General features: G+C 47.9%; 2 protein-coding genes across 3 annotated transcripts; one reads left to right on the top strand and one right to left on the bottom strand.

Moving 5' to 3' along the window:
- Window positions 1–3,121: 3,121 nt before the first annotated feature.
- On the top strand, window positions 3,122–35,614 carry MLLT1 (MLLT1 super elongation complex subunit). Its single transcript, XM_063357899.1, has 12 exons — window positions 3,122–3,364; window positions 6,446–6,626; window positions 9,356–9,438; window positions 18,208–18,351; window positions 19,988–20,113; window positions 21,875–22,420; window positions 26,112–26,199; window positions 27,010–27,121; window positions 28,432–28,531; window positions 28,743–28,814; window positions 30,596–30,667; window positions 31,182–35,614. Exons 1-12 carry the CDS (start codon window positions 3,353–3,355, stop codon window positions 31,308–31,310), a joined length of 1,665 nt encoding a protein of 554 aa, XP_063213969.1. The 5' UTR covers window positions 3,122–3,352; the 3' UTR covers window positions 31,311–35,614.
- A 1,415-nt stretch (window positions 35,615–37,029) lies between these two features.
- Window positions 37,030–56,968, bottom strand: ACSBG2 (acyl-CoA synthetase bubblegum family member 2). Of its 2 annotated transcripts, none has more exons than XM_063357896.1 (15): window positions 56,852–56,968; window positions 52,713–52,842; window positions 50,171–50,250; window positions 49,335–49,579; window positions 47,022–47,110; window positions 45,972–46,092; window positions 44,696–44,776; window positions 44,053–44,202; window positions 43,692–43,868; window positions 42,335–42,516; window positions 41,859–42,092; window positions 40,974–41,191; window positions 39,320–39,459; window positions 38,122–38,368; window positions 37,030–37,737 (listed from the first exon to the last, which is right to left on the bottom strand). In XM_063357896.1, the coding sequence occupies exons 2-15, from the start codon at window positions 52,811–52,813 to the stop codon at window positions 37,622–37,624; spliced, it is 2,181 nt and encodes a 726-aa protein (XP_063213966.1). In that variant the 5' UTR covers window positions 52,814–52,842; window positions 56,852–56,968; the 3' UTR covers window positions 37,030–37,621. The 2 variants fall into 2 exon arrangements, with proteins under 2 accessions (XP_063213966.1, XP_063213965.1); XM_063357895.1 differs by lacking the exon at window positions 56,852–56,968 and adding an exon at window positions 53,213–53,421.
- Window positions 56,969–59,836: the final 2,868 nt, after the last annotated feature.

Raw genomic sequence — 59,836 nt, 5'->3', positions numbered from 1 at the left:
GTCGCCCATGGGAATTAAAATAAAAAGCAAATTCTAATGATGTTTCAGAGGAAGTAACAGACAATTTTTTCAGGAAAGGGAAAAGTTCAGGGTCTCGTGTGTCTGAGCAACATCTCTTGCACAAGGAGGAAATTCAACAGAGCAAGAGTGGAGTTAAACTTGGGAAAGACGGAGACATTTCCAGAAAAGGTTCAGGCCTGGGAGCATGTAACCCCCAAGGACTGCGATGAGGCTGTGAGTGAATAGCCAGGACTGAGAGTTAGAAAATAAAAGATTTAGACCTAAGAGTCATGTGCATGGGAATAATGTCTACAATTAAAGATATCAATGAGAACTCCCAGAGAAAGAGGCCCTGTCTCAATGGAGAAGAAAAGAGACTGTCCAAGGAGATGTCTCTTGGGACTGCATCAGACAGAAACATAGAAAATTAAAACTGGGGCACTTAAAAGAACCCAAATCAGGCTCTTTTTTGTTGTTGTTGTTGTTAACTGAAGCGATTAAGCATTTTGCTTTACTAATATCCTCTATCAGGTTGATGAGGTAAACTGGCTCTTTAGAATGATTTGGGAACCGATTAATCCTTGCCTGTGGCTATCAGTTAGCGACACACACAGCGTTATTGGCTAACACGCATTTTTCTGCTGCCTTGCAGAGATCAACAAACCATTCTCAAACAAGAAAGTTGCACGGAGGAAAAAAAAATAAAAATAAATTCTGCCTTGCATCGAAAATTTGCGCAGAAACAGTCACAAATTGCACTTGCAGCGGCAGTCCCGCGGTAATTTAAGGCTGGCAAAATTGAGCGCGATAACTTGTCATGTGGAGCTCTAAGAAAAGGTAAACAAAACCCCACTTTTGAGATGCAAATGCCACGCTCGGAGTCGGCGGCGGTGCTGAGAAAACCGCCTTTGCGGGGCGGGCGGCTTTTACCGCTGCCCCCGCCGCAGCCGGGACAGTGACCTCCGGGCCCGTCCCCCGGCTGAGCCCGCGGCCGATAACCACCGCTCCACTGAAGGAATCCCCGCGCCCATTTGCATTGCAAATACCCCCCCGCTACAGACCAGAAAACGAGATATTGTTTCCCCTGCCGCGAAGGGCCCTCTCCCCGCCGCGGTCTCCCCCATGGCGGCGCGGCCGGGGAAGGCGGCGGGCGGCCCGCGGGGCCCGGAGCGGCGGCGGCCGGAGGGGGCTGAGGGGAGAGCGGGGGGGAAAGGCGGGAACGTGAGAGGAACTGCGGGGGAACGAGGGAAGGTGGGGGACAAAGAGGAGAAATGAGGGAGAGCGAGGGGGAAAATGGGAGAAACTGAGGGGGAAACGAGGGGAGACCGAGGAGGGAACGGAACCTGAGAGAAAATGGGTGAGACTGAGGGGAAAAACGAGATGAACAGAGAAAAATGGGAGAAACTGAGGGGAAAATGAGAGACTGAGGGGGAAACTGAACCTGAGAGAAAATGGGGGAGACTGAGGGGAAAAACGAGATGAACAGAGAAAAATGAGAGAAAGTGAGGAGAAAATGAGAGACTGAGGGAGAAACTGAACCTGAGAGAAAATGGGGGAGACTGAGGGGAAAAACGAGATGAACAGAGAAAAATGAGAGAAACTGAGGGGAAAATGAGAGACTGAGGGAGAAACTGAACCTGAGAGAAAATGGGGGAGACTGAGGGAAAAATTAGATAAACAGAGAAAAATGAGAGGAACTGAGGGCAAAATAAGGGCAACCAAGGGGGAAACTGAACCTGAGAGAAAATAGGGAGGACTAAGGGGTAAAACGAGATAAACCGAGAAAAATGAGAGAAACTGGGGGAAAAATGAGGCAGACTGAGGGGGGGAAACTGAACCTGAGAGAAAATAGGGGAGACTGAGGGGAAAAATTAGATGAACAGAGAAAAATGAGAGAAACTGAGGGAAAAGTGAGGGAGACTGAGGAGGGAATGAAACTGAGGGAAAATGAGAGAAACTGAGGGAAAGTGAGGGAGACTGAGGGAAAAATGAGATGATCGGAGCAAAATGAGAGGGAAATATGGGAGAGTGAGGGGGGAATGAGGGAGACTGAGAGAAACGTGTGAGACTGAGGGGAAGGAGAGAAACAGAAAGGAAATGAGGGAGACCAAGGGAAAAATGAGACAAACAGAAAAAATGCGAGACTGGGGGGAAAATTGAGGGAGACTGAGGGAAAAATGAGAGAAACGGAGGTAAAAATGTTGGAGACTGAAGGGGAAAAATGAGAGAAATGGAAAGAAAATGAGGGAGACTGAGGGCAGTTGAGAGGAAACGAGGGAGAGCAAGGGAAAAATGAGGGAGAGCAAGGGAGAATGAAGGAAAGCGAGGGGAAATGAAGGAGAACAGGAGAAAATGAGAGAAACCGAGGAGAAATGAGGGATAAAGAGGGGGAAAAGGAGGCGGGGGGCATTGGGGGGAAAATGACGGACAGCGAGGGGAAAAATGAGACTGAGGGGAGATGCGGGTGGAGAGATGGAGGGAAAATGGGAAGGAGGGAGGGAGGCTGAGGGCGAACAAGGAGAACCGAGGGTGAGCAGTGCCACCAGCTCCCTCCCTCCCTAGCCATTCCGGACCGCCGTGCCCGCTGTACTGGGAGCTGCGGTTTCCCTTGTTCTCATTTGTGTAGGAAATTAATAAACGGGTGAGATTCGCTGCCGCCTGCGGCGGGGAAGCGCGGGCCGAGGGAGGGGAAAAGGGGCGGGTTAGTGCAGCCGGGAGCGCACAAGGCCCAAGCGCTCGGTGCCGGCCGTGCTGAGCCGTCCTGGGAGACCGGGCACAGGCCCGGGAAGGGGCCGCGGGCCCGAACCCGGCCACGCCGCAGCGCCGCGCCCGCCGCGGGGCGGGGGGAGGTGGCGAGGCCCCGCTCCCTCCCACCACCCGCTTGACCCAGCGCGGGCCCCGCCCCTGAGCCCGCCCCTCGGCAGCCCGCCCGCCGCCGATTGGGCACGGCGGCTGCCCGTTAGGCGGAGGCGGGGAAGGCCGGCGGCTCCCGGGCGGAAGCCCCGCCTCCCGGCGTGAAGCGAGGCAGCTATTGGCGGCGGGCGGGTGCCTCTCTGGTGGCGTCGGTTTCCGGTTCCGCGGGGCGGGCGCCGGGGGGGTGGCGGGGCTGCTGCCTGTGAGTGACACACAATGAGGCGAGCAGCGGCGGCGGGGCCGTGAGGGGCCGCGACCGAAGAGGCGGCGGCAGAGGCTGAGGCGGCGGGGAGGGGGTGGGGGGGGACGGACGGAGAGCGGCTTCGCTCGTAGAGGGGGGGAAGAGAGGGGGGGAAAGAGACACCCCCCCCCGCCGACTGGCCAGCGAAACCGCTGCGGCGGGAGCGAGCGAGCGGGGCCCGCGGTGCTGCGCCCAGCCATGGACAATCAGGTGAGGGGAGCGGCGGCGCCCGCGCCGCCGGGGGGGTGGGGCCCCTCGGCGCCGCCCCTCCCCCCCGCGCGGGGGACACGCGTGGGGAGGGGCTGGGGTCCCCCTGCACCGGGGGGGGTGAGGGTGCATGCGGGGGGGGGCCACCCCCGTCCTGGAGGAGAGGGGGGTTGATTCCCCCCGGTGGTGTTGGGGGGCATCGCCCCCCCTTCGGGGAGGCACACCCCCTCCCCACGCCCCCTTTTTTGGGGGTTGGGGGGGTTGTTCAGCCCTCGCCCCTTCATGGGCGTCCGCGCTGCAGCCTCGCCCGCGGCGGGGGGTGGCAGCAGCATTTCCCGCAAATTCCTGCCTGGGCTTATTTACGGGGAGGGGTGGTGCCGGCGTTGCTACCCCCATCAGCCGCGGTGCAAAGGGTTAATGCCACCGAGAGAGTTATTACCGCTGCGGGGAGGCGGTGGGAAGCCGCCCGGTAGCGGCCGGGTGGCTGCGGTGCTGCAGCAGGCAGGGATGGATGCTGGAAGTTTACCTGAGGTGATCCAGAGCAGGCTGGCTCAGGCCTTTTGTGTGCGAGTGCGTGCGAGCTGGTAACAGGTTACCTACAAGCCTTAGGTTCAGGAGGTGAGCCCCGCTATCCTTTGAATAATCGTCCAAAGGAGAGCGAATGGAAGCTGGTTATGGCTTTCAGGCAATTAGCACATCAAACAAAAAAAAAAAAACCCAGAGCAGCCTTCAGAATGTTTATTGAGAAGTTGAAAAGCAGAGTCCTTTGTATTATTACAAATTGTTTGAATAGGATCCTGATTTCCCTTTGTTGAGAGACACGCTTGGAAAAAAAAAACCCTCCATTTTCAGTGGAGCAACTTTGCATGTTTGTTATGTTAGGAGATCTTATTTTCAAATGTGTTTCAACTTCTGGCTTAATTCATAGCGATTGTTAATTGGACCGATATGCGAGGAGTATAGCAAGTACAACTTTCACTCTCAGTTAAACAGTTCTCTTTTATGTTTAATTTTGTTCTCTTCTACACAGTCCCATCTGTTTCTCAGCTAAAATTTCTCAGCCGTTTCAACTAGAAAGGCAAATTCTCTAGACTGACAGTCATTTGCACTTCTCTGGAGAGGGGTAGTAGCTGGCAACAGTAGCACAATTTAAAGGGTAATTATGGAATCGATAACGTGAAGCTGGTGAACAGACTGGCTCAGTTGATGTGAATGCTTGCGTGAACACTGTGGGAAGTATCCCAGATAAAGCAGGCCTGCAAGCACCCTCCTATGTGAGCTTGGGATTTAGGCAGACTGTCTCCACATAATGCTCTTCCACCATAGGAGAGATTGCCCTGCTTCAACTGAAACACACCTTGTCTTTTTTTCTTATTCCTTAATACGACATGAAAGAACAGACGGCTATGTACCTTCATTTTTAGCGCAGGAGCGAGGTGGAGCCAGTGTAGATAAGCCCTAAAGCGCAGAACGGGAAAAAATGGCCTGCCAAGAGAACTTGCAGAGGAAGGTAACACATAGAAATGTGGTAGTAATACAGGTGAAGGAATTAATTAGACGAGTTTGTCCCTGAGTCTTAGAATTGATGTGTTGGATGGCAGCTGAAGGTATTTTACTATAAAGATAATTGCCTGAAAGAGTGTGTTAAGGCTTATAGTTGAAATTAGAACTGGACTGCAATTTGGGAGGTCGAGCTTTGATGCTTGGGGCTCTGTAGACCTCCTGTGTGATCTTTTTACAAAGGAAAGAATACTGAGATTGAGTGACTTACTCTTTCTCAGTAGGTATTAACCGTGCTCTGAAAATCACTTTCCCATACAACGTCAGGTTGGATACGCGAAGTATTTTTTGAGCATTAATCACGGTCATACTCCTCGTTGCAGTTCCTCGATGGGAAAATGAGGATAATACTTTTCCTAAACATCTGTCTAGAGCTTGCGAAGCTTTCTCTTTCCATGTTCATTGTCTAACATCATGCCCTGGGTTTGGCTCTGTGTCCACCTGTAATATAGGAAATGACAAATAATGTTGCCTCTCCCAATGGTAATTGAGAACTGCCAGAAAGGACAAGACGCTTATTTTCAAGCCTTAGGTTAAGAAAGGGGTAAGGACTAAAAACTGCCCCATTTTTATAACTTCCAGTTGCTGAAGCTGGATTTTGTTGGGTTTAGTTTGAGAGTGCTGTGCTGCTGGTCTAGTTTGTATAACATATACATACAAAATTAGTAAGTAGTCGGATACCTCAGGTGTTATTCCCCGTCTCTACAAATCTTGCCCTAAGATTTGCTTGCTTTAACTTGTGTCTGAGTCACGTTTTCCTTTCCTCTCTTACATCTGTTTAATTCATTTGCTTTCTTCTGTCTGTGAAGTCTGCAGTATTGTGTGGATCTTCACAATTAATTTAATCTATTTTTTAAGACATTTAATGGGATTTTTGTGCTTTGAATGAGACATTGAATGCAGCTTCTCTGTTAACCTATGATTGGAGTAGGATTCGGGAGTGCAAATCAGAATTAGGTTGTTTTAGTGTTGGATATTGTGCCGGCATGCTGTATGTTTCGACTTGGTCTTTGAAAGTGCGTTAATAAAATACATTTAAAAGAATACAAGGAGCATCATCTCTGTATTCTAATGGATTACATATTCCAGAGAATGTCATAAACCATCAATTCATGATCTAATTTTTCCTGTTTTAAGTTTTCTGTCAGTACTGTGAATTCTGTAAGCTGTGAACATCAAGTTCTGTCTCTGACACTTTCTAGAAATAAAGATTCTGCAATTAGGACTTTGCTGACAATTTAGTTGATAAGTGAGGCAGATAAACCTATCCCTCTTCTGAAGCTGTTTTCTCTGCAATGCTAATATTAGGAAGAAGATAGGTATGAAATGGTGCTAGGAGCTATTTTTATGATACCTTTTCTGTTGACAACACTGTAGTTTTCAGAATTAGACTAATCTCTCTGTGGAGGCTGTTGTATTCCTCCCCTGCGGTGATCTAGCGTCTTCTGTCTGTGGGGCTCAGCATTATGCGTAACATGTAAGCCGTTTCATTTTGCTTATGGTCTTACCTCTGTCCTAAAACAGTGCACGGTTCAAGTAAAATTGGAGCTGGGGCACCGAGCCCAACTGCGGAAAAAGCCCACCACTGAAGGGTTCACTCATGACTGGATGGTGTTTGTCCGTGGTCCAGAGCAGTGTGACATCCAGCATTTTGTGGAAAGGGTGGTCTTCCGGCTACATGAGAGCTTCCCAAAACCCAAGCGAGGTGAGTGTAATTTTGAAGATGCATTATTAGGTTTTCTCTCTATGTAAGAGCATTGTGCAAGTCTAGGTTGTCTTGGACTGTCGCTTTTCTGTAAAATACCTCCTTAAAGAGGAGCAAAATGTACATTGTGTGCACATCAGCTTTAACCTTTACCGTCTTTGTCTGAGGAAGGTCAGGGAGAATGGGACCTTTCTCCTGATGAAAGGGCTGGAGGTGAGATCCTTTCTCCTCTTATTTAAGCATTAGTACATGCAGGTTCTCAAGATGCTTAGTGACAGCAGAAGATAATTCATGTTCTGAAATGGGAAAGATGGGTTTGATTTGTTAATATTTGCCAAGAAAAGCTGGAAGCGTGTGATTGCTAAGATGCTCAAGTACTGGGCTTGTATACATAGTGGAGTATGTAGAGTTTTGCATTGGTTATTAAGTAGCCATCAGGATTCCTACAATTTCTGGTCTCAGGTGCCAGTTCAGGTAGTGTGGGAACCCAGCAGAAATCAACGATGCCAAAGGGGTGATGGTCTGTTTGCCCCTGGCTGTATGTTCCAGCTGCAAGCACTGTGCAGTCAGCATGGTTGGGGAGAGTATACGACTTGTACTGTTATTTTCTGTTGGATCTGTTCTTTGCTCTTTCTGACTGTGCAGCAACATGAACCTTATTCTTGGCACAGGGCAGCAGGAACGCATGGTTGAGGTAGAGGAGCAGGAATTGCCCTTTTCGGCAGCAGCGCAGAGTTAGATCTGCTTAAGATTGTGTAACTGCATCTGTGGTGTTACTGTTATGTAGTGTTACAAGGAATGCTGGCTGCTGAAGAGTATTGCTGTAAATTACTTCGTGATGCGCATTCTTCGAAATATTTCTTTGGAAGACTTCTGGTCACACAGGATGTCTTAGGACTACCAGCTACATTGGTTCTTTGTGAGAGTCCACAGCGGAAAGTAACTCAAAGGTGTTCAGCTTGTAAGGGTGTGATTCTAGTCTGTACGTTAATGATACCTCCTTCGAATTGATGTAGTAAAACTGATGTATGATAAACAAGTGCAGTACTGAGCTGAAAGCTAATTTATAGAATAAAAGTTACAATCTGCTGTGCTACAGTTCTTGTCATCTGGTGTAATTACTTTATTACAAACAACTGTGTTGGGATAGTACGTGGTCTTTGCTCAGTTGGTTGCCATATCACCTACCTTTAAAGAGACGTTTTTTTCCGATCTCTAGGTTTTGCATGCTTTCCTAAGCTTGCTCATAATGCCAGCTTGCTTTTGACCAAAGTGTGTCTGGGTTGTACATAAATGGTATGGCAGATGCATACTATTTCTAGATTTGTTTGAAGGATTTCTTCAGATGATTCGCTCTTACTTGGAGCAAAATCTACTGGTGAAGGTAGGCTTGTGCTGCTAGCAGATTGCCTGTGTAGTAATTTTAATTTGTTAGAATAGAGCGGCAAAGGAACAAAGGCTGCTTGGCAGATAGTCTTAAGATTCCTGCTGCCATATTGGCTCTGTTCTTTGGTTTTGGGTTTTTTCCCCTAAATGATGGGGTTCTTGTATGAAATTCAAGTTAAAGCAAGTCTAGAGATTTTGATTATTTTTAGGTGTGCTTTTTATTCACAGTTGAATTTTGAGTACTGCTTTCTAGCACCTTAATGATGGTAAGAGTGCTTAGAGCTGGGGATAACATATCTACATTAAAGGAAAATAATTTGTGTGCTTTTTAGGTTTGAGGTACTGTTTCCTAGTCATATTAATTACTTGGAATTCTTCAGAGAAAGTAAAAAGATTTGCACTGAATTACTCTAATTACTTAATTGACTTTATTTACATATATTGTAGTGCCTATAAATTGTATGCAAGTGCATCCGGTTCCTGAGAGGGAGAATATCTGTATTGGTCTCGTGTTTCTTCTGGCAGCTGCTGTGTATAACTATGTCACGGCCAAACAAATGATTCTAGAATCCTTCGAGTCGGCTATCACTCTAGTGAAATGCAGTGGTAGATGGTAGGAAGGATTCAGTCTCATGATGATACAACAGGTAGCGGCATGGGGGAACTGAGGCAGGAAGCACGTAGATTAATTTCTTAGAAGTGATAAACTTTTGTAGTCGGTGTTTCTGCAGTAGGCAGCACTGTGACCTTAGCGGCAAACTGTGTAACCTTTCTCCATTTCCTTGTGCGTGCAATAAATAGCAGCGCTTACCTGCCCTTCAGGTTTGTTACCAGGTTTGGAGGAAGCAGCTTGTAGTGTGGCTGTTACGTAATTGCGAAGATTGAGTGTCGCAGGAGAGCATTTCAAGGGGAAAAAAAATAATCCGCTCATGGATTTTGATTAATAAATATTGGCATCAAAGTAAATTTTACCTTTCCGTCCTGTTTAAATTTCCACCTTTTGGGTCTTTGCCTTTTTTTGCAAGACAGCTTTAACCGTCAGTTTGCATTGTTGTGGAACAGCACAGAAATGTAATTGTATCTCACTGCAAAAGGGGGCGAAGAATCTCCCAGAGACTCTGGCAAGGAGTGTTTTATGTTTCCTTTCCATGGGAGGAGCTAAGAACAGATTTTCACGTTCTTAACTAAGCCCATGACCACCATCTTACTTTGTTTTTTCACAAAGACCAGTGTTTTAAATGTGTCCTGAGTTGTCGGAGGCCCATTTCCATCTTGCATCTCCTTTTCGACTCAGATTAAGTTGCATTATTTTCAAAATTGACATTTGTCTGTTCTCTTTTCAGTGTGCAAGGAGCCCCCTTACAAAGTGGAGGAGTCTGGCTACGCAGGCTTCATTATGCCCATTGAAGTACACTTCAAAAATAAGGTAGAATCTGATTTCTGGTCTTCTAATTGTTTTGAGCTGTGCCAGAGCCTGAAACTGCCTGACAGAAAGACTCTAAATTATGTGACTGTTTTATGTGTGTGTTTTTTATTAGTCTAATAAATAGAATTTAACTGGGAGTTGAAGCTCCTGCCAGACTTCAAAAGAAAGCTTTTGGCAGAAATGGAATTGTATAGAAAGGTAATATCAGGACAGTGTGATGGTCCTAGAGATTCTGAACAGAGATTGTACCGCTCGTAACAAGCTTCTCTAGCACGGATAATATTAAAGCAGTTTAAAATATTTTATGCAAGTAGGGAAGTAAATAAACATAAAACAGTGATTTTATAAACATTTGTAAATACTGTGTTGACTGGCAATACATTAAAGATCCATTTTTTTATTTGCCATCTTATTAAATTAACTGTACAGGTATAAAATTTGTATAGGCCCAAGATAAACATTTGCTTGTATGGGACAAGTATTTACAGCTATGTTAAAAAATATTGTTGTTCTGATTCAGTACTATTCCAAAAAGAAAACACTAAATATTTTAAATCTTAAGATGCATTGCCAACAAGTATATGAAAGTTAAAATTTGGGATTTATTACTTGCTTTAAGTCTTGCCACAGAGGTCACACGCTACATGACTTGAAGGAGGTTATGAAAATAGGGATTTGGGCGCTTGTGTTCTTACTTACTCAGTTTCAGTTAAATTGTTTTGTTAAACATGAATACTGAATCTTCCTGGTTTTGATTACTACTTAAATAAAAAAAACATAATGTTCTGCCTATTATCCCTAAGAGGGAACATAGATAAAGTAAAATTTGACCACTATAATGTATGCTCTCGCCCCATCCCCCTCAACCCTTCATGCGTAAGCCATTACCCCAGGTTTTGTTGACAGCAGACCACAACCTAATTCTATTTAGCTTCCCAGCATCCTTTCCACTGTACCTCCCGCAGACGTATCTGTCGTTTCTTCCTCACCCCATTCTAGCGCAATCTTCTCTCCTGGCAGTGTCACTTGGGTATAATTAGCGTTTTAGTTTGTTTTTTGGCCTACCACACTGCTCTTGCCCCACTTCTTTACGAGTCTGAGTAATAAGCCAAATAATGGGACTGAACCGCAAGACGACTTGTCTTCTAAACCTGGGAACGTTTTGCCCGCAACTTTCTTTTGGGTGGGTGGAGTAAGCCAAAAGGATGTGAAGAGAAATGGCAGTTAGAGAGTAGGGGATAAAAGTTGTTGATAGAAGCAGCTTTTTTGGCAAACTCTGAAAACTGCAACTTGACTGCAAAAAAACCCTCAAAAGCTTAAAAGTAGTTTGACTTCTGGTGGCTTTTCTGAGGTTTTGGATGGAAATCAGGAAACTCTTCATCTGCACTGTGTGTTGGCTTAATTCAGGTTCAAAGTCTACCTTTACGTTCCTGACCAAAAATGTCAACTTCTCCATGCTGATTTCTTGTAAGGGCAATCTCTAACGACTGTGATGGGTGAATTGTGCTTTGTTTCTACCGTTACCTTTTATTTTTTGGTGCTTTCTTCACCCAGTCTCTTCTCACACTTGCCTTTTCCCTGTAGGTCTCTGATGGCTTAGCCTTTCACAGATCGTCAGATCTTTCTTTCTTTCTTGTTTCTGCCTCTCCTGCATTTTTTTGTAGGTGCATTTGTTTGCATTGACTGTTGTCTGCATTTGTATGTTTTCTTTCTCTCCATCCCTTATATTCCCATGCTCCTCACAGAATACAGACCGGGCAGCTTTTCTGAATATAACTTGGTTTCACACCCACTGGGGTCATCACTTCTCATTGTTTCTATAAACATGTGACTGCATGGTTGCTCTTTCTAGCATTAGGGATAGGATAGCTTTTATAAATAAGGGAAATAGGTGGTCTCAGTTCTGAGTGGAAACAATGGAAGTAGCAGTTAATTTAGAGAAGGCAGTTTGGTTTTGGCGTTTAGGTCTTCAGAAACACGAAAAATAAATAGGAGAACAGGTTTATTTGCAGACTTGTTCTCAAAACTGCAGATCTTAAAAATACTTACCTTTGCCCTGTTTTTTAGATTTATGCATTATGGAGAAGTTCTTTTCCACTTCTAAGTTGATTGAATTGACTAATTAAGGAGTTTTCAGACAGCGCTTCCCATTATTAAATTGGGGCAAGCGATGGTTGAGGGAAAGTGTGATAGCTTCCGTCTTCCAGCACGTCATTTGAACAGAGACATTTTCCCAGGTTCAAGTATGAACTTGAAATAAGTGAGCTATACTGAAGTTGTATGAAATTTGCTTTTACTACTTAAAAGTAATTCTTTCCATCCTTGTGTCAGCAAATGTTGTATTCTCTGCACATTTGGAAGTTAAGCATGGTACTTGGGATTGCTGGAAGCTTAGAAGTTGCCTGATGATGTGCAGAATTTGGCTCCTCTGACCACTCTTGCCCGGTGATAATGCCATCTTGAAATACCAAGAGCTATGATTTTCAGTAAGTGGAGTTGAAGGAAATATGAGAGGTGAATACTTCTGCAAAAATAGAAATGCAAAGATGAAAGATAAGCAAAAACTGGGATCTTGTAGAAATTAAAAAGATTGGTAAAGAGGAGGAGGAATGGCAAAGGCTTAGCATACAGCCCTTTTTCTCCTGATTAAAGAATGTGGCATTAAAGCACCAAATAAATAAGTCTTTACTACTTTGAGACCATATGTTCACTCTGATCTCTGGAAACCTGTTGACACTGGTGGGGATCAGCTGTTGTGCATGGACCATATATTGTTTTGAATTTGCCTGGATTGATTACAGCATTTGGGACTCATCCTTGAATAACTCTTTTCAAGTGGATGTTAAGGATTGATTCTGGGAGTGGGTAGAAAACGCTGTTTCATAGGTGGCTGGGCAGGAGTCGGGTGGGTCTTTCTGGCCATATGCTGCCTACATTCTAGCACGTTTTTGTTGATGTGTGTCCTCTCAGTTGAAACAAGAGTTGCAAAGGCTTTGGGATTTGTTTATCGATGCATGTTTAGCTTTGTAAAGGTGAGAAGAAAAAGGATTTAAAGAGGGAGTGAACTAATCTGTGGAGGTTGATCTTTGCCATGGTTGGCTGAAATTTTTTTTTCCACAGTTTAAGCCTCTTAGCCGTTTCCTTTCCCTGTTCTAATTTGTTACTCGGATGATAAATAGTGGTTGTCAGAGCCAGTGTACTCTTTGCTTTGGCTAAAGAAACATGGGCCTGTTCACTGCTAAGGAACAGTTTTACTAAAGATGACTTAAGAATGTTTTTAATGAACTGCACCAGGATTTTTTTTTTTTAGGCAAGTTTGCATAAAACTGCCCATTAACTCTTTGTGTTGGACTACTCTTTTTTTTTTTTTTTTTTTTATTGTTGTTGTTGTCTGGAGTAGGAGAGTCAGGGCTCTTGGCCCCACTGAAGCTTTTGGTGCTTTTCTGTCAAACAGGGAAGTGTCAGCAGAGGATTATAAAAGGTGCAAGAGCCTATTCTTATCCTCTACAGACATAGTTATGCCCTGTTGGCATGTGTTTGTCCTTCCTGTGCTGTAATTCACTTTCTCAGTAAGTAGGTGCTTTGTGCTTTCTCAGGCTTGTTATTTGAATTACAGAATATATTTCAAATATTGCAGTGAACCTGGGCAGTTTGTGTGTCTGAGCTTTCTAGAGAGTTGCAGTGGTCTACACGGCCCCCGGGACTTGCAGCCTCATGTGGCATTGGTGGCCTGCTAGAGCCTTTGCCTCTGTAACTGAACCTGAAAAACAAATGGCAGGGTCTCAGCAGGTTGAATGATAAAGCTTTTGAAAGCACAGTTGACTAATGCTAGTGGATCATTTGGGATTGTTGGACTGAAAACGTTAGTAGGCTATTTTTGTTTTAAAATCCTTTGTGTTCCTTCCTGTAATGAGGGCTGCTGTTAGTGGCTTTTGGTGCTTGAATCAATACAAACTGGGTACAATAAATGCATTGCTGTTTTTCTACTGCTCTTCCCCTTCCCTCTCCCCCACTCAATTTCAACAGTCTTGAGGCTTTTTTTCATGGCCTCATTGTTGTCTCCAAATACATCTCTTATACAGTGGCATATGTTGTAATCTGGAGGCTGTAACGCAGGTATGACTTTGGTATTCATCCCCTGTTACGTTTTTTGCATCCTAATCAAATTAGATCAATCCCCCACCCCCTGCAACAAAAGCTAAAGGTCTAGTATACTTTCATGCTATTCCAATATAGGGCAGATGATATTAATGCAACACGGATAAGATGTTGTATTAAAGTCTCTTTAAAGATACTACCTTGCAATTTCAATGCTAGAGATAAAAGATTTCCAGTATTTACATAATGGATACATGTAACTTGGGCTTTTTCTATTAGCGAAAAGGGAGATAGGCAAAGAAAGCAGAGAAATCTGTTTGATTTTTTCCAGTTAGGTTCAAAATAAAAACATGCATATTTTACCCCTTCTGTAAAATCTATAGGTGTGACATATAAAATACATAGAAAAATATTGGAGAAGGGAAAAAATAGTTGTGTTTCAAAGTATGAACTTAGTAGAGCCATTGTACGTGGATGAAGATACGGCAGGGTTGGTGAAACTGGAGATCAGTTAGAACTAGGTGTCAGGACTGTGCTGTAAGGAAGGTATCAGCTTGTGAAATACTCCTGAGGAAGGTTGATGAAGAGCCTGCGTTTGTGTGAGATGTTTGATTTTACCTAACAAATTGCTGTGTTATCGGGGCAGGGTCTGCACAGGTTTGAGGAAAGGAGGAGTAGATTTACCCTGTTAGTATTTATTCAATGTTGCTGAAACTTGTGGGAGGAGGAGTAAATTTTGTCATTTTGTCTAGCCTTTAAGTGGAAGTATTCGTTGCTCACAGTTTTTAGGTCTGTTCTGTATCACCTTACCAAACCTGCAGCACTTTCTTTTGTGATACTGATGAGTGGTGAATTTTTTTTTTTTACTTTTTTCTTCCATAAATTAATGTGTATTATCAGTTTACCCATTCTTCTATCGGAGCAGGCTGTTTTCCTGGCCAAAACACCCGGGCTGTGTGTGTTTCAGTAGCCATTCAGTGTGGCACATTGATAGGCATCTCCATATGCTGAATAGATTGCAGTGCCTGGCAAGGAAGCCTTGTCAAACGTAGCAGCTTTACTAGCCATGCCAGCATCGGATCTGGTATTTGTAAGAGCTAGTAGATTATTAAATGCCTGTCTTTGAGCAGGGAGTATATTTTCCTAATTTTCAAACGAAGTAATAGGTTTCAGATGGGGAAGAGTTCCAAAATGCTGTTCTCTGTTATTTTACTTAGCCCTGTAGAATCTCAAAAAAGATAAGGGTGTTTCATAGACTTGTTAGCAGAGTGTAACGTAAGGCTACTTGCTTCAAAAAATGAATATTGGGCCATTCACTTTTCAGTGTCCTGTCTGAAAGCGGGGTGGAAGACTAGTCAAACGGGTTATACAAGCCTAGAAGGGGGGTTTCATTTATACAGAAGTTATGAACCGGTTACGGATAAATGACTCTGTCAGGCTGGATCTATGGCAAAAGGGAAGTAGTGTTAGATGGTATAGTTATTGAATAACCATGAGCCTGCTTCCTTGGTGTGCTAGATTTTTGTAGATAATTTTGTTTTATGGCTTTCTAAAAGTGATTTATGAGCTTTATGCGCACGCTACCAGTGAAATTCTTTTGATTTGTGTTTAAGTGGCAAAGGGCACACCCTGCCTTAAAAACAGGACAAGGAAATTTTAACAAAAGACTTTGAAAAATTCCTCCTCTTATGAAAAGTGCCAAAAGAACTTTAACCCATTACTTCAGAACTCAGAAGAAAAATAAAGCAACTCCAGTGTTCATAACAGTGCAGTGCCAGACAGGAAGCTGGAAAAGAGTAAAAATAAAGCGTAATGTACTCAGCTTTGGAGTTTGGAGGTGGAGTAGCAGGAGTCACTGGACAGAGGGAAATTTACAGTGGCTGCAAATAAAGCTTGGCCCTAGCTTTGTGGTACACACTCCTCCTTTACTTCTCTGGCATCTGAGATTTGAGGGGCAGATATAAACTGAGGTTCTAAGGTGGTTTGCTCAGAGACCCCATACCAGGTTAACCATTTCATGTCCAAATTGACCACTGAATTTTGACTGGAATAACCACAATATCTACCACTTAGAAGTGGATGTGATCCGTCCTTTTAAAGCCTTTCCTGGGAGTAAGGCCCTTTAGAAAAACTTATGGTTGCAGAGAGCGACAAAATATCTACAGAAAGTAAGTCTGTCCCCTTTTCAGTGTTACTTATTGACATCAAGGGTGGAATATCGGAAGGAGGAATCAAGGAAGGGTAAAGCTTGGCTTGGCTGGGTACATAAAGTGGTGTTGCAGTATGAAAAGAGACTGCCTGGACCTAAGTTTGTAGGGTGAAAAAGTACCTACCCGCTATTGCAGCTCCAAGCAGCAGGATGTGTAGATCCCAACATGTTATTTAGAAAGGCTTTGAAGTGTGGCACTGTGGATTCAGTGTGGCTTTCCATTTAAAGTTAGAGGATGTGTGGGTCCTGGTCAATTGAGAGAGATTTTCCTTGGTTTTCTTTCTTTTTTTTCCTTCTTCCCCCCCCCTGCTCCTTGATGGTTGTTTGGAGCGAAGAACTTTTTAGGGAGGACCGGATGGGTTAAGCTTTGGAGTGTCTTGGGCTGTAATCATTAGCTATCAGTGAAAGCAGTAAAGGAAAGAATGTTTATTTGCAGCTTTTTGCTTTGAGACTTTTGTACTGGTTCTTTTAGGAGTGCTGTAATCTTAACTATTCACTTAGGTGGGGGGCTTCTGATGGCCTGAGACGGTACAAAGGATATTTTAACGATCATGGTGTTCGGCTAGGACTTGGTTCCCAGGGCAGTCGTAATCTCTGAGTTGGAGAAAAATCACATTGAAAAACTGTCTTAATTTTACAAAAAGTGGAAGCTCGTCAACAGGGGTACAATAAATATTTGAGAGATTCTCTGATGCTTTTGAGTCTATACCAAAAAAAAAGGATACCTAAGATAAAAGGGAAATGAATCTGCTGCCCCTCTCCTGCTCTCAAATGTGATGGCATTACAACTTTTGGCTAAAGCCTGCTTTTGCTAATAGATCCAAAATCAATTTATTCTATGTTATAAGCTAGGAAAAGCATTTTAGAAACCATCCTTAGGCCACGTTTGGTTTCTATTCATCCTTCATTTAAGTTTATTAGACTTTGAGGGACCCTTTTTAGCTGCTGTTTGAACTCCAGTGTAAGCACACACATGCAGAGCTCACTAATGGTTCAGTTAATGAGAATGGCGGTAGAGAAGAGGAAAATGACAAGGCAGTGTATTTTGCAAATATTTTCCTTTTTCTTCCCATTCGTGTGTTTTAGTAGACGTTTCGAGTATGAGTGGATTCTTCAGGGCTTTTCCGAAGGAGAGTCTGCAGACCCTCATATTGGTAGCATGTTCTTGCTTGTTAATGGGAGACAATTCCATTGTACATGTATGCTTAGATGCCTGCCTTCCCCTGTTTGGGGAGTTAGGATCCAAGACCTTCATCCCCTGGTGGGCTTAGGGTACTGATTTTGATGTAAACCAGGTGCGGTTACCGCACTTTTTATTATTAGAGGTATAGTTTGTACAAGAAATGGCTTCTTTAGCGACGTTAGTATCCACCAAGCAAACAGCAGGAATCGGGGTGGTCTGAAGCCGTTTGACGCTTCAACCTATTTTCAGCAAATCTAATGGCTTGGGCTAGAAGCCTGCGGCGTCTGTTCCCATACAACAATGCAACTACACCAGGAAATCAAGCTGCTGGATATGAATTGTGGAAAAGACTGCTGTGCAGCTGCTTGATGTTGCACATTGAATGAGGCATGTGGGATGCATTCATGTAAATACTGAATGTACTGTAAGGCTCCGTGTGGTTTGCAGGAGAGTCTCTTTTGCCCCATTTTGAGTTTTCATCTTGAAATGCAGAATACAAGATAATACCAGGAAATTTCATATCAATATTAGTAATATGCAAGTAGTATGCAATATTTGCAGTTTTGGGAGAAAAAAAGGAAGAGATTTCTTCCATTCTGTACTGTGAATGCAGAGTGTTTGAGCTTCTGCAGCAGGTGGAACAAAACCAGTGAGGCGCAGATGATCCCCAACATGCATACAAACTCCGGATTTCTTCAGTGAAAGTGCCCTTGGAAAGTTCAAAAGCCTGGGATATCTTCCCATTCAGCCCCTGCAATATGCATATTGAAAAGGATTTTACAAAATGAGTCATCCTTTTACCATTGCGTTTAATCTTTTCTCAGTACCCACAGAGATCCTGTGCGTTCAGAAGTTGTCCCTTCTCTAAATGAAGGATTATGCTTTTCTTAATATTGATACTTATAGTTCAGTTGCTCCCCAAAGGAGATAGGATCTGAATTTCAGTGAAAACAGAATAGTGGATAAAGCTTGTGCATCTGCTTTCCTAGGATGACTTGAACAACTTTGAACAGAAAATTGTCAGTCAGTATCCTTGTCCATGTGTTTCTTTTGCAGTGAAAAGCCATGCCCGAGTTTCTGATGAACGGTATGTTAACCTCGGACACTTTAGGCACAAATGGTTTGTTTTCTAGCTCTCTGATCTCATGATGAAAAACTCGGTGAATGCAACACTTACTCAGTGGTTTATTCGGGATTTTCAGGGGCGACTGTTTGAATCCTCTGCCTTAGCGTGCTTGCCAAACTTCTTCCATTTTCCCAAAGTCTTTCTTGTTTTTAGGAGGAGCCGAAAAAGGTTTGTTTCACATACGACCTGTTCTTAAATTTGGAGGGAAATCCACCTGTGAACCACCTTCGTTGTGAGAAATTGACTTTCAACAACCCCACCAAGGAATTCAGACGCAAACTCATTAGGGCTGGAGGGGTAAGTGCCAAAGGGACTGGAGATCTGAAGAGGTTCTGCTAAAATGTGTAGTGATCTCGTTTTGCTCTGGGGTTGCTTTTTAGCTGCAGCCTAGCAGGCTACAGTTTTCCATGTTCATCTAAAGGATGACCCAGCCAATTTTTACTCCTGGTTATGAGACTGTAGCACTTGAAGCAGAACTAAACCATTGCTTGTGTGATTGGTGGCACTTCATTTTCAATTTAAATGTGACCATTAATATCAAAGCACTAAAACCTCTCCGGAAATGGAGATCTTCTGTGGACGTTGTGCACTGTCCATCAGGCAGTTATTGTTATCCGTGACCTTCCTAGTGTCGTGAGCTGTATCAGTATAGAAAAGCTTGTGAAAAGGGAGAGGCTTCCAGTCTATTCCTTACTCATTTTTGCCAAATGAAAGCTTAATACTTAGCGCTTCCTGGTCACTAAATGTCCTCTAAACCTGAGGTCAGCTGCTTGTGGCTTAGATAATAAAAAATTAAGGGAAAGTGTTAGAATTTAGAGTGAAAATGGACATGGGAGGAAAAAAAATAGATACGCTCTTGAAGGTACAATAAGATACAGGTTGCTGCAGTGGATGAACTCTTACTTGTGGGAAAGTAATAGGCAGTGATAGACTGAAGAAAAGATAACTACAAGATCTCGGCAAATTAGCGCAAGCCACAAAGTGCATGAAGTTTTTAACCAGACAGAGAATGTCAAGACTGTATTCTAAGACACCCCCATATATAGTAATGTATAATTATGATCTGTTCAAGGACTTTATTCAAGATGGTCTTAATTGCTGGCAAAAGTTTCTTCTGAAAAAACATGTTTCTGGCTTGAAAAATTAAAAAAGTAAAAAAGCTGTGGGGAGGTTTGTCAATAATAAATCTCAAGAGTGGCAAGTATTCCAAGCTGTCCTGTCCAGATCCTCCTCACTGTGCCAGTGCTTCTCCTTATTGGGCACGAAGAGGAGAGTGCTTCTTTCAGACATAGGGTGACTAGAACATCATGTGCTTTCTAAGATTTTCATAGAACATTATTGTGTTCCTTATGTATTGAGGTGTTTCCTCTGTGAATCTCTTTTGATGCCATTCATCTAGTGGAAATTTTCAGCAGGATTGTTCTGACAGAATACAGGGGAGGTAAGAAGGAAAGTGTTTCGCAGAGCTCAGTGCTTGGTGTTAAGATCTTAAGGAAGAGACCCAAGGCCTGCGCTTTTTTTTTTTTTTTTCTTCCTGAATGAGTGAATTCAGCTTCTCCTAAATTGATGAAGTCTTGCTCATTCCTTCCAGATTTACCTTGCTCCCTGTTCTCAGGATAAAAGCATTTGCAGCAGAGCACACAGTTCTTGTCTAAACTTTATTGCCTGCTTGTGCTCGGAATATTGGTGTTCCCTTTGGGAAAGATACTTGATATTGCATGTTGCGTTTCATTTTTTTGTGGTTTTAATGTTCTGTATTTGAGGAATTGTCTTGAAACTGAGCATTACCTAGACAATCTCTTTTTATGGCCTTCAAGCAGGGGAAAAACCATCCAGAAGATGAATAATAGTGTGTTAATTGAGCAAGTGACTTAACATAATCATGTGTTAATAGTCCATGCGACTTTACTCATACATAATTTTTCTCCTCTAGGTGATGGTGATGCCAGAAGGAGCAGAAACTGTTTCAAGGCCAAGTCCCGACTATCCGATGTTACCCACAATACCACTCTCTGCCTTCTCTGATCCCAAGAAGACCAAACCATCCCATGGGTCAAAGGTTGGTGACGCATGCTTTTGTGTTACCCTGAGGTGAAGAAGTCTTTCAGGACTTGCTACTAAGAGCTTGTTTAGCAGCTGGTTTGGGCTACTTATGATTCTGAAAACGTCTTCCTTGTATTCTGTAGTTCACTAGCTAATGGTCTGGAACTTATCATAATTTAGGAGGCCTTTTTATGATTTGCTAGACTTCTCTACAGGGAAATTTTGAAAAGAAAATTAAGTGTCCAAGACTGGCATTTTTTGGTGAACCGTATCTTCCTCCTGTTCTGCTGTAGCAGATAAAGTTGAATGAAGTCCTCTCTGATTGTTCTGACTTATATTCTTGATACTGAGCGTGAATTATGTGGATCTTTGTCTGTCATGTAGAACTGTACTCTAAGTCCTTGCATCTCTTCACAGCAGGGCTTAGTAGAGAGTCAGCACTTCCTCTGTCATTAGAGCTACTTAGGGTAGTGGTGTAAAGATCTTCTGGTAGAAGGTCCAGAATGTGAAATATGCTGCACTTGGTCAGACTAGTTATTTTGTGATTTGATGTTTGCATCCAGCAGTGTCTAGTTCTTGAGACTTTCTGGTTTTGAGTTCTTGAGTTTTCCTTTTTTCAGTTGTGCGATGAATCCATTTTTGTGCAATTATACATAGGGGAAACAATCCACAGGCAATGTGTTTTGAAGCAGATTACATACGATTTATCAGCCTGAACAGTCACAAGTATTAACAGCAATTCATTTTATGATGTAATTCGATTCTGATATCCATTTTGTTCAGGGCTCTGAACACTTCTGGCACTTCAGTCATGTCTTCTGATGTTGATGTTATGAAACAGAATAAAGATGACTTATCTGTTAGTGGCTGATTTAATTTTGGTCAGGAATTAAGCATTAGAAAACGGAGAAGACAGAAGAGAAATAAAGGGTTCTGACACAAGCTCTGGTGAAAATTGCCAGTAGCTAGAGGCAATAGTCTCCTGCTTCTCTTCCTCCAGGCTGCCCTCAGAGGTGCGTGTGTGTTTGACTCTTGGCATGTTCAGTTCATATGCCAGTGTCTCCCCGCAAGACCCAGTTCTATAAGTGTTTTGAGTTCACATATAATTCGCAAAGGGAACTCCTTTGCCTTCATGTGTACATGACTCTTAGGATAGGCAGGGTCCTAATGATTGGTGTCTTAAAGCTTTTATTAAAGGTGATAGAATGCTTGCTTATATCATAGACTTTGGCTCTCTTACGATTGTAGGGATATTCAGTATTTTTGTCAAGTTGCAGTGTGGTTGATGTGGTGAATTGGCAACTAGGTTGCGAACATAACTTGCATTTGCCATGGATGTGATTTAACCTTAAAAAAAAAAAAATCCCCCTAGTTGTTGGGGTTTTTTCCCTAAAATGTTGTGTGAAGCATAACTTTGTGTGACAGCTTGAGTGGGTTTCCTCTTACCTGGCTTCAGATGTTAACACTACAGATTAAATCTGAATAAAACATCTACGTTTTAGACCTCCGTTTATAGACCATGGAAAGGAAGGAACATCTGTGAAACGTGTTTCATCCTGTCCTAATGTAGATGTTTAAGTGGCTGCTGTCAATTTCTGTCCATCAGCTTTAGGGAAATCTAGATGTCTACCTCTGAGGTACATAAGTACATGAGACATCTGTGGGTGGATGTCTACATGAAACAAAGGCTTCAATGTGAATTTTGAGACTGTTTTATAATTCTGTGCAGAGCTTCGATTTCATACCTAGCTTGCATGTTTCTTTTGCTGAATTTTAGGATGCGAACAAGGAAAGTAGCAAGGCATCTAAGCCACACAAAGTAACCAAGGAGCACAGAGAGAGGCCAAGAAAAGACTCTGAGAGTAAAAACTCCTCCAAAGACCTTGAAAGAGAACAAAACAAGCCTTTGAAGGACTCCTCCAGAAAACCAACTGAGAACAAAATGCCTAAGGAGGAGAAGGCACCTCCAAAAGCTGCTTTCAAGGAACCAAAACTGGCCGTGAAGGAGACCAAACTGGAGAACACTTCTCCAAAGGGTGGGCCACAGCCGGAGTTAAAGTCTTCCAGCAAGAGGCCCTCCAACGTGGAGTCACCAAAGCCTAGTGCCAAAAAACAAAAAAAGAGTAGCTCCAAAGGGGTAAAGAATATTCTAGGGACATCTCCCAGAACCTCGTCTTCCTCATACCCAGAGAAGAAACAAACCAAGGAGAAGATGAATGCCAAAGTGGAAAAGGTAAAATCTGAAAGTGAGGCCAAGGAGATCAAAAAGCCTGTGGAAATGGAGGAGTCAAATTCAGAGGATGAAACTTCTTTCAAGTCAGAGGTGAGTAGGGATTTGTCCTTTACCAGAATTTTTAAGCGTGCTGCTTAAATCCCTGCATGAAAAAGATGTTGAAAAATATTCCCTCAGATAAGGTAGAGATTGGCAAATACTTAGGCTGGGGTGTTTCTCAAATAAAACTCTTTTTTGAATATCGTATCAGTATTAATCGTTACTACTGCCTGGTTTACCTCCTATTTCAGATGCGCAGTTCTATTTAGATTTATCTGCAGGCAGAGTTAACTAAAAGTCAGAGTTTAAGGTTATGGTCTCGTTCGTCCCTTGCGGTGATGTTTATGGAACTAGAGTATAGTAGACGTAGATACACTTTCTACCTGCTTATGGTAATGTAATTTTTGACCATGATCTTAATTCAGAAAAGGATGAAATAATTTCAGTTTTATTTCTGAAAAAAAAAAAAAAAAGTATTAAAATGTAAATTAAAAAACCCTATTCCTGACATGGCCTGTAAGAAATGTGCTATTGGCTAAAGCTCAAAATATAACCACATGCCGCTAAACCTGAATAAGTTGTGTTGTAAAATATAAAACAAATTATGTTTTTGTGCTACTATTTTTAAAAGCTGTCTAAATATTTTTTTCCTTTTTACAACGAAGAACATTCCTCATCCTCTGTCTTCTACAAATCGTTTTCCAAAAGAAGGCAAACAAAAAAAAAAGTAGGAGGGGAAAGACATGACTTAAATCCAAACTCTTGCTACATTTCACTTGTATATTTTGTATTTGCTATAAGGAAGCCATGTATCTTCTAATAGAATTCACAGGATAATATCACATGAATTTTTGAACTGCTTCCTACTGACCACTTCAAGAAAGATTTGTTTTACTAGAATAAATCTTCTAGGGACAATTTGTATTATGATTTAATCAGCACTGTGATACAATAAGTATTGATGTGTTTATTTCAGAAAGGATTTTTTTGCAAAAGATTCCCAGTAAAAGAGTTTACTGGGGAAGCGTTAATTCAAGTTACTCTGCAAAGATCTTTTCCAGATTGATTAAATGTTTGTAGATTGTGCATTAGGAAGAAGCAGCTCCTCTCCACTGTTAGCCTTATACCTGAAGTGCATCAGTGTGTAGCGAGCCCATCATTTCTGTACCAGATACGTGGCCCTCACTGCGAGCCCCTGTAACCTGCTGAGCTCTGTTACGTCCTGAGTGTCTCGCACTTCATTATTTCTTAGGTGACATCCATCCCCTTGGGACTCGCCATGCAGCTGTAAGCCGATAGCGCTGGTTAGACTGTTCCGTGAAACCGCAAACTGTGGTTGCGGTTCTGCAGCGTCTGCTGCAGTCCTGTCCTGCCCCCACCAAGCTTTGTGTGCTTCTGTGTCCTCTCTTGCACCAGCTCTTGTGTCTCTTGGATGCTTGACAGAGGTATTTGAGTGCTAGCCCAGGAGGCGGGCAGGAATACTCAGTGTGATGGAGGGGGAACCATGGCAGCTGCCAGTCAGATCAGCTTAGGTTTCTGTGGAACTTGAAGCTTAAGGGTATAACTGCATAATGCATTGGCATCAGCAGAGAAGACTGTTTGAGTTCCTTTTCCACCCTGGGGGGTTCTTTTTGCTCCCAACCCTGCAGTTTGCTACTCCATCGTTTGTACTGGTACAGCTGTTTGTGGATCTGTGTGGTAAGCCACATCACTAAAGCGAATGAGCAGCTGGAGGTGGACTGGGGCCCGGAAACTCTTAAATCAGCTTTGCTGCTGCAGCCAACGTATTGTGCAACATGCTCCGAGGCTGCGACTCCACGATTGCTTTGAGTTGACATCTTTGCAGGCTGCTGTTGAAAGGAACAGTCTTGCTCTCATTTGTGCTGCTGGCATGAGAGCTCGTGTGACTTTGCAATGGGCCGGAGGAGTTTCTCCTTCCATTTCAGCTCCTGCTGAAAGTTAGTTATCCTTTCCCTTTTTTTTTTTTCTTTTTTTTTTCTTTTTTTTCCTCCTTCCCCCATCAAGTCCAGTTCCCTGAACTGGCCTCATGCTTGGCTGCCTAAACGTTAGTGCTGACAAAAGAGAGAGGCTGAGATGTGAGGGCAGGATTGCTTTTTTCCATTGTCGGCATGTGTTTTTGTCATATCTCGGTGACAGTAACTGCAGCGTGAGCATGCAGAGCATGTCCAGCTGGATGCCTCCTGAAGGGCTGAAATTAGCTGATAGGGTTAATGGCAAAAGGAGAGATGAGCATCTATACAACTTCCGACTGCTGCTTAGGTCCTAATAAGTCATTTTAAGGGAACACTTGCTGGATTATTAGGAATGAAAGATGTTAGGATTGAATGTGAGGGTAAGACACAAGAGTTGTCCTTCCTTATCTTGAAAATGTTGCTCTTTCCTTTCACGTTGTAATTTTTTGGGGAAAAAAAATAAAAGGCTACTGCAATGTGCCAGTACGTCCAATATTGGCATTGTTAAATTATTCTTCTGTGCTCCTGAATAATTTACAAGGGTTGTAATAACCCTTTTTGTCATTTTTTCCCGCCTTCTTACAGTTGAATAAATGAAACTCTAACAATACTTGGGTGATAAATTATAGGGAAGGGTGGTATTGGGATGAAAGTCCTGCCGCGGCTTTCGCTTATTAACGCCCAAAGCTGCTGATGTGCCTCTTTCTACCTGTTTACAATGTTTTTATAATATTAACACTTTCATAATAAAGTTTATTGATCAATGGGAATATGTGATTTTTCTAGCATCAGGATTTTGGTAATGGAAGTGGATTCCCAGGAAAGGTGCAGTGAAATTGAAATGCTAAATTTCCAGAGAATTACTTTAAAAAAAGGAAGACAATATTACAGTGCATTGAGACTCTTTAAACTACATTTTACTCAGTAACAAAAAACCCTTTTAAGATTTTTGTAATAGTCACTGCTGCCATCGGGGGGTGAAGAGTTGTTTTAGCCTTCGCTGCCACCTCGTGGTCCTTTAAGCTAAAGCGTGTGATTGCTGTACAATATCTGGGTTTCTGTTAAAAACGCACATAGCACTAAAGCTTTTTACTCGCCTTAACTGCATAGTGTGCTCCTGGCGCTTCTGCTGCCTACTGACAGTGAGTGGCGTTGGTTTCACGAGAGTTTATCTGGTTTCTTTTACGTTTTCACAATAAACTGGAAACAGTACGGTGGATTGCTCAAATTGGTGTAGAAACAACTGTTTTGAGCGTATAGTAATAAATTAGAACTCATTTTGGCGTCAAGTGAGCTACTTAGGAAAGGCAAGCCTGTCCGTGTTTAACGATCAGTACGAGGTGTTCAGAGGGAGCGTTGGTGAGTTACAACAAATAACGCTTTTTAAGAGGGCTTTGCTAATTGTGCTAAGTTGTATGCTAGTCATCTTTCACAATTCAAAGGAAGGGGTTTTCACTTTTACATTTTTCAGATGCTATTTTTCATCACTTGAGGCTATTTGAAACTAGTGGCGTGAAGGGTTTTGTTGGCAGCTCATGCCGCTGCCCGGGAGCGCTGAGCTACGCTGTATCAGTTTTCATAAATGTTGTTTCTATTTACCTTGTATTTTGTATATTTTCTGTAATCCCGAGAACTGCATTCAGCCACCTATGACGTTGTAGAGTGCTCAAATGCTTCTATCTCCCTGTGCTTTGTGCTCTGCGCTGGTTTTCCGGATGAGAAAGGTTAAGATTCTTTTTTCTTTTTTTTCCCTTTTATGGGGGGTTAAGTCTGTCCAGTCCAGCCCTTCCAACTCCAGCTCCAGCTCCGACTCCAGCTCTGACTCTGATTTCGAGCCATCTCAGAACCACAGTCAAGGTGTGTTGCAAGAAATAAAATGTGTTTAAAATCTTCCTTGCATAACCTTAAAAGGCTCGTGAGAATTGGATCTGTTTTCCCAGCACTCTATATAGTTAAGGCTAATACGGTTTCTTGTATGCAACCATATGTTGAAGCTGTGATGCTTCAGCAAGAAAAGGCGATAATGTCATAGTGTAATCATGAACAAGTATTTTTCTTGTTTTGGCAGTTAATTTATGAGTAGGATTTGGTTCTTTCCCTGTTGGCTTTGGTTCCTGCCTCGGTTTATAAATGTTTGCTGTTGCTTGATCTACAGTGTCACCAGAGTATTTCTCCTCTGATCTCATATATGCTTTATTAAAAATTATAGATGTGACATTCATCACTCTGCCAGCACATAACGTAGCTTTTTTTCAGATTCCTCCACTGAAAATCCAGAGAGATATACTGTGGCAATAGTAAATGTTCTAACCTTAGCAAATACTGTGTTGCTACAACTGCTGTCTCTTGAGTGACATTTAAAATGGTCCCCAAACACATGAAAAATGTGTCCTTTTGTTTTCATTCCAAAAGAGAGTGGGAGGATTTGGGGGGAGGCTAGGGTGGGTTTGCAGCAGTTGTAAAGCTTGTCAACTCAGCTTTAGTTTTGCGACAGAAATACAGTGTCTTTTAGCAATATCTTTGTGCAAAATGAAACTACCACTGACATCTTATTGAGAAATCTTGATGTATCTTAATAATACCTAATCCAGTTTAGATCAGATAGCTCGGATGGAGTTCTGCTGCACGTGTCCTTGTGCTGAATCGCTTTCTCCCCTCTCATCCCAGGCCCACTGCGCTCCATGGTGGAAGATCTGCAGTCAGAAGAGTCAGATGATGATGACAGCTCCTCTGGAGAAGAGGCAGCAGTCAAAGCAAACCCAGTCAGCCGGGATTCCAGGTGGTAACAAATCAGGAAGAAAGATGTTTCTTGTCTTTTTGCCTTCCATATTTGGTGGTTTTTGTGTGTCCTCCTTTTGGAGGGAGGAATCAAAGTGATGGGGCTATGTGTGAGAGGCAAGTGTGAGAGAAGGAGAGAAAGGGCAGATGTGTGGAGCACATAGCACGGGGTGGGGACACAGAGTCGATGAAAACAGCAGGGTGAGAACAGAATTGAGGAGAGATCACCGGAGCTCAAAGAGAGGAAGCCACTGGGAAGCGGTATGTTTGAGTTTGCAGGTGTTAGTGACTGAGCCCCTTAAAATAGTCACCTAATTGTCGTCTTCAGATCTCTGCTGAGCTGAATGGTGTGTGACACCTTTGATCTGCAGAGATTAGAGAAGTGTTGTGGAGGCTGTCAGCATGTGTGCTCTTCTTACTGCATATGACTGATACAAAACTGAGAAGTCTTAGTCTTTGCTGATAGTGTGTGCTGACAGTTGGTTACTTGGCTCCTATGGGACTTGGTTAACAGCTGTTTCCTGCTTTAGTCAATGGAAATAGTTGAATTTCATCCTTCTCCCCTCAGGAAATGCTGTTGTAGCCAAAACCTGGAGTCTCAGGCTAAATACTTGAAACCAAATGCTTGGCCCAGATAGCAGCTGCAAATTTCAAATGATGCTGGTGTTCACCAAAACCTAAGAAAAATAAAATAAAATCTGTTGTTGCACTCTGTCATTATCAACTAAACAGGAATGGAGAGACTTTGAAGTATATATGTATTTTTTTTTTATACCTTTAGGGGATAGATAATAAATAGTTTTTCAAGTTCATCAAAAGTAGGATACCTGGTATAATACATCTATAGGGCCACAACAAGAATGAGAATAAATAGCAAATCTCGAAGGTCACAACAAACACTAAGTGCATTTTCTTGCCTGTGTTCTCAGTGGGGGTGTTGGAAAGCCCCTCCTGCAGGTACTGGGTGATTTTTGGAATGAATCCTCAAAATGAACAGTTGCTGCCTGTGAAAATCAGGTGGTACTTTCTGAGTTGTTCTAAGGGGACTTCTGTATGAAAGAGTTGAACTGCCAGCTGTAGTGTGTAAACTGAAACTCCCTCTTCTGCCTGCCCAGGGAATGGAAGATGGCAAAAGTGATGTCAGCAGGGAAAAAAGGGATTCTTGGAAATTACAGGCTGACCATTTCTCCCAGACAATTTAGCAGTCTATAATAAAGAGGAGAATTTCACTTAACTCTCTGTGGTTCGCTTGACAGCTAAGTAAGTTTCCTACTACCTGGTGATGCTAATTCTCCGCTGCTTGCTTTTCAGACTGAGCCTTAGTGACAGCGACAGTGACAACAGTGCAGATTCCTGCCTGCCGAGTCGAGAGCCACCTCCTGGTCAGAAACTGCCCCCAGCAAATAATAAGGTATTGCATCCTGTACCATGCTACTTTCCACCGCTCTTGGTTCCTTGTTCCACACATGGTGTTAGTTCTGACTTGCACCAAATTTTCCCTATCTCACTGTCTTCATCAGACAGGTGATTTCTCTCTGTTCAGTGTTGTGCACCCAAGCCATTAAACCACCGTCTCGTCTGAACTAATTTTAATCCTTAATGTTGATTTCTTTTATCCTCAGGCATCTGGAAGAAAAAGCCCAGAGTCTTGTAACAAGCCAGAGAAGATCCTGAAGAAGGGAACATATGACAAGGTAGGTTTGAGGATTTGCATATCATAGAACTGTTGGATACTCACTAACATTCCTGTGTAGAAAACAATCTGCATCAGCTTAGGCTGTTCACATTGTTCTGTCTCAGCACGTTAAAAGCTTGAGTATAATGAAAAATAGATGTTGAAAGGGACAAACTTTGGAGAGTGACACTGCAGAAATTGTGTGGGTTAAATAGATGGACCCCCAGGTTGCTTCCATATGCAAAATGTTAAAATTAACTTTATTTGTTTGCCCTTTGTCTGAACCAATGGTCTGGCCACCACTGCAGTGGCGAGTGCCTCTTCGTTAAAATGCAGCTTTTTATCTGTCTTTGATCTTACAAATTAAAGATTGTTTGATGCTCTGCTTTGCTGGGTTAGTTGAAACCTTTGTTTATTCAAGGAAATTCCCTCCTTTGTTGCCTCCAAGGAAAGCAGAGCAGTGTACATGCTCCTAAAGCATGGCTAACTCGCAAGCAGATAGCCAAACCCCAAGTTGTCACAGTCCGCTGTGACTTTTTTTCATAAAGAAATCAATCAAGTGGGAGCTTAATACTTTTCCTTGGTCCGATCGTGGAGGTCCTTGCAGTAATCAGAAGATCAGTCTGTAGCTCTCGTTTGTGTGTTTTAATACTTTTTCAACAGGAGAACAGAGCGCAGGTTGGTCGCTTAATGTTAGGTCTAGGTGTGATCTTGGGACACTTGCATATCTGAGTCTCCTGCTAGTTACAAAGTATTCGACCACTAAATACTGGTAACTGGAGCTGAGACGGCTTATCTGAGGCAAGGTTTGTAGGTAACAGTATGTTTTATTGGACCACTTAGTATAAATAGCAGGGAACATCCTTGAGACCCATTGAAGAGGGTGCCTGAAATGCCGTCAGCTTTTCCAACTGTTAGAGGTTTTGTAAAAGATACCAGCTCTCCCAGCAAGCGTAGCATTCAGTCCTGCTTAGGTGTTTGGGGCTGCGTGAATGTGCTGGGGGGGGTGTATATTTCACAATTTTTGGGGGGGGGGGGGGAGGAGGGGAAGAATTTGGGATGTTGTGGGTTGGTTTTTTTTTTTGCCTTGCTACAATTACTTAAATGAGTTCATTTTGCTGATACAGACATGAACAACTCTGAGGCAGCTTTACAGATTAGGAATCTATCCCCTGTGAGCCAACAGAACTTATTGGCTGCCTGGAAAAAAAGAAAATAAATTAAAAAAAAAAAAAGAAAAAAAGAAAAAGCAAACTGCCCTTATATAAGAACAATTCCCATGTTGAGCTTGTAAACAATCCTGCATTTACCATTGTGGCGTCAGTAAAACTACCTGAGAATACAGTGCACTCAAAGAATTTTTCCTTCCCTAAACACAAACCATTGTTCAGCAGATTGCTGGGATGTTGGTCACTGACGCAGGTGTCTTCAGGTAACGAGTAGTACAACTGGCTGATGAAGAACTCGCGCTGAAGTTCACCTCGGTGAACTTCACCTTGTTGAGGTCCTCTAAGCTCAAAGGTTCTGACCACTTCTTAAAGCTGGTTACAGGTGTTTGTTTAATGGTGTCATTAACTAGTCTTGCTGATGGTCTTTAGACCATCCGTATTTGTGTGAAGTCTTTAGGCTCCCAGTACTTGATAACGATGGAGGAGGCGGTAAAAAAGGTAGAGAAAAATTGGGAATAGAAACATGTCTGAAAGGGCCTCCAGTTCCTCTTATTCTTACTAGGAAAGTCACTTTGGCAGTCATACAAACATGCCACGTGTGTCACTATTTCTGTTCATGCCTCCTTTACAGGCCTACACTGATGAATTAGTGGAGCTTCACAGGCGACTAATGGCACTACGAGAGCGCAATGTGCTACAGCAGGTAGAGATCATTTGTCAGCTTTCTGGCAAGCTGTTGTACTCTGGTAACCTTTGTGTCCAAGGGTCTCAGACGGACCCCTGTGATGCTTGACCTCTCACTCGCCTCTCCTTCATGAGAGGGTCTGGTTCACTTTGAGAGGAAAGATATGTAGAAAAAAAACCCCATCAGATGTGCATGCAATGTTTTTGTTGGAAAAGATACAGAAGTGTGGTGTGTGCACCTTTCCTCTGCCACCCTGGTAGCAGTCCCAAGGCTGGGCTCTCTTGGTCTAATTTAAAAGGAAAGAAATGTGCCCATATCACGTTCCCAACTGAGCTAGTCAGACATGCAGCAGGAGCTGGTTTGCTTTTTTGGGAGAGGATTCACTTCATGTTGTGAGACGTTCTCATCTCTGAGGCTGTTCTAAAGGGATGAGAAAAGGACTGGATGGGTTGCTCTATATCTGCTGGCCTTTCTGCTGTCCTTAATCTTTACGGGGTCTCCATACATCCTTGCTTGTCTCCTTTCTGTACAGATTGTAAATCTCATTGAGGAAACCGGGCATTTTAATGTTACCAACACAACCTTTGACTTTGACCTCTTCTCCTTGGATGAGACAACCGTCCGTAAGCTGCAGAGCTACTTGGAAGCAGTGGCAACATGACGCTTGGCCTTAGAAGCAGGCTGCTTTTGAAACCAGAAATCCCGTTTATTGGTACCAGGAAACGAACCCATGGAACTAGGCCTTCTTATTCTCTTGATTCACCCGAAGCACTGCCTTAGAGAACAGCCATGCTCTATGAATGCACAGCCAGCTGCACTTTCTAGTAGGCTTCAAACAAGCACCCATATTGCTGAGTCTGTCCTCCCTAGCTTCATAAGTACGCTTGGGCACAGGTCCTGAGTAGAGCAAAAGACGTGCTGCACTTAGCTGCACAGTGTGACCTTTTTGGTTTTACTTCGAGAAACTGTGTTTGAAGAGCACATTTTCAGGCATCTCTGAGATCTGAAGAAGTGTGGACGATGTTTTCTTCACCAAATCTAGGGACCAGCCTGCCTGTGGAGAGCTTTAGCGAGTCCCGTTTCCTCCAGCTCTGTGAAGAAGCGTTCATGCTGTGTAAGCAAGATTGGCTTTTACAAAGCTAGCCGAGAGACTGATGACAGAGGAGGCTTCCCAGGGGTCCCGCTGGTCTGCTGCAGAGGAAAGTGGACAGATTCCAGTTTTGATCACTTGCAAGTTAGTTCTGCCACGGTTCGGTATAGAGCGCTGCTGTAATTTGGCTCCCGATTCCTACAGGGCATCGTTCCACACGCAGGACCTTCAGCTTCCTGCAGAGACAGTTCGTGCTCTTTGGAGAGGCCTCTAGAATCTGCTGTCTCCTGCTGGGGTTTTGAGATGTCTTGTTTGTTGATCTGAGCTCCTAAACAAAGTCTCACTCCTTTCAGTCTGCTTTAACTGTAATAGGACTACAAAACTGTAAGCTGTATATTTTATATATATATTATATATATGTATGTACTGTATGTATAAGAAGGGCCTAGTTGGGTCTTATGATCTTAAGGGTGTGTTTTTCTGTTATGTTTTTTAATGGCTATGGCAGGGGAAGGGCGCTTAATAAGATTTGACTTGTTTGTTAAAATGCCTCTTGTGGACAATTTTTAGTGTATGAAAGCTGAACAGCAATCTTCAAAGCATTTTGTGCTCTGGAAGGGACTCACCTGTCGTCTTTTCATTTGTCAGTGTTTAATAACTTTGCCAAAATGGGTGATTGGTTTTGTTCTATGTTCTCAAAGAGGAATCTCCTACAGTGGCCCCTATAGTAGTGGCTGTACTTTGGGAAAACCGAAACAAGGGAGAATTTTATCTTGGGACACACCTGGAAAACGCTGATGTAAAAACCAAGTCAAGTCAGGTTTGTTTCCTCCTCCCTTTCCCGCCCCGCTGCCTGTTAAAGAAATGGCAGAAAACAGTAAACACTAATCCAGAATCTTTCATATATTTCTAGTTAAACTAGTATTGACTTCCAAGTGTTGTCTAGGTGGGTGTGAGGAAAGTCCCGCGACTTTCATCAAAACTGTATTACACTCCCGTTCCCTAAATTCAGTATTTTTTTTTTTGCAGAATTGCTCTGTTTTTCCAATCAGTGTGTAAGCTTTTGCCAAATGTTAAGTGGGCTGCAGGCAGCGAGGAGGAGAGCAGCGGTCCAGGGGAGCCTCCGCTCCCGAGTGGACCTCCCATATCTGTGAAAGCCCCCTGTGGGAGCTGGGGGGTTGTGTCACTCCAGGGTTGGCTGTCCCTTCTCCATTCTGAAATTGCAGTCCCTTGTTTTGGGTTACCCCTTTCTTTATCATGGAAATGTTGCAACTAATCAACTTAAGTGGCAATATGATGATAAGCTTGTTTGAGTTGGGTCATGTTGACCCGATTCCCATTAATTTTGTCTTTGTACCATCTTTCATGTGTCTCGTGTGTGTGTGCGTGTGTGTGTATATATATATATACACATATATATATAAAAAATCAAGCTCATGCCAGGTGCAAACCCTGTCACAACAGTGATCTCAGCTGTTTTCTTTCTTGATGGACAATGCCAAGCCTGGATAGAAACCCTGTGCGCAAACGTACACGGAGAAGGTGGAGGACAGCGGGAAGAGGAGGAGCTGCCATTCTGTCTTGGTTGGCAGTGGGATGCGTCATGGTGGAGGACAGCAGACGCAGGCCACGAGTGTCACAGACTCTCCCGTGTGCTGTGTTAGGCCTGGTGGGTATGTGCGAACTGCTCATGGTCTCTGTTGCATCTGTGGCGTGGAGGAGGCAAGCCTTGTGTGGTCGCTACGGCCCCAGACTTGGCTCCCTGGGTGTGCGGAGACTCCTGCCCGCTGCTCCCAGTGCAGGGTGGGGTTGGTGACGTTGTCCTGTCCCTGAAGCAATAGGATCAGCGGTGGTAGCCAGCCTGAGATCTCCTGAGGTCTTTTGCCTCCTCTCTCCACCTGGGTAACCCACTCCCACAGCCATTGCATCCTGTCGCCTATCCTGGCAGCGTTTCTTCTGGGACTGTCAGTAGCCTCCAGAGTTACTCCATGAGGGATGGGAGGTGCCACCTCCCTTCTGTCCCCTTCTCCTGTTCAGATCGGAATGGTCATGCTGCTCCCAGCCAGTCCAAGAACACGTGTGGGAGGGTGTTCCTGAACTTGGCTGGAAGTGCCCGGGGCTCCCGCCTGCGGCTGTGGCATCGTCCTGTCCTGGAACCGACTTTATTCGTGAAGTCTGATGAGCATTGATAGGAATTTTGTTTGGTTTTTATAAGAAGTATTTTACACATGGATTTTTTTAGACTGTTTATAATCTCCTTGAAAACCTGAAATAGGATTGTTCCCCCAGCAATAGTTCTTTTCCATTGTGTGCACATGCTGATTTGTTACTAAAAGGTTTCTTGCAAGTACTTAGTTGTTCTACAGAGTTGTTGTTTTTTGGGGTATGTGGTAGCGTCGGGGACCACAGGAGGAATGACTCTGCAAAGAAAGAATGGTCAAATTTGAGCCTCATCTTGTGTCCCCTTCTAGTTACATATGAACGAGTTCCCTGTGTAGATTCTCTATAGGCTGGCTGAATGCTGTTCTGAACATGCCGTGTACAGGTATTTGTGGATAAAGTGTTTGTTCTTGTGTCACTCTTGAGAGCATGGATGGATTATTGTACTATAGGAAGGAGGTGGCAGTGCTGCCGTCGGCATTGCTTCAGGTCTTCGAGGATGTGTAGTAGCTTGCGTTGTTTAAAAAAAGGAGAAAAAAAAAAATACCCAAAATCGATTTCTAGCCATAATGGTTTTTCCAAGGAAAACAGACAGAACTCTGTTACTTTTCAGTGTCCTTCATCTTGTTACTGGAGGCGTGAACAAGTGCGGATCGGTCTGAAGGCTATCAGAGTTGCTTTGAATTGAATCGTGTTGGAGGTGAGATCAGGACACAGCTTTTCCTTTGTCCTTGGCCTTTGTATTAAAGGGCAAAAAAGGGGGCAGGAGTATTTTCCGGTTGTCTTGGTCTGCGTATGTATTAAGCCTTGAGGCTTTGATTACTGACATTTACTATTAAAAAAAGGAGGGGAAAAAACAAAAAAAAAAAGGATAGTAAGGCTGGCTGGATCCCAAACCAGCAGCTGAGGAATATTGGACATGTAGGTAACGAGACTGGCTGTGCTGTGGTCAGGCTGAATACATGGAAGTGCAATGATTTTGCCACCAGTTCTTCTGTTGCTGTGTGCGGTGGTAGCATCAGAACTAGCGAAGCAATTGATGCAACAATCCAGAAGCAGTTTTTTGTCAGATCTTGAACGTATTTGATGGTGAGAGAGGTTTAAACTTCCCTTACGGAGCTTGCCCTGTCACGTTCTCTGCGAGCAGAGACCCGAGTCGCTCTAGTTCTGCGGATTTCAGCTGTCCCGTTGGCGAATGCACTGGAGCGCGGGCGCTGGGCTCGGACGGAGCTTCTCTCTGCTCGCCCAGGTGCCTGGCACTCACGAGTTGGCATGTTCGTGTCGATGCTGGAGACAACCATTGCGCACCTTGTTACCAGTAGTACTTCTAAAACGACGAAAATCGGTCGGTATTGCTTTCCTGGAGGCGTGAAATAGCCATCAAAAACTGACAAGATGAGTTTTGCACTCCTAAAGAAAAAAAATGTAAGTACTTCAACTTCTAGATAATTTTTAATTGTATTTCTGCCTAGAGCCGAGGTATTAAATACCTTGTCACTTGAGGATTTTAAAAGTTGTGTTGGGAAATGAATTCTTCACTCAGCTGTAAGAAATTCAGCTGGCCCAAGACTAACTTCAAGATTTAAAAAAAATAAAAAAAATAAAAAAATCATGTTTGTAATACGTTACAGGATTGTTTGTCCTGAATTTTAAACTTTTTGTTAAATTTGTGGAACTATGGAGGAATTTTCTAGAAAAAGTGAAATAAAGTAAAGATGGAAAAGTAAAACTTCAAGCGTTTTTTTTTTTTTGTTTGTTTGTTGTGTTGCTTCTCCATGGGCAGCAACGAGGTTTTCCTGAAGCGCCTTGTTATCGAAAAGGTTTTCCGTGGGAAGTGCAGAAGCCGGTAACGCAGTCGGCTGCTCGGCAGCTCCGCAGGCGAGGGAAAGGAAACTTGTTCTAAGCGCAGTCGGTCTGGGGTAAGGCTCTGTTACCACACTAACGTGTTAAGTCAGTTGTTTAAATCCTGTCGCCGCTGCAGGGTGGTGTTTGGGTTCCCTGCGGGAGCTGTGAGCGCTAGGTGGAGCGAGCAGGCCAGGACACAGCTTCCCTCCTTGCTTCCCTGGGCTTTGAAGGGGTTCTCCACTGCTCCCAGAGCCTGTCGGAGCTTGTCACCAACCCCGCAGAGCCCAAGCGGTCCTTCGCCGTGGGCTGAGCACGAAGGGTAAGGCCAGGAGCTTCCTTCCCCATGCTGGGGTGGTTTCAGCCTTGATTGTGATCGTGGAGTCGGCTCTGGCTGCCACTCTCCCTGCAAGAAGGCAAATTACAACCTTCTCGCCGCTCCCCACGCTGTCACCTTGGCCCCTGACCTCAAGGCAGGGTTGAGGGTTATTTTGCAAAAATTACTGAAGCGTTAAGAGACACAAACTGCAGAGTTTGTTTATTAGGCATTCCTCTGAAAGTTGGAGACATTTCAAATTCTTACATCTGAGAACACAAATGATCGCGGTTACAATAGTGCATTACCCCCCCTTCCCTACAGGGGCTGGAGGCACACGTGCGAGTGGAATTTCACCAAGCCCAGATCACATCCAAAGTTTTAGGTTTAAAAAACCCAGTCCCAGGTACTGTTAACACCCATGAGAGTGAGGTTTTGGCACGACGTAGTGCTGTAGGTACAGCTGTGACCTGAAGCCAGCAGCTTGCTTGAGCTATTTGTATTATTTAATAGTTCCATTATCCCCTCAGAGCACCCGACATCTCCGGGTGCTCCTCCTTTGGTCATAGGAAACGCTACCCAGAACCACATGTACTCAGATCAGTGATTCCTACTTTGAAATAAGCCGTTTTACAAGCAATCCTTCATTTGCCGTTGGGATTAACAGTCCCTGCAGACACTGGACAGACTGGACTAAGCCTTGCACAACCATTTAGAAGTGACCTTCAAGAGCTCCTGGGTGCTTTGAAGAAGGCGAGCCCATGTCCTACATTCCATGGAGTCAACGGCTGATCCCAGACCTCCAAGAGAACCAGCCCAACACCGTCTCCTCTCTACCAGTGCAGGTACAAAGCCTCAGCCCCTCGCGGGAGGCTCTGGCCCCTATTCCTATGATTTCAAGACTACAGACAGCTTTCACACACACTTATCGCTATCCCTGGGTGTAAAACACTTCTCACAACACAGGCCACGTACACCACTTCAACAATACAATTTATGGCTTCATTACAACTCAAAAAGATAAAACGGACCCAAAATATTGCACAGACAAACCCAGCAAAGGTGAGGTGCCGCACACACGCCGAGCCAGCATGTGCAGTCAGGCAGCATTCGTCATCTTCGACAGGAGCCAGGGTGTGGGGAAAGAGACTTAAAATAATGCAGATGTCATCAGCATGCAGTTAAACAGACACCGCTATAAAAAGACATCTGCCTTTCTCCCTCCGCGGGAAGATTGCAGGTCCTGATTGGTTTACATTCAAGCTCAGGAAAAGAAAACTTTGGTTAAAACATAACGTGTAATATGGATTTACGGTAAACATTGTATTGCCCTTATAAAAAATGGAAAGACAAAAAAAATACAAAGCGGAGATGTTCAGGGCTATCTCAGCACAGACACAGGGAGACACTGAGCACGAACACGCTTGAGACGCTGCAGTACGAGGGCCAAAAGATGGACAGTGACAGGATGCAGAGGGACTGCGCGGTTACTGAGCCCCTTTATTTCAACAGGCCCAGGGAGCCCCCCCAGGCTTCGCTTCAGTCCGCAGCACAAAGCTCCGCGCTACTGCCGGAGAGCGTTGGCTGTCGCGGTCGCTGTATCCACATCCGCGTAGAACTGAGCGATTTGGTCTTTGTACTTCTGCACCACCACCGGGCGCTTCAGCTTCATCGTCGGGCCTGCGGAGAAAACACAGCACAGGTTTTAAGCGGTGACGGTACCGTTTGGAGACACAAATCCATATCAGAGCAAAGCAAGCCTGGAGGAAGGTTCAGAACGCATGAACGTTCTTCTTCGAAATTGCTCTTTGTGATTAATAACGTCTCTGTTCCTTCCCCTGTGCGCAGAAAGAGCCACCCTGCAACAGCCACCGCAGAACCACGGGGAAGCGCTGCTGAGCTCAGCTCTGCCGGGCAGAAGTGGGAATTCATTCCGCCCTCCCCAGAGCTGTGACATGGAAGAGCCACGGTGAGGGAGGGCCGTGGGTGGCTCTGTGTACTGGGGGTCCGGGTTGCGTTGTCCATCCAAGAGCCGAGGAAGGTGACCCCAAACGCCCCACTCACCAAGCTCGCCCCCAAAGAGGGAGAAGTCCTTCTCCAGAAGGACCCACTTCTGGACTTTCTGAGCATTCGAGACGGCTCCCTCGTTGACTGCCGAAATCCCCTTCTGGATGGCCGCGTAGACCGCCTTGTCGTTGCTGCTGATGATTTCGGAGACTTTGGTGGCCTTGCTGCCCAGTTTCTGGCAGTAATCCACAGCCTCTGGAGTGAGATCGTCTCCTGGCTCCCCCGTTTCGACATCGACATTGCACTGCAGGGCAAGTCACAACAGGTAACTTCGCAGTGCTAAACGCTTGATTGCCTTCACGCTAACGAGCCTTACAGCCATGGGAAGCCACCCTATCTCCTTCCCCACCCCAGTGCCAATTGTCCAATTAATCAACCACTGCAATTTGCATACGCTTGATGCAAACCGCTGCTTCAAATGAAAACTCATTGAGGCAAAACGCAGACGAAACCCCTCCAGCTCTCCACATACTCAAGAGCTGTGTCGATACCAAAGAGCGAGCTGGGTACAGAGCTCGGCTTCCAAATTCCTCCTGAACTATCCCAAGTTGATCACTTTTTTTCCTGGACCTTTTTTCCGGACCTCAGCTTTATCCCACAGCAGCGTTAACAGTCTGTTGGAAGTCACCCCACGCAGCACCTGACCAAGATGAGCAGCAGCACCACCTCCAGGGCCTGGCTGGGCCTCTCTTGCACAAGGGCCAGGAGGTTGGCAGTCAGTCTCGCTAACGAGCAATTATCACTGTCTGAAAAACCACCAGCCTGCGGGGTCTCCAGAGAGAACACGGTGCAGGCCACCACAGATGCGTCACTGTGGAGTTTAAAGCCGGTGTCTTAAAAAGAAATCACCGACAGCTCCTTAGTGTCCAGACCTCTCCGGGAGATATTAAAAATGGGTAAGAAAAGCAGAAGGGTTTCTTTTTTTCAAGTCTCACTTTGAGGTCTTTTATTTCTCTTTCTTTCTGCCCGGTGTGCTGCAGGGTTGCCCCGGCGAACAGAGGAACCTGTTCATCTGACCAAGTGGCGACACTCATCTTCCTGTAGCTACAGCTACCGCTTGCAACTCAGCTACAACAAGTCATACTCCACCGTGCCTCCCGTCTCTAGGAGCCACCCTAAAAATGTGTAACTTATCTTCCTCACTGGAATTAAACGTTTCTCAACACAGGTGGATTCCCATCCCGTTTTCCATTACCTTTAGCGTTAGAAGCATAGCAAGGAATTTCGCTTTGTCTCCCACCAACATCGCGTTGCTGATGATGGGAACAGCATCTTTTACAGCGTCCTCGATTGGAACGGGAGGAACGTTCTCACCTCCCGCAGTGATGATGAGCTCTGGAAGAGAGTCAAATCTTGATTAATGCTTAGAGCTTTTCCCCCCCCGCCCCGTCCTGCACAAACTGAAATAACTTTATAGCTGCTTGAGGTCTGTGTCGCAGTGTCTGGAGAAGGCAGCGAGCCAGGAGGACTCGGGTGGGGCTGGGAGGGGTGAGACCGATGGCGCGCACACAACCAGCATTGTAAAAACTGCTTTAGTGCTGCAGGGAGTTTTGTGCTTTGGGAACAGGGGGTGAGGCGTACGAGCACCTCAGTACCCTGCCACCGTCACCTCGGACTCCAAAGCTTAAGGTGGTACCCGAATTGTTCAGAAAGTGAAGTAAAAAAATTGTTCAGAAAGTGAAGTAAAAAAAAGTTTGCTGAGGCAAAGCGGCATTTTTGAAGAGACAGAGGGCAGTGGAGAGCCTGCCCTTCGGGGCTGTCTTTCTGTTATAGATTTCTTAAAGCAGACCCTCTGCGTGACCGTTCATCTCTTTTTGACGATTGAAATCTCGCGTGAGAGTGGATTTGTTTGGGATGGGTCGAAGCGGTGTCCCAAGGCCTGCCTTGCTGCAAAGCCATTTTCACAACAGCGTTACGCTGTTGTTTTCTCTTGGAAGCTCAGCTAGCGAAGCCAGCCCAAACAGGAGGGACCCGACGGGTCCGGCACCGAAAAAACAAGTCAACAAAGCATTAACTGCTGCTGCTGAAATCGGAGGATTTCCTCCTTGCTCTGCAAACACACACAATAGTTTCAGAGGTCATCTCTCCTGCTGTCACACACCGTGTCACACGCTCAGTGACAGGACATGCTGCAGCCATATTCCCGTTAAAGACTTCAGAAGAAGTATTGGAATATTCTCCTGTGCAATCCACAGCCAGATAACGAGCGGGGTCTGAACTCGTCGTATGACAGCACTGTGTAACCTCACACAATCACAGAACGTCGGGGTTGGCAGGGACCTCTGGAGATCATCTCCTTCAACCCCCGGCCACAGCAGGGTCACCCAGAGCAGGTGGCACAGGAACGCGTCCAGGCGGGGTTGGAATGTCTCCAGAGACGGAGACTCCCCCACCTCTCTGGGCAGCCTGTGCCAGGGCTCTGCCACCCTCACAGCAAAGAAGTTCCTCCTCGGGTTGAGATGGAACTTCCCATGGTCAAGTTTGTGCCCGTTACCCCTTGTCCTGTCCCCGGGCACCACTGAGAAGAGCCTGGCCCCATCCTCCTGACATCCCCCCTTTGGATATTGCTGAGCATTGATGAGATCCTCTCTCAGTCTGCTCTTCTCCAGCTGAACAGCCCCAAATCCCTCAGCCTTTCCTCAGCACAGAGGTGCTCCAGGCCCCTGGCCACCTCTGTAGCCTCCACTGTCCCCTCTCCAGCAGTTCCCTGCCCTTCTTGACCCAGGGAGCCCAGAACTGGACCCAGTGCTCCAGCTGTGGCCTCCCCAGGGCAGAGCAGAGGGGGAGGATGACCTCCCTCCATCTACCTGCCACACTCTTCAAGACAACAGAGTCAGGGGATGCATTACCTTTAATTCTGCCCGTGATGTAGAGGAATCCATCCTTATCATGCTTGCCCAGGTCACCGGAATGCAGCCAGCCATCTTCATCAATCGCCTCTCTGGTTTTTTCTTCCATGTTCAAATAGCCCATGAAGATGTGCCTCCCCGAGAAGCAGATCTCCCCGCTGCCATCTCCGTCGGGCTTATGAATCAGCGTCCGGCAGCCTGTGACTTCCTTCCCACAGCTCAAAGAGAACACAGGCACAAACCCACGGCATTTTTTAAAAAAATAATATTAACACCCAGTAGCTGAGCAGTGAGGTTACAGCAGTCCCCTCTCAAGCATCTAAACAAAGCCGTGGCAGCTTTTTATTACAACTGCTTTAGCAAGGGACTTAGGAGAGGCATCTGTTTACGTAAGGGGAACTGCAGAAAAAGTTGTTACTGCAGAGATGGGTGCTGACACACCTGGTGTTTTCCACCCATTGTTCTCAAACACCTGAGCTTTCAATTAGCAGATCTGTGTCCTTGGCACAAGCTGCTGCTGGTGGTATTTACTCTGCAGCCCGGACGAGCCATTCAAAGCCACAGCAGAGCCCTGCTGCCTTTCTTAATTGGACATCAGAGGGAACTGTAGGCTGGAGTTACCGATTCTTCCTCCTTCCCATCGACCCCTTGCTTCCTCCTCACTTTCTGGAGAATCCAGACCAAGTTAAATTTAAGGAACATGGCTGTTGCCCTGAGCGGATCTCTTCACCTGTGGCCAAAGGAACTGCCTCCCTAGCGGTTTTTAACCAGCAGCAAGGTTCGGGATGAGCTGCAGCAGGCGGGACGGACGCGCCGGATGAGGAGAAACCTTAAAGCAACTCTTCCTCCCGGGCAGCAGCGCTCCACTCACGGGAAACCATTTACCTGCCCAGCTTGAACGCGTGAGGTAGAGAGATCGTGTGAGGCCCCGAGCTCTCGCTCATGCCGTACAGCTCCAACACGGGAATGTTCAGGCTTAAAAAAAATTCCAGCGTCTCCCTGGAGATGGGGGCGGCCCCCGTATAGCACTTGGTGCATCGGTCCAGCCCAATGGCCTTTCGCACCTTCTTGTACACCAAGTGCCTGGCTAAGCGGAAATTCACCGGCACTTCAGAGTACCTGGAGGAGAAAAAAAACGGTTACAAGATCTCAGGCCTTTCATCTTCCTCCTATTTTACTTTATTCAGTAAAAAAATAAATTACTATCCCCCTCTAGCTCGTGCTGCTCAACCTCTGGTCCGACCGCAACATTTGGCTTTTACCATCCGTAAGTCTGGCCCATTACACAGGATAGAATTCCTGATCTGATAGGAAAATCCTCCTAATGTTCATCATACCCCTCAAGCGTAGTTCATAATTACCCGTTCATCCGCTTCAGGTTTGTCTGCAGCCCGACTCCCTTGGCCCACGACGCCACTTTTCTTCTGAGCGTTGACGATTTTGCGCCGATGGATTTCATTTTTTCTTCCATTTTTTCCCAGACGCGAGGAACTCCCAGAAAAGCAGTTGGCCTCACGTCCCGCAGGGTGTCCACCAAGGTGCCCTGAGCGAAGCAGAATTTATTACAGCTTTCAGAGGTGCTTCGCTACAGACTTCAGGTCAGCGCTGGTCACTAGCCAAGGCCGAGGACTGGGCCACCAATTTTGAGGAATTGCTCATTTTCAAGTGCAGTGACACCAGGAGAAAGGAACCCCAGGAGCATGCAAATGCCTCAGCGGTTTTAAGAAACCACCAAGGGTCGATCTCTCGTGAGACCCCCCCTGGAGCACTGCGTCCAGCCCTGGAGCCCTCAGCACAAGGACATGGAGCTGTTGGAGCGGGGCCAGAGGAGGCCCCGGAGATGCTGGGAGGGCTGGAGCCCCTCTGCTGGGAGGACAGGCTGAGAGAGCTGGGGGGGTTCAGCCTGGAGAAGAGAAGGCTCCGGGGAGACCTTCCAGCCCCTTCCAGTCCCTAAAGGGGCTCCAGGAAAGCTGGGGAGGGGCTGTTTGCAAGGGCATGGAGTGACAGGACGAGGGGCAATGGTTTAAACTAGAGCAGGGCAGGGTTAGATCAGCCATGAGGAAGAAGTTCTTTACACGGAGGGTGGTGAGACACTGGCCCAGGTTGCCCAGAGAGGGGGTGGAGGCCCCATCCCTGGAGACGTTCAAGGCCAGGCTGGATGAGGCTCTGAGCGACCTGATCTAGTTCAAGCTGTCCCTGCTCACTGCAGGGGGTTGGACTAGGTGGCCTTTAGAGGTCCCTTCCGACCCAACACATTCTGTGATTTTCAAGCGCAGTGTCGCCACAAGAAAGGAACCCCAGGAGACACCAAGGGTCGATCTTTCCAGTGCCGACGCTGACACAGCGCCCAGAGAAGAACCATTCTCAGGACACAGATTTAGCGGCGGTGGCGTTTTGCAATGTGGACAGAGTAAATACAAAGCCGTTGCTCAACCAAGCTGCCGGGGCAGAGAAGTGGTGGCCGGTGAGACACGGAGAAGCTCCGGTTGTGAAGTGCTTGGTCAGCTCGTCCGAGATTGCAACGTGGAGTCAAAAGGCAAAAGGTCAGAGTGGCTTAAACAGAGACCCTTAAACAGCAGGAGTCGGTCACGATGCAAATAAACCGAGTTAACCCGGCTTTTGGAACCATGAGATAATCACCCATGTTTGTTTTAAAGCACCCACCCAGCTACGAGCCGGTGGATGGGTGCAGAATTTTTAAGTCTCTTCTGGTTTTACCTTTAATGCGTCCGGCTGAGCAAAGAAAACTTGTGCGCCGAATGCCATTGCCGACCAAATATCCGACATCTGCGCAGCGATGTGGCTGAGGGGCAGGTAGCTGACCACCAGCTCCTGCTTTTCTTTAGCATCCGTCAGCATGATGAACCGCCCTGCCGCCACCGCCGTCCACGTCAGCTGGAACAAGAACCCATGTCGCCGTTAGGTGACGGCTCCGCCGAGCGGGCGCAGCACAACACGCAGCTCAAAACAAGCCCACCGTTTCCTGTGATCTCAACACCAGGCCTGTTTTTCGGCTCCTGCCTTCCCCCAGCACCCACCTAAGGTCACGGAAAGGGCGTTTCTACAAAAAGGTCCTTACGTTGTCGTGGCTGAGCATCACTCCCTTTGGCTGCCCCGTCGTCCCCGAGGTATATATGAGCGTACAGCACTGGTTAGGCTTCTGCGAGTCAATGATTTCACGGAGCTGAGCGTCTGGAACATCTTTGCCAAGGTCCCTGAACTCACTCCACTGTGCACAGAAGAGAAGAAGCTCCATCACTTTGCAGGTTCTCCTTCCCATGAGGAACTAAACCCTTTGCTACACGTGAAGAGAAGGAAACCGCTTCCCACATCCAAACCTCTGGCGGAGGTTGTAAATGGGCACTGTCAGCCCCACGGTGTTTTCTGGCTGCCACAAGAGGCATGGCCAGAAGCAGAAGAGGAGAGGGGCCCGTCCTGAGGGAGCTTATTAGCTCTGCAGCAACCCCAGTCCTCACTGGGCGTAACTGGAGTAACTGTGGGAGCCCAGGCTGCCTCGCGGAGGTCAGCGGGGTAACAGACACCCTCCCTTACAGCACGCGTTATCCAGGTTTGAGCAACAGTGGACACCTACTGCTTCAGTGAGGCAAGAAATCCCCACCAAAACCAACACAAGCTCAGGGGGTGACAGTCCCGGGGAAGGTGACGGTCCATCAGCTGGACACCGGCCGTGTTCACAAGCCGTTCAGACGCCCAGCACTTACCGAGTACAGATTTGGCCTCTTCTCTTTTAGCTCTTCCCCATACTGGATAATAGCTTTCAGATGAGGTAGTTTATGCTGAATCTGTGTTGAGAAGGGAGATTTGTGAGAAGGAGCAAATCCTGCTTGTCTCTTCAGCTTAACCCCCCACTTAACGTGCGACTGCTGCTTGCCATCGCAAGGCAAGTGAAGAGAATCCCATCTGTGATACCGAAAGACGACAGAGAGAGAGAACTTTCTCACTAGAGAAAGCAATCATTTGCACGGGGATGCTGCCTGACGACCCGGGGAATGATCAGTTGTTGGTTTTGGCTTCTCATCTTTTCAGCTCGAGGCTTCGCTAAGGTGTGGAACCAGCGTTTAACCTCCATGTAACCTCTCGCGAGATTGAGCGCAAGCAACCACTCATCTGCCTTGAACAGGGAACACACCAGGGATCACAGAATCATGGAACGGTTTGGGTTGGAAGGGACCTTAAAGATCATCTAGTTCCAGCCCCCCTGCCCTGGGCAGGGACACCTCCCACCAGCCCAGGTTGCTCCAAGCCCCGTCCAACCTGGCCTTGAACCCCTCCAGGGATGGGGCAGCCACAGCTTCTCTGGACAACCTGGGCCAGGGGCTCACCACCCTCACAGCAAACAATTTCTTCCTAATATCCAATCTCCATCTCCCCTCTTTTCATTAAGAACCATTACCCCTTGTCCTATCACAACAGGTTCTGCTAAAGTCTGTCCCCATCTTTCTTAGAGGATCTCTTAAGGTATTGAGATGTCACCATGAGGCCCTCCTGGAGCCTTCTCCAACCCCAATTCCCAGCCCTTCCTCATGGCGGAGGTGCCCTGTGGTTGGCATCTCTGTAGGCTCTGGGTTCCTTTCTCCTGGGTGGTGAACTGGAGTTTTTGTACAATCACAGACTGGTTTGGGTTGGAAGGGACCTTAAAGCCCACCCAGTGCCACCCCCTGCCCTGGGCAGGGACACCTCCCACCAGCCCAGGTTGCTCCAAGCCCCATCCAACCTGGCCTTGAACCCCTCCAGGGATGGGGCAGCCACAGCTTCTCTGGGCAACCTGGGCCAGGGGCTCACCCCCCTCACAGCAAACAATTTCTGCCTCACATCTCATCTTTCAGTGTAAATCCGTTCCCCCTCGTCCCATCGGAGCAGGCTCCAGCAGTTCACCTCTGCTTTCAGACCCAGCATTGCCCCCCCTGCGTCTGTCAATGGGATGCCGTAGCCCCCACCATTTATAAAAAAAAAAAAAAAAAAAAGAGGGATATTTACCTCTAAGATTTTCTGCAGCTGTTTATGGTTTTCCACAACCACAACGTTAGCGCCACAGTTCTCTGCTACGTAATGACAGGCCTCAGGAGAGTTTGTAGTGTAGATACCAACAGCAAATCCGCTACAAAGGAAAAGGGAAAAAAAAAACCCAAACAACCCAAACCAAAACAGAAAAGGAAAAACACAGAGTTAGAGGAAAAGCAGAGCTGCTGGCAGAAGTCAGACCATTTCAAATTTTTAACTTTAGGAAGAATATCCCATAAAACGACAACAAAAAGTGAAGGGCTTAATTCCAAGAGCAGAGGCTCTGCTGTTCTGGGACACGGGAAATGTCAGAATGGTGCAAGGGGCCAAAATGCCTCAGGTGGAAGAAGGTTATCGAAATCCAGAGCTGTGATCCTCTGGCATTTCCCATCGTATTTTTAATCACGGTGCCAGTCAGCACGCTCTGGGATGAGCCTACTGTTCAGCTTATTTTGAGAGAAGCACTGATGGCTAAAAAAAAAACCATAAAAATAATATTTTTTTGTCTCATTAATTCATTGAATCATAGAGTTCTTAAGGTTGGAAGGGGCCTTAAAGACCATCTAGTTCCAACCCCCCTGCCATGGGCAGGGACACCTCCCACTAGATCAGGTTGCTCAGAGCCCCGTCCAGCCTGGCCTTAAAAACTTCCAGGGATGGGGCTTCCACCACCTCTCTGGGCAACCTGTGCCAGTGTCTCACCACCCTCATGGTGAAGAACTTCTCCCTAACGTCCAGTCTGAATCGACCCATCTCTAGTTTTAATCCATTCCCTCTAGTCCTACCTCTTCGTAATGAAGAGAGAGTTTAGGTTCTAGCTATCTCAATTAAATTCAAATATAAGCAGTTGGGTTTGTTTTGGTTTTTTGTGCTTTATTTTGTTGGGGTTTTTTTGTTTGGTTGGTTGGGTTTTTTTTATCAAAAACCGCTTCTCACATGAATACTGACACTCCTATCGGAAATACTGAAATTCCTATCTGAATGCTAAAGCAAAATGCACGTCAAGAGACGCCCCCCCGTTCCTACCCTGCGAGGATAGCTCCGATGTCCGCAATAAACCACTCCGCAGAGTTAAACCCCAAGATGCACACTCCATGGAAACGCTCCAGCCCCAGCTGTAAACAAGAGAGGAGATTACAGAGATCTTGGTTTGGGTTTTGGTTTGTTTTTTTTTTTTCTTTGAAGAACACTTCAAGTTAATTTACAGATCTCTGCGGTGAGTGCAATGTCGAGGGAAGAGTTCACGGAATCACGGAATTTTTCAGAGTTGGAAGGGACCTCTGGAGTTGTCCCACTCCCCTGCTAAAGCAGCATTGCCCAGAGCACATCACTCAGGGCTGCCTCCAGAGAAGGGGACTCCACACCCTCCCCGGGCAGCCTGTTCCAGGGCTCTGTCACCCTCACCATAAAGTTTTTCTCATATTTGGTTGGAACTTCCTATGTTCCAGCCTGTGCCCGTTACCCCTCGTCCTGTTGCTGGGACCCACTGAAAAGAGTCTGGCTCCATCCTCCTTAAACCCACCCTTTAGATACTTGTCAACATTCATAAGGCCTCCCCTCGGCCTTCTCTTCCCCAGGCTAAAGAGTCCCAGCTCTCTCAGCCTTTCCTCATCAGGGAGATGCTCCAACCCCTCAGTCATCTTTGCTGTCCTACGCTGGACTCTCTCCAGCAGTTCCGTCTCTCTTGAACTGGGGAGCCCAGAACTGGACACAGTATTCCAGCTGTGGCCTCACCAGTGCAGAGTAGAGGGGGAGAATGACCTCCCTTGACCCGCTGGCCACACTCTTCCCTGTGCAGCCCACAATTCCATTGGCCTTCTTGGCGACAAGGGCACACTGCTGGCTCATGGATAATTTACTGTCTACCGAGACCCCCAGATCCTTTTCTTCAGAGCTGCTTTCCAGCAGGTCCACCCCTAACCTCTACTGGTGCCTGACATTCTTCCTCCCCAGGTGCAGGACCCTACACTTGTCCTTGTTGAACCTCATGAGGTTCTTCTCTGCCCAGCTCTCCGGCCTGTCCAGGTCACGCTGGATGGCAGCACGGCCCTCTGGGGTGTCAGCCACCCCTCCCAGTTTGGTATCATCAGTGAACTCGCTGAGCAGACACTCTGTCCCCGCCTCCAGGTCATTGATGAATTCGTTAAACAACACTGGTCCAAGGATTGACCCCTGGGGGACACCACGGGTTACAGGCCTCCAACTCGACCCTGCTCCATTAATCACAACCCTCTGAGTCCTGTCACACAGCCAGCTCTCGAGCCACCTCGCTGTCCCCTCGTCTAGCCCACACTTCCTCAGTTTCCTAAGGAGGATGTTAAGTGGGCATCCTTAGGAGACGGTGGAGGAGACAGTGTCAAAAGCCTTGCTGAAGTCAAGGTAGATGACATCTGCCGCTCTCCCCTCACAGGGCAGAGCACACAGTAATTCACCCAGAAGAATTTCCCAGAGACCTGATAGGGAACCAGCGGGGTTTCAGATCGGGCGCTGCCCCGCTTTATCAGCTGGCAGGAAAAACAAGGATTTTGCCGGGGTCTGCGCTGGGTACGATACGAGGAGCTCACTGCCAGTCACGGTATCGTAACACCCTGGTTGTACAATGCGGGTGGTTATTCCCTTTGGGCTGGGAATGAGAAGGCAGGGGGTTAAGTTGGACGACGCCTCCCGAGACATTTAGTCATTTAGTCCAGCTCAGGTGTGTCAGGTATCAACGACCAGAGCAACAAGCTCCAGCGACAGTCAGAGACCCTTCACTATGACGTTCCAGCTGTCGAAGTCGCAGGCGTTAAATCCCTCTTCAGCCGTTCTCTGGCTTTGTCCCGGGAGCAGGAGTTTGTGCACGGGCAGATCCCACCGCGGGAGCAGGGAGAGAGGGGCCGTAACGTCCAGAAATGAGCCTTCAGAACGGTAACGGCAGGGACGTGAAGTGCTGGTTTCTCTCTCCGAGCGTCTTAACTCCCAACAGCCCCGGCAAAAGGCTCAGCCAGTTTGGACATTTACATCTGCTTCCTAAGCATCCCTTCAAGTTTTTGCTTGGAAAGATTACTATTTACATGGCTCGCGTGGTCCAGCTCTGCCACGTACCTCAAACACTTCGCTTTCAGAAAAATGCGTTTCCTTACGCATTTTTATTTTTTTCCCCCCAGCGGCACGTGGAAGCGACTTGTGAGAAACGCAAACAGAAGCGCTGCGCTCGTTGCCAAGCTGCGCGTGGCACGGCCGGGTATTTCCCCGCCACTCCAAGGCTCACCCGCGCTCAGAATTTGCAGGTTTTAGACACAGTTGACTCAGCGATTAAACCGACTGAACGCGAACGGGGAGAACTCACCAAAAGCTTACCTTCAGAAAGCTTTTTGCTGCTTTCCAGCACTCCTCATAGTACATCTTGTACGTTAGCTTTGTCCACTGGCCGCCCTTTTTGGATGCGAGGGCGTAATAATCGCCGTATCGGCTAACGGCTTCCCGGAACAGCTCGTGAACCGTCTTTGGCGCCTCGCTGCCTACGCCCCGCTCATCCAGCCGCAGCCTGACCTCCCCGTCTCGTCGCGTTGTCCACACGCCGGAGGCAGCAGGCGAAGAGGCCGCTTCGAAAGACAAGCGTTCGGCATCTCGTATTTAGAAATGGCTTGCAGCCGTAACAGAAATACAACCACGAGCAAAGGTAACGCAAGCAAGTGCTGTTATGCCCCCTCCCGCCCCCTCTCTTCTCACCTTGTACGGCAAACTTGCCAAGCATAAAACTCCCAGTATTTAAAACAAAGCTAAAAAGATGAAGCTTCTAAAGCACTTTCGAAATTTTGTTAAAAAACGATTCCCATTTACATCCCCCTCTAACCTGCTTTGCTGCCCTAAAGCTCTTCCACTGGTAAAGCGGCAGCTTCCTGCAACAATCAACAGTCGTATCCACCCTGCTGGGTTGTTTTTTTTTTTCTTTTAAGGAGGACTGGAAGCGGTCCGTAATTACCTGGCAGATGAGCACTAGGCAGTGACACCGCCCATTTTGCTCCTCGAAGCACAGCCGTGCTTCAAAGTCCAAGTTCAAGATGCTTCTGGAGAGACCGTCCTGCAATTCCAGTTTCTTCTTCCATTGTTACGGTTTGATAAATTCCCCTCTCATTTCAATAATAATAGTAATTCCGTGCACGCCGCAGGAACTAAAAACTCTTTCCGCTTACCTTTGGAGCCAAGCGTGTCCATCCGACATCCCTCCGTCTTCCTCTCTTCAACGGGCTCGGGGCCGGGGACCTCCACAGCTCTGCAAGGCAAAGCCAGGAGTCAGCGCGCGGGCTGAAGAACGCCTGAGGGGCGCCCGCGCCATCCCTGCATCCTGTCAGTCCTTGGATGTCACCAAGGATTAGCGGTTCCTGACGTTCTGCAGGTGACTTCATTAATTTGACTAGCCTGCACGGCTACGTCAACGAAACGGGTTCCTCTAGGAGAGCGGGCGAGCTTTGCCTGCGCTGCTCTTAAACACGCGTGTTGTCCCGCTGGTACCTCTCGTTTCGGACGAGCCGCAGAAGGATGCGTAAATATGCAGAAAACGGTGATAATTTAACCCCAGAGGCCAGCTCCAGGGGCCTGAAACAGCGTGTGGAGCCGCGAGGAGGAGAGGGGCAGGACGGGGCACGGGGGATGCTCGTCCCCTCTCTGCAAGATGGGGTCTAACGAAGGGAGGCCCCCGCGAAGCCGGACATCAGCCCCCCCATCGTCACCCCGCGGGGAACCCCCAGAGGTTTCCTGCCGAGGCCGGTCCAGCTGCAGAGCAGGAAACGGATTCAACAGGAAATCTTGTTTTTTGGCATCCCGAATAAAGCCAGTGCACAGGGCTCCCGCCAGATGTCTGTGAGGAAACGGGAACAGGCCCGTCCCCCGTAGCCACGCTCCTCACCAGCGGCTTCTCCTGCGGCGCCAGCGGAAAGCTGCCCCATTTGTTTTGCTCTCAGCTTTGCAAGATCTGGTGAAACGCCACCTGCCCGCGCTTGTAGAACAGGGGGCTTCCTCCGTCCCCTTCCAAGGGAGACTCTCACAGCCGTACGTGACGAGGATACGGAACAATCGAGTCGCACGTCCCACTTCAGACCACAAGTTGGAAGCCAGACCCGGTGAGATCTGGTATTCACGTCCGTCCCCACGTTCTGCCCCCAAAGGACATCCCACCCTCCAACCTACAGGCAGGTGACGCTTGTTCCCCTACCCTGGGCCATGCCCTGCCTGGACCACCAACGTAGCACTGAGGTCCAAGCTCTAGTTGACCCAAGACTATATTCCAGAGAGCCACAACGTCCCCCTTGCCTTGCCGAAGAGCCCTCCTGCGCCTCTTTGCTCCCGGCCATCACCAAGGTGTTGGTTTCTTCATGCCAGCGGCGGGTGTTTACTCTTCCCCCGTGGCAGCGGTTGGTCCCTCTCCACCACCAGCTCCCAGGTCTTCTACAAGGGCTGCGCATCCCTGACATCACAACGGCCCCAACCCCATGCGGGGGCAGCTTTGGGGCGAAAAGAGCCCCAATGTCCCTGCCTGCCACCAGCACAGCCCACCCGCAGGCAGGAGCTCCCCCGGTGGGACCAATCCAGGAGGGTTCCCCCCGCGCCCCACGTCTTCTTCCCCTTCTACCAGACCGAAGAGAAGCCGAGCCAGCACGCGGCTCTGCGCGAGTAAAGCGTTTCCCTCTGTTTTACGTTTTCCCCTGAATTTCTAGGGGGATCGTCAACGCTTATCGCTTTGGGCACACGGTAAGATTTAAGATGGTCCTGTCCAAAAGCAGCACTGCTTCTCCTGTCCGCAAGCCAGAAACTAGAGGGAAGTAAATCAAAATTATTTTTTTTTTTCTTTATTTCCCCCAAAGGGATTACGGGATGTTCCCTACTACGCGTTTCCTCCTCATTATTGAGAGCATTTTTCAGCACAAATTAATCCACAGTTGCGATAGTTCCGCTCCGTTTCACCACCAGCTTTTACGATCAACGCATGCAAATGACCCAGTAACACCAGCAAAAAAAAAAAAAAAAAAAAAAAGAAAAAAAAGCCCCAGCTGTTTCCCTCCCAGTGACTCAAATCATCTTTTTCTCCCCCTTTAGTACACGTAAGTCACATGCAGCCTGAAAAAAATCAAGCAAAGAGGGTTTTTGTCAGCTATATCTCATTACGCCGGGGAGATCCAGACCCTTAATTGCTGTTCTGCTCTTTAGCAAGAGGCTGCTGAGATTTACAGACGGGAGTTTGATAAAAAAAATCAGCACAGAAACCATCCTCTGCTGCCTGTACAGCAATCAACGCAGGACTGGCTCGTATTCGAAGTATTCAATCACTGACCTCCCAATTAAATAGGTTAACAATTAGTCAAAGTTCCTTTAAAAGGGGCAAACTTTCTGCCTACGCAGAACGTCCTGCCACGCCGGGGCTCTCGGTTCACATTAAACGCACCCGGCTTCCAGCGCCGTCCTCCGCGTGGTGCAGCACACCGAACTCCCTTCCTCTTCTGCCGAGAGGAGGATTTGTAGATTTTTTCAAGACTGTACATTCAGCTTTTGCATTTTGGAAATGATAAAAATTGAAGGATTTTTATTTTTTTTTTTTTTTTTTAAAGTTCAATTTGAAGAATCGAAATTTCTTCAAAACAAAAAAAATTAATCATTCTAAATAAACACGATAGAATAAAAACTACACCCTATATATACACAGGTCACCACAGAGAAAATAAAGACTTAAAAAGCACAAACCTAGCAGAAGAGTTGAGCCGTACATCGTCCAGCGACACCTCGCAGTTCCCGGCAGGATCCGAGTTACAATAAACCGCAGGGACGGGTTCCGCGAGTGCCATCCCTGCCTCTGACTCACACAGCACCGTCCCTGTCAAAACAGGTTTGGGGAAGAAAAAAAAAAAAAAAAAAAATATCAAAATACAGTCAAACACACGAGTAAAATCAGCTTCTGCGGGTCCCTGACCCGAGGCAGCCCCGAGATTGCCGGATTTGCGTGAAATACGGTAAATCCTCCCAGCGGACGCAGCGCACCCCGCATCGCCCCGTTTTTTTTTAAAAAAACAAACCAAAACAAAACACAAACCTCGGCGTTGGGCGATACGCCCACCCCCGCCTCTGAAAAGGACCCTGACAATTTGGCAGAGCACAAATTTAAATTTTACCCTGCCTTTGCCCCAAACGCCCCCCACCCCCCCCGCCCCGACCCCGTCACCGCAGGGCTCCGGGTCCGGCCGTACCCCGCATCGCCTTTGTCCGGCCGCTCCCGCAGCGGCTCCGCACCGGCGCCCGGCAGCAGGAGGAGGAGGAAGAGGATGTGTAATATCCTTTATTTTTAAACTAGCGCCCAGGAGGCAGATCTGGAGCATCTTATGTCATGTGCTGCCTGCCTCGCAATTGGAAGCGGCTCCTCACCCCACACGCCGCAGCCGCTTAAGGAAGCCCCAGCCCCACGCCGGCCCCGCGCGCCCGGGATTTGGGGTGTCGTCGTCCCCCCCACCTCGGAGGTTTAACACGATCCGGGGAAAAAAAGAAAAAAAAAAAAAAAAAAGAAAAACGATGCTTTGGCAGCTGTTGGTTTTTTTGGCAGCTTCTGCGCCGCTCTCAGTACTTTGTCGTTAGGGGATTTCGTCACCTGCACCAAGCGCTTCCCAGCACCCAAAGCAACGTCGGTTTTATTGAAGGTTTACATTTGTCACAAGCCTTTGGCGCTTCTGTTTAATTGTTTCCGGGGATTTCTAACTGGTCGGGGACGAACCTCATCACCCTTCATCTTTTTAAAAAGTGGATTTTTAGCACCCCGTTTTGTAGCCGCGTCAGGCAGACGCTATTTAAAGCGGGCACGGCAGAGAGCGCGTTTGTCGGAATGACGGCAGACGGGAGGAAAAGGGAAGAGCCCCTCCATCCAATGAATCCGGCGGAGCCAAGCCGCAGCCTTCAGCCTCTGACGGCAGTGGAGAACGGTGGCCAGCCAGCAGGGCAGTGGGCTGGCCAGCCACCAGCCCCGGGTGGCACGTGTCCCGTCCCCCCCACCCCCCCTCCACCACCAGGCAAGGACACGTCGCTGCTCACCCCACACTCGGCTCCGGGCTGCAACTCACAACGCGGAAAATAGTCAAATTCACACGTGGCTGAGGAAGGGACGTCACCAAAAATGCCAGCTCTGAGATAACTGGCAGACATCACCCAGTGCCCCATTCTAGGCTAAAAGAGTGGGGTTTTCTATTTTATTTTTTTTTTTCTAATAAGGCAGCTGCGAGGAAAGGGCTGTTATCTCTAGAGCGGCCACCCAGACCTGTGACACCCGGGCTCAGGCCTCTCCCCAGCCCGGAGGGACTCAGCCCCTCACCGGGAGGAACGCGCTGGTTCCCAGACGCGGACGTGCCGCCACCTCCGGCTCCTGCTCACGGAGGGACCCGGGCAGGGGGTGAGGAGGGACGTACCGTAGAAGCTGTCATTGGGCTTGACCCCTTTCGCAGTACTGCCCCCACACTCCTTCCCAGCGCCCCACAACAAGGGTTTGAGGCTCCCCAGCATCCCTGCAGGAAGCTTTTCTCTCCGTGCTAATCACAGCCTTTCTCTTGCCGTCTGCTCGTTAATGCAGCAGGAAAGTTTGAAGGGGAAGGGTGGAGGTGTCCTCACACCAGCATCCTGCAGCCCGGCGAGCTCTCGGGCAGCAGAGGTTGGTTGGAAACACGTTGGGCAAAGAAAGGTCAATCTCGCAGGTGCTCAGGAGTCACATAGTCATGGAACGGTTTGGGTGGGAAGGGACCTTAAAGCCCACCCAGTGGCACCCCCTGCCCTGGGCAGGGACACCTCCCACCAGCCCAGGTTGCTCCAAGCCCCAGCCAACCTGGCCTTGAACCCCTCCAGGGATGGGGCAGCCACAGCTTCTCTGGGCAACCTGGGCCAGGGGCTCACCCCCCTCACAGCAAACAATTTCTTCCCAAGATCTCATCTCAGTCTCCCCTCTTCCAGTGTAAAACCCTTCCCCCTCATCCCATGGCTCCCCTCCCTGCTCCAGAGTCCCTCCCCAGCTTTCCTGGAGCCCCTTTAGGGACTGGAAGGGGCTGGAAGGTCTCCCCGGAGCCTTCTCGCCTCCAGGCTGAAGACCCCCAACAACAATTTAGGATGGGAGCAAAGACGTGAGGACGCACACGCTCTGAGTGGCTCTGCTAAGCACTGCAGCCAACCCCCCCGGGCTCAGCACCCACGGCTCTGCTCCACGAGCCCCTGGAAAGCCCCCAGGAGCCCACCAGAGCCGGCAGGAGCTCACCGCGGGTCCCGAGCGGGATCGGGAACGATCCTCCCCTGCCACAAGCTGTTCCCGGCGGAGGTAACACCCCGCACTGCGCCAAGGGCGTGCAGGGAGACAAGGGACACGCACCCGAAGAAGAACCTGCCGGAGGAGCCCTCCCTGTTAACGACGCCCGTGTGACAACCTGAGTGATTTAAATACAGAGCGTCTCCTGCGCTGAGGGAGCTGGAAGTTGGGGAGGGATTTCATGGCAACCACCGCGGAGCTCCACGGACAACACCGAAGCGGGGTCTGATGATGACGCGCAAACTCGTGACGGTCAAGGGGAGTGAAGGCTCCGAACACACCTTTACTCCAAACGCACCCACAGAGCCCCAAAAACCAGCTCAAATTCAAATTAGCGCACGGGTTCACACTGCACACCGCGACGCGTTCCAGCTCGGCCCACTCCCCTTCCTGGTACGGGTTTGGGGTTGGTTTGGTTTTTTTTCCCCCCCTTTTTACCGGTAAAGGCACCGTGTCTGACCCGCTGCGGTTATCGCCGTGCGGATCGGCTTCAGGCGGTCGCCGCGTTATCTCGCTGCCTTTCCCCCTTTCCACCAAAAACTGAAACTTGGCCTTTTTGTCCCTTTTTATTTTCCTTACAGATTTATCGGGCGAGGAAACAGACGCCGAGCGACCCGCTCTTCCTGACGAACTCTATTTTTAAAAGGGCAGCGCCAGGAGCCCCCCAAGCCCCGCAGGCCGGGATGGGATGTCGCCCGGTGCCTCCTGAGGCAGGAACGGGGAGAACAGGCGGAAAACCCACTCCGGCCCCCGGGAGGGACGACCCCGCACCGGGGACCCGCAGCACCCGCCACGGCGGGGCGTTGGGCTCCATCGGGGCTGACGGAGCTGCCCACGGAGCGGCCCCCGCCGAACTCGTTATTTACTCGTTATTGCTAAATTTTGAGCAAATTGCTTCTCCAGGAGCCCGGGATATTTTCGGTGAATTCCCCGGCAGCGTGACTCACCCGGGTTTAATTTCCTCTTTCTTCAGGTGCTGGCGGCTTCGCCGCGCCGTGGCCGCAGGGGGTGGGAGCCCCCCGAGGCCGGGGTCGCCATCCCGAAGACCCCCCCACCCGCGGGTCTGCCCCCTCCCCCTCCATCCTGCCACCGGCGGGACCGGGGCCGGGCCTTCCCCTCGCAGCCCCCCAGCGCTGCCCCTCACAGGCCCCAAACACACCGGGGGGGGAGATGTTATTTAACCAAAACCTCCAAGTTTTTGGCCGGCCCGCCCCACTGGCGAAAGGCGCGTCAAGCGCAGCTGGCTCAGAAGTTGCCGGAAAGGTTAATTTCGCAGTGAAACCCGCACACCCCCCGGAGGGGGGGGGGGGGGGTGTCCAAGGCCCCCACCGGGCCCCGGCCGCGCAGCCCCCCCTCGGGACACGCGGGGGTCCGCGGAGACATCGCGTGGGCGGGGCCAGGCCGTGCCCTCCCCGCGCCCCCCCGCCCGCCTTTCCCGCGCTGATTTTCCCGCGCCGCGAGGGGACCATGAAGCCCTCGCTCCCCCTCCCCTCCCTCCCCACGCGCGCGGCCGGTCGCGAGGGAAGGCGGGAACCCCGCGCGCACGCGCCGTTACCTCCAACTGGAGCCGGCGGGAGCGCGCGGCAACCCCCAGGCGGCGCGAGAGCAGCTCTGCCGCGCGCCGCCACGCGGGGCCCGCCTTTAGAGCGTTCGCGGCGGCGGGCAAGGGAGGGGGCGTGGCCAGCCCTTGGTCACACCTACGGCCACGCCCCCTCCCGCTCGAAAGACCCGCGCGGCCGCGCCATTGGCGGGCGGCGGTCGGAAGGCGGCGAGGCTCCGCCCCCTCGCCCGCGCGCCGCGGGGTTACCCGCGGTCATTGTCCCGGTGGGCAGTGCCCAGCGCCGGCAACAGGGAACCGGGAACCGGCCGCACCCGCCGCCCCCCGGCGCTGGGGAGAGCACGGGCTGAGCCGGCGCAGCGGTGGGAGAGGCGGGGGTCGCCTCACAGTCCCCCATCCCTGGGAGAACCCAGGTAACGGGCGAGGGCACAATTCCACGAGGTTCGACAGGGCCGAGAGCCGGGTCCCGTTCTCGGGTCCCACCAGCCCCCGAGCAGCTCTGCGGAAAGCTGGGGTACATCTCCAGGGGCATCACCAGCAGAGATAAAGAAGCGATAGGACGAGGGGCGATGGTTTAAACTAGAGCAGGGCAGGGTTAGATCAGCCATGAGGAAGAAGTTCTTTACCCTGAGGGTGGTGAGACACTGGCCCAGGTTGCCCAGAGAGGGGGTGGAGGCCCCATCCCTGGAGACATTCAAGGCCAGGCTGGATGAGGCTCTGAGCAACCTGATCCAGTTCAAGCTGTCCCTGCTCGCTGCAGGGGGTTGGACGGGATGGCCTTTAGAGGTCCCTTCCGACCCAACACATTCCATGATTCCATGATTCTAAGTCATTATCCCCACTCTTCTCAGCACTGGCCAGGCCACAGCTGGAGTCCTGCACTCCGTTTTGGTCCCTGACACGCAAAACAGCTGTGGCCAGGCTGGAGAGGGGCCGGAGAAGGGCCCCCAAGGCGACCGAAGGACCGGGAAGCTGCCGTCTAAGAAAAAGGCTGAGAGAACTGGGTTTGTTCAGCCTTGAGAAAAGAAGACTCAGGGGAGACCTTATCTCCCATTCCCAATGTTTAAAGGGGGGCTACAAAGAAGATGGAGACTCCCTTTCTACAAGGAGTCCCGTGGAAAAGACGAGGGGTGACGGGTACAAGTCCCTCCTGGGGAGATTCCGATTGGACACAAGGGGAGAATTTTTCACACTGGGAACCATCAGCCATTGGAATCATCCCCCCAGGGAAGCGGTGGATTCCCCAACATTGGATAGTTTTAAGTTCCAGCTGGGCAGGGTGCCGGGCCATCTCGTCTAGACCGGGCTTTTGCCAAGAAAGATTGGACCAGATGGTCCCTGAGGGCCCTTCCAGCCTGGGATCCTGTGGTTCTGTGCGATAAAAGCAAGAGGAGGAGAAAGGGTGCGATGGTTGCTCGCAGCCGGGGTGCCGCAGCAGAGGAGGAGGAGGCTGGCCCTGAAAAACCAGCCCCACGCAGTTGTTTTTCCATCAGCCCAAAGGACGGAAAGGGGATGGGTCTGTGGGAACAGCGTTTCGAGCATGAGCATGGGGCGGCTCTGGCCGTGGCAGCACCAGGCACCCCATTACCGGATCTGGGGCAGAACCTGCGGTCTTGGCGCCAGCTCCCCCATTCCTGCCCTCCCTGGGTCTTGCTTATTTAAGCTAAATCCAGTGCCACATTTTTAATATTTTTTTTTTTTTTTTGAAGGTTATGGTCAGGTAGGTCGTCTGACTATTCTCTGTTGTTTCTAGCTCCTACAGTTGCAGAAAATCCAGAATTTTGTTTGCCCTTTTAGCGAAACAGCTGTATCTGTTGAATGGGTTATTGCTGCTATTATTTTGCCAGTGCAGACCAAGAATTCATAAACGCTTTTTTCCTGCAAATTCTTCACTCCCTCCCCCACCACCCGGAGCTATTCCCTGTTCATGCCGTTTAGTTGATGAGCAAACCTAAGGGATATGTCACCAGAGAAGCTCCTGCCAGGAGCTCGGGGCCGCAGCTGGAGCAGCGGCAGGCCAAGAGCGCAGAAGAGCACCGAAGATACGGCAGCTGCGGAACAGCGACAGCCCAGTTAGACGGTGATGCCAAGTCAGCCCCAGGAGCCGTCTGCAGGTCCAGGCGCCCACCAGTTCTTGCTTTGCCGGCTCTTCGCCATCTCTTGGGGTCTGAGCCTTCCCTCGCAGCCCCGCTGCGCTCCCCTCCCTGTCCCAGCTACCTCCGCTCCCCTCTGCGGCCGCTCCACACCCCCAGCCCGGCTCCGTCTCCATTCAATGGCGAATCTGTTCTGAAGAGCAAGGGTACAAACAGCACCTGGAAAAGCTGGTGAGACCTGTAAACTTGGTAAACTAACCCTCTTACTGCCGTCCTGCCTTGGTCGTTGGCCAGTGCCTGCTCTGCTGACGAGGGGCACGTCGTCGTCGGCGGCGAACCAAGAAAAGCTTCAGTGGCACAACCCAAAGGTTAACTCAAGTGGCAGGAGTCACCGGTTCTATTTTTGGCCATGCCCCAAGCCAACAGATTGCCTTGGGCAAGCTGCTTTTTTGTGCTCCCAGAGCCCTTGTCCGTCCAACTGAGGTTGCGCCACTTACCCAGGTGTGTTTGCAGAGCTCCCGTCGGTCCTGGGACCAAAGGGGACCACGTTACCAGTGAAGGACCAGACTGAAGGACCAGAGAAGAGCAAAGATAAGTGCAGATGGTCCTCGGGCAACTCTGCCATGGGCAGAGAACTGTTCTCACTGCCTGCAGGGGATCCGCTTATGCCTTGGCGTAACGACAAGAACGCTTATTATTGATTGATGATAGCCCAGCCCTTTATAAACAAACCTGGAGTTGTTAAGGTTCAACCAGCGAGTGCACCAGAGCGACTGCGCCCTTTGTCAAGTGTCGCCTGCGCTGACTCTATATTTACTAACAATTAACTGGAGTCCCAGGGTTCTCGCTTTCCCGGGCACCAAGAGCGGGGTGGCCCCAGCCAGCCCCG

The sequence above is a fragment of the Chroicocephalus ridibundus genome, chromosome 22 (genome assembly GCF_963924245.1).
Source record: "Chroicocephalus ridibundus chromosome 22, bChrRid1.1, whole genome shotgun sequence".
Lineage (NCBI taxonomy): Eukaryota > Metazoa > Chordata > Aves > Charadriiformes > Laridae > Chroicocephalus > Chroicocephalus ridibundus.
Note: the sequence above shows the minus strand (reverse complement) of the source record. Positions and strands in the feature narration are given on the sequence as shown.

What these genes read in the sequence shown, in the direction of transcription:
- MLLT1 (XM_063357899.1), top strand. An exon ending in AAACTTCTTTCAAGTCAGAG is followed by an intron (nt 22,421 to 26,111) that starts GTGAGTAGGGAT and finishes TGGGGGGTTAAG; the next exon opens with TCTGTCCAGTCCAGCCCTTC. An exon ending in AGCGCAATGTGCTACAGCAG is followed by an intron (nt 30,668 to 31,181) that starts GTAGAGATCATT and finishes CTTTCTGTACAG; the next exon opens with ATTGTAAATCTCATTGAGGA.
- ACSBG2 (XM_063357895.1), bottom strand. An exon ending in TGATGCTCAGCCACGACAAC is followed by an intron (nt 43,869 to 44,052) that starts GTAAGGACCTTT and finishes TTCTTGTTCCAG; the next exon opens with CTGACGTGGACGGCGGTGGC. An exon ending in CTCAGCCGGACGCATTAAAG is followed by an intron (nt 42,517 to 43,691) that starts GTAAAACCAGAA and finishes TGCTTCGCTCAG; the next exon opens with GGCACCTTGGTGGACACCCT.